Source organism: Aquarana catesbeiana, linkage group LG11 (genome assembly GCF_042186555.1).
Source record: "Aquarana catesbeiana isolate 2022-GZ linkage group LG11, ASM4218655v1, whole genome shotgun sequence".
Lineage (NCBI taxonomy): Eukaryota > Metazoa > Chordata > Amphibia > Anura > Ranidae > Aquarana > Aquarana catesbeiana.
Window position 1 is genome coordinate 10,771,367 of NC_133334.1, and position 72,089 is coordinate 10,843,455.

The window sequence follows — 72,089 nt, forward strand, 5'->3', positions numbered from 1 at the left end:
CAAAATCTCCAATCTTTATTATTAAAAAATTTCCCATTTGATTGGTGCTCCAACTCATTCAAATACCTAGGTGTCACAATCTCCTCATCTCACAACCTTCTGTATAAGTCTAATTATATCCCATTGTTCTTGCACATTACATCCCTCCTAAAATCATGGTCTTCCTTTCATATTTCCTTCCTTGGTAGAATATGTGCTATCAAGATGACGATTCTTCCTAAACTTCTGTACTATTTTCGTGCCCTACCTATCAATGTTCCCAAATCTAAACTGACTTCCCTTCAAAGAGAGATCAACAAATTCATATGGGCAGATAAAAAACCGAGATGCAGTTATGCATTAATGCATAGACCACATACTATGGGTGGCTTAGGCCTTCCAAATTTGTGGCTTTATTATCTAGCCACAAGACTTACACAACTTACCCAATGGTTCACTCCCTCAATAAACACCCCATGGAAGTTGTTTGAATCCATCTCAATCCTCCCATTCCATTTACAGGGAATTCTATGGTCCAACTCTATCTCATATAGCAAACTTATAAAACAAAACATTATAGTAGCTCAATTTTATCAACTATGGACTAAGTATAAAGACATTTACAAACTTTCCTCAGACACTCCACCTTTAGCCTCCTTTTTAGGTGATCCTAGATTCATAAGTGCCTATGATAACAGACAATCTTTCTCCACCTGGATTGACAAAAATCTAATTACACTGAGATCTCTTCAGCAAAAATGGGAATTTATCTCATTCCCCGAACTTCAAGCCACACACAATCTACCTGCTGATGAATTCCCAAGATACCAGCAAATCAAATCCTTCTATGCTAAATATTTTGCACTAAAAACACACCCTTCTTACACAACCTTAGAACATATATGTATTTTTTTTCTAGAGACAGAGGCCTTATCTCCAGGTTGTATAATTATATTAATTGTGTTGGAGTTCCAGATAAATCTACTCAAATGCTCAAATGGGAAGAGGATATGGATGTCTCGATTAATGTTGAGGATTGGCACTCCATGTCAGAAAATTTACGCAAATGTAATAGAGCTATCACCTTTAGAGAAACTCCAATTAAAATTTTTTCTAGATGGTACCTTACCCCTTCAAAACTTCACACTTTCTACCCATCCATCTCCCCCAATTGTTTTAGGGGATGCTCGGATTCCGGTACCCTCTTACACATTTTTTGGAGCTGCAGCCATATAAACAGTATATGGCACAAAGCATCTGATTTAATAGAACAATCCTCGAGACAAAAAATTACCCTTTCCCCTCAGATATGCTTGCTATATGCTAATATACCAGGCATACCTACCCCCTGTCTGAGACTGTTCCACTCCCTGTGCAGTTCCATACACTGGATGACGGCCTATAATTGGAAATCCACTAATTTGTCTTGGCAACAAGTAATAAATAGAATGGAACTCCTTAGACTATCTGAGTGGATTTATCACACCCTTAATGATACCATCCATATTCACAAAAAGAAATGGGCCTATTGGAACCCAACCTAATGTCTTTAACATAATATTATCATCTTCTCTCATTACCTTCTGAGAATGCTATGTTATATCTTACTTTTTTTTTTCTTTATTTTTATATATTAACATTCGTTCATTGTATATAACCACATCTATTATACGATGTTAAATATCCTCTATTGTATACAACCAATCACTTTAATGCAATATTTTGATGTCATTTTATACCTAATGTCTGTTCATCCAAACTTCCAAATAAAACTTTTGTAAACAAAAAAAAAAGAAGAACTCTATCAAGTTCCAAATTTAAAGGCATAGCGTCTTTTAGTATGTTTTCAAAAATAGATTTTACCATGTCCTGCAGGTTTACCCTGGTCTGATGCCTCTGGGATTCCTCGCAGGTGTACATTGTTGCGTCTACTTCGATCTTCGAGGTCCTCCAACTGTAGCTGTAACGCCACTGATTTCTCTTTTTGGGTGTAACTATCTCTCTCCAGTATGCTCACACCGCTGTTCCAGTTTTTGATATGCACTCTCCCCATCCGTCACGCGCTCCGCTAGTATTTGTAGTTGACCCTGGACCAGCTCCTTACGGTGTGCATCCTCCACTTTTCCAATAAAGGTTTCTATGTCTGCCCATGTGGGGAGAGCCTGTATAAGTGTCTTTAGATCCTCTATTTTCAACCCCGCTACATCCTTCTCCCCAGGTAGGGGGATGAGAGGTGTAGCCCCCGCTACCGCAGCCCACGTTCTGGGGCTCTGTGGGATAGTCTGTAGCACTTCCACGCTGGTTCTCACCGCCATCTGTCCTTGGATTGGCTGCATAGGTGTGCTCTCCCTAGGCTCCAGCAGCACATCTGCCTTCCCTCTCTCACTTCCGGGTTCAAGTCCCACGCTCTGTACCGTGGGGAAGTAGCAGTGGATCTCTGGCTGCAACTCCCCCACTCTGGGAAGCCGGTCCAGCTGGGCTGCTTTGCGTGCGGTTCTCGTCTCCCTCGGTCTCCCCGAGTTCATAACGCTGTAGTCTCACAAATAGCCTTGAGGTCCCACCAGACTAATCCTGATACACCGCTGGCATGTCAGTCAGTTAATCAGCCTCATACAGAGCAGGCTGGAGCCGGGAGCTCATGTCTCTCACTCCCTCACCTGGCCATGTGCAGACCCCTGCATTCTAGTCTAGCCAAGCCTATATCTGACTGCAGGCCATTCCTGGTGTACGTTTTCAAATACACTTTTAGGCAGGCAGGCAGGTGATTCAGTGATCTGCAGTGCATTAAATATATATACAGTCTCCTAAATATATATCCACTGCATTCTAGTCTAGCCAAGCCTATATCTGACTGCAGGCCGTTTCTGTTGTACTATTTCTAATATACTTCAGGCAGGCAGGTGATTTAGTGATCTGCAGTGCATTAAATATATATACAGTCTCCTACATATATATCCACTGCATTTTAGTCTAGCCAAGCCTATATCTGACTGCAGGCCATTCCTGGTGTACATTTTCAAATACACTTTCAGGCAGGCAGGCAGATGATTCGGTGATCTGCAGTGCATAAAATATATATACATTCTCCTACCTATATATATATCCACTGCATTCTAGTCTACTAGCCAAGCCTATATCTGACTGCAGGCCATTCCTGGTGTACTTTTTCTAAACTTCAGGCAGTGTTTTGCTAATAAAATTTTACAGCATGTCTGGAAGTCCACCAAGAAGAGGCAGATGCTTATAGGCCACTAAAAGAAGGCAAGCAGGCTCTGTGTCTACAGCCAACAGTGCTGGTCATGGACACGGTACATCCTCAGCACGTGGCCGTGGGGCACGCTTGTCCTTTTTTTCGGCAGCTGGCCGTGTTGATCCACAACATGCAGAACAGTTGGTAGAGTGGATAACTAAGCCGTTCTCATCCTCCTCAGTTTGCCTGCCAATGCAGCTGCCAAAGTGGCCTATTCTATTGGCTCAATGTCATCAGTCACTCCTTCCCTAGCACCACCATCATGCACAGAGGAGTCCCCCAAACTGTTCGACCACAGTGTTGGGTACAAGCTGCAGGAGGATGCGCATCATTTTGAAGGCTCCGATGATGGTACCCAGGTTGAGGAAGGCAGTAACGTGAGCCCAGAGAAAGGGGGTGCTCAAGAAGGACAAGACACTGGCAGTCATGTTCCGTCAGCTGCAGCATACTGCCCGGTTTGCTCCAGTAATGAGGAGGGAGGAGATAATGAGGTCACATCTCCAAAGAGGCAGGATGCCCTCCAGGGGCCAGCTTAAGGGCAACCACCCGACTGCATCACACCACAGAGCTCCGCATGTGCAGAGCGCTGCTCACTCCCCACATATTTTGAAAAGTTCTTTGGTGTGGGCCTTTTTTGATACGTGTGCAGCAGATCGCACCGTTGCTGTTTGCAACATATGTCTGAAGCGTATCAAGCGTGGCCAAAACAGCAGCCGCTTGGGCACCACATGCTTAACCAGACATATGTCGACCTCCCATGCAGTCCATTGGCAACAGTACTTAAAAGACCCACACCAAAGAACAAGGCGGACCTCTCCTTGCTCCTCATCAGCTGGGATCTCACTATACCTTCAGTCCTCTCAGAAACCTGCACTGAGAGGAATGAAGGTGTAGAATTAGGTGTGCCAAGCTATCGCTACACCAACATCCGATTGTAGCAGGCAAATTTCCTTACCCCAGTTGCTAAACTGTCGAAAGAAATTTGGTCCCAGCCATCCACATGCTCAGTGGCTGAATGCTAGCTTGGCTAAATTGCTAGCACTCCAACTGCTGCCTTTTCAGCTGGTAGACTCTGCCCCTTTAGTGAATTTGTGGAATGTGCGGTTCCTCAGTGGCAGATTCATAAATGCCATTTCTTTTCATGGAAGGCCATTCCGCCTCTCTACCGGCATGTGGAAGGCAATGTCTTGGCCTCGCTGGACAGGGCGGTCAGCGGTAAGGTGCATATTACCGCTGAGTTATGATCCATAGGCATGGATAGAGACGTTGCCTTTCTTTCACGGTGCACTGGGTAACTCTGCTGGCAGCTGGGAAGGATGCAGGACAGGGTGCAGTATTGTTGGAGCTTGTTCCACCACCAAGCCTCCAAAATGCTAGTAGTGGTGATTTTGCCACACCTCTCTCCTCCACCCCCTCCTCTTCCTCTGCAGATATCTCCTCTGAACCAGCGGTGCTCTGTAGGCTTTTAAGGGGCTACGCAAGCACTCAGGCAAAAAGATGCCATGCGGTTCTTGCGTTGGTCTGCTTGGGGGACAGGAGCCACACTGGGGCAGAGATTCTGTCCGCTCTGCAGGGGCAGACTCAGAGGTGGTTGACGCCACGCCAGCTTCAGCCAGGAATGGTAGTTTGTGACAATGGCAAAAACCTCCTCCCCGCCCTCCGACAGGGACACTTGACCCATGTTCCCTGTTTGGCTCACGTCCTTTATTTGGTAGTGCAACGGTTCTTGTGCAGGTACCCGGGCTTACAGGATCTCCTTAGGCAGGCCAGGAAAGTCTGTGCACACGCAGCAGAGGGCCATCAATGAGTACCTGTGTGAGTATGGCACCAGGACAGGGTCAGGGGAGCTTGGCTTTTTTTTGCCACGCAAGTGGCTACTGATTAAGGATGCATGCACTGTCCTGTCACCATTTGAGGGGGCCACAAGGACGGTGCATGCATCAGTGATACGGTCCCTCTTGTCTTCCTGTTGGAGCACACGCTTCATGTAATAATGGACAGGGCACTTAAGGCAGAACAGGCGGAGGAAGAGGAGGACTTCCTTACCTCTCAAGGCCCCCTTTATCCAGACAGTATTCCTGTAGGCCCGCCGATCACACAGGAAGAGGAGGAGGAGGAGGATGAGGATAATGTCAGCATGGAGGTGGAGCCTAGCACACAGCATCAGCAGCAGTCTTCAAGGGATTGTTTTTAGTCCCAGGAAACCCATGGACTTGTACATGGCTGGGAGGAAGTGGCTGTGGATCATGTCATCCTTAGTGACCCAGAGGACTCCGTATCGAATGCCTCAGCAAACCTTCGCTGCATGGCCTCCCTGATCCTGCAAAGCCTGCGAAAGGACCCTCAGATTCCTGGTATCAAGGAGAGGGATCATTACTGGCTGGCAACCCTTCTTGATCCATGATACAAGGGTAAGGTTGTGGAACTTATCCAGCCTTCACAGAGTGAGCAGAGGATGAAACATATTCGGGAGGCCCTTGCAGAAAGGCTTGTGCAATGCGTTTCCAGAGCCTGAAAGTTACAATTTCCTGGTCTTCCTGGACAACGTGTTGCTGAGGCTTCGGTCAGTTACAAAAGGAGCAGTGGAGAAGGTGGCCATCAGACAATTCTTTAGTCTGCAGCCCCAAAGTCTGATTGGTTCCAGCAACCATCGCCAGCATCTGATTTACATGGTGCAGGAATACCTAGGGGCAAGATTAGACTTGGAGACCTCTCCAAACGAAAATCCACTGGGTTACTGGGTCTTGAGGATGGATCACTGGCCAGGGCTTGCACAATATGCAACTGAGCTACTGGCCTGTCCTGCATCCAGCGTTCTTTCTGAACGCACATTCAGTGCTGCTGGAGGCTTTGTAACCGATCAGAGTGCGCTTGTCCACAGACTCAGTTGATCGGCTCACCTTCATAAAAATGAATCAGTCTTGGATCACCAGCTACCAAGCACCTGATGCTGATGTAACCGAATAATTTTTCTATGAATGTGAGGACTGCCTATGCTGAGTGACTATCCTGTTCTGCTGAGTGACTATCCTATTCCTCCTCAATGTTCATGTTTAAAGCTTCTAAGAACATTTTTGATTTAGGGCACGCCACCAATGCCTAAGACCCAATTTTTCTGCCCCGTCTAACAGGGGCGTGTAATTACAATTTTTTCTGTAATATTTCGCAACAGGGCTCGTTCTTGCGCTCAACAAGAGTATCTGTGAGGGGTTGAAGTGTTGTGGCACCACCACCTCCGCCTAAGGCCCAATTTTTATGCCCCTCTTTAACAGGGGCATACAATTACAATATTTGCTCTAATATTTCACAGCAGGGCTCATTGCTGCGCTCAACAACAGAATCTGTGAGGGGTTACAGTGTTGTGGCACCACCACCACTGGCTAAGACCCAATTTTTCTGCCCCTGTTTAACAGGGGCATATAACTACAATTTTTTATCTAATATTTCACAGGAGGGCCCATTCCTGCGCCCACCAAGAGTAACTGTGAGGGCTTACAGTGTTGTGGCACCACCACCACACCACCACCAAAGGCCCAATTTTTCTGCCCCTGTTCAACAGGGGCATGTAATTACAATTCTTGATATAATATTTAACAGCAGGGCCCGTTCCAGCGCCCACCAAGAGTAACTGTCAGGGCTTACAGTGTTCTAGTACTACCAACACCTAAGGCCCAATTTTCTGCAGAGTATATAGGGAAGGCCATATAGTATATTCAGGCGCTCCCCTACTTTCAAACATCCGACTTACAAACGACTCCTACTTACAAACAGAAGGAGACAACAGGAGGTGAGAGGAAATCTACCCCTAGGAAGGGAAATTCTCTCCTGTAAGAGTTAATATGGGAAAAAGGTGTCTCCACTGATGCTTTATCACCAATCCCTGTTTCCCTAATAACCCCAAATTTTCATAATCCAATTGTCATTGGGACAGAAAGTGAGGTGAAATCTTCTGAACAGGGGCACAGACAGCAAAACAAATGTTACAGGGGTGATAACCCTTCCCTATGTTATCCAAAAAGCTTAAAAATAGATTTTTTTGGCTGGAGCTACAATTACAAAATGTACCTGTTACAAATTACAAACAGATCCAACTTAAGAACAAACCTACAGTCCCTGTCTTGTTTGGACCGCATGTATACTGCTGTTCAGAGTATATAGGGCCTGGGGGCCCCACGCCTTTTCTTTTTTTAGTTTGGGTGCAGGGTTCCCCTTAATATCCATACAAGACCCAAAGGGCCTGGTAATGGGCTGGGGGGGTACCCATGCCGTTTTTCTCAATAATTTTCATCCATATTGCCGGGACCCGACATTACATTACTGCCGCAAGCAGTTTTGAATGACTTTTATTCCTTTAGAAATGTCATTTTGTGCAGGGACTGTTCTAAACACGGGAAACATGCGCCACTTTACAGGCATACTATAGTCACCCGCCCAGGTACTATATTTAAAGGAATATTTCACTTTTATTTTTTCACTTTAAGCATTATTAAAATCACTGCTCCCAAAAAAAGCCAGTTTTTAAAACTTTTTTTTGCATTGATACATATCCCCTGGGGCAGGACCCGGGCCCCCAAACCCTTTTTAGGACAATAACTTGCATATTAGCCTTTAAAATTCGCACTTTTGATTTTTCACGTTTGAGTCCCATAGACTTTAATGGGATTTGCATGTTCGCAAAAATTTTTGGTCTGTTCGCATGTTCTGCCACGAACCGAACCAGGGGGTGTTCGGCTCATCCCTACTGAAGAATATACTGTATTCAGTTATAGGGAGGATCAAGACTTGTTTAAGGAAATGATATGCTGTTTTACACACTTATGACTGTACCCTGCTTTCATTTTTGCCTGACATGTATGTACACTGGGCAAATAAAAAAAACAAACAACTTATGTACATCGGGGCTTAAAACAAGGGGGGGGGGCTTTTGAGGAGAGGGTCCTGTGTAAGTTCACCTTACAGATTTTTCTGTAAAGGTGAACTTACACTTTAAGCTACTTTCGCAGTGCCCAGTTCAGGTCTTCTCGTCCATGGCACAGTCTTTAGTTTCGTTTTCCAGTATCCAGAGGGGTTTCAAATTTGTGGATGAGACACTTAAGGCCATATTCCCCCATAAACACAGACCTCCTGCTGAGCCATTGTGTTCTCCCATCAAAAGAAAACAGTAACTATTGCTAGTGGCTATAACAGCCACTGGCAAAAAAACACATGGTAAATCCAGCAGGCTGGTTGTACCCAGCCTGAATGGGTATATTCATCCTGCCCATACATGGTTTGAATCTCGGCCGGTTCCTACTGAACCAGCCAAAATTCAAATTGTTAATGCCAGGCTTTATTCACCAGCAGACTTTTGAGTCGCAGCTTCTGGGTTCTTGTAAATATATATGGATGAGGAGTAATAATTAATATTGTAATTATTAGTGTTGTTGTTATGGAAACATGAGATTATAAAACGCAATCTCCGCTAATCCAAATGAATCTCTGCAGAAACTTGGTTCTTCAGAGAGAAGCATGTATTCGATCCCAAAACAGATGACAAAGTCCACAAAATACTCACAAGTATAAAAACGAACAGAGGCCTTCAGAATTCTATTCAAAATACTCAGTCCTTTTCTGTCAAAGCAAGAGGCACTCCACCCATCCAGCATAAACTGTATGTCCAAACTACATTATGCAACTATGTAGCTTCCATGCATGCAATAATGTGTACTATAGTCTACAGCTGCTCTTTTATAATAAATACTTGGATCATGATCCCTTTCTTAACAGATAGCAACCCCCCCCCCCCCAACACCCTGAAAAAACAGTTATTGATCTCTCAGGTGTCTCTGATTGGCTGACCAAATACTTTTGATCTTGTTGTTAATCAAGACCAGTTGAGGACAGCTGCAGTGTTTATAACCCCCATTGCCCAGGGCCAGGAAGTAAACAATTGCCCATGTTGGCCGATTGTTAAAGTTTTGAGTAGAATTACATACCTCCCAACTTTCTGAGATGGGAACAAGGGACGCCTATTAGCAAAAGTAAATAGGCATAGGACACACCCTCTGCTATGACCCCCTAAAGGAGAATTATACAAATTATACAAAAAATTATACAAAAAAATTATTAGTTAAACCCACAAGTGCTTTTGTACCACTACTATTTCTTTATACTGGATTTTTAAATTTACACATGCAGCAATTTAGAAATTGGATGAAATGTTTTGCAACGGGAAACACTATTTGAAAGATAAAAAGTGCATTTTATGTACAACTATATGGATCAGACCAAAATGAGGGACAAACGAGGAGCAAAGAGCGACAGAGGGACATTGTTCCATATCAGGGATAGTCCCTCGAAATCAGGGACAGTTGGGAGCTATGAAATTAGCATAGGAATAGTTTGCCAACTCTATTAATCTTGATAAATATATCTATTGTGACAAACAGCCGCTGCCAGTTGTCAATGGAGTGGATCTGCCACAGATTCTTGAGGTAAATGGCAGTGAGAGGTCTGTAGCAGGAGGCAATGGGTTAAGCTATGGCCACACATTGCTCTGTACCTGGGGTATAATTTGTGTTCACTGGGTCAATATGTGCTGGTACTGAGAAAAGAGACAAGCAGGCTGTGAGTTTACATGCCTGCAGGATTGGAGCAGGCCCAGCGAGGTCTATTTATCAGACAGGAGGCTTAAACTGTTTGTTGGACTTTTTTTGGACTGTGTTTACTACCCCTGCACAGGAATTCTTTTTTTTTGTTATACATGCTGACTAGGGCTGAGCCGAACACCCCCCGGTTCGGTTCGCACCAGAACCTGCGAACGGACCGAAAATTCGCATGAACGTTAGAACCCCATTGACGTCTATGGGACTTGAACGTTCTAAACCAAAAGTGCTCATTTTAAAGGCTAATTTGCATGGTATTGTCCTAAAAAGGGTTTGGGGACCCAGGTCCTGCCCCAGGGGACATGTATCAATGCAAAAAAAAGTTTTAAAAACGTCAGTTTTTTCGGAAGCAGTGATTTTAATGATGCTTAAAGTAAAAAAAAAAGTGAAATATTCCGTTAAATATCGTACCTGTGGGGTGTCTATAGTATTCCTGTAAAGTGGCGTGTGTTTCCTGTGCTTAGAACAGTCCCTGCACAAAATGACATTTTTAAAGGAATAAAAGTCATTTAAAACTGCTTGCGGCTTTAATGTAATGTCGGGTCCTGTCAATATGGATGAAAATCAGTGAGACAAATGGCATGGGTACCCCCCAGTCCATTACCAGGCCCTTTGGGTCTTGTATGGATATTAAGGGGAACCCCGCACCAAAATTAAAAAAGGAAAGGTGTGGGGCCCCCAGGCCCTATATACTCTGAAAAGCAGTATACAGGCGGTGCAAATAAGACAGGGACTGTAGGTTTGTCCCAATGACAAATGCTTTTTGAAAATGTGGGGTTTTTAGTGAAACAAGGATTGGTGATAAAGCATCAGTGTAAAGGAGAAACGTTTTTCCCCATATTAACTCTTACAGAAGAGAATTTCCCTTCCTAGGGGTAGATTTCATCTCACTTCCTGTTGTCTCCTTCCGTTTGCAAGTAGGAGTCATTTGTAAGTTGGATATATGAAAGTAGGGGCCTGCCCTATATACTCTGCAGAAATTTGGGCCTTAGATGTTGTTGTGGCCACAACACTGTAAGCCCTCACAGGGCCCTGCTGTGAAATATTAGATCAAGAATTGTAATTACACGCCCCTGTTGAACAGGGGCAGAAAAATAGGGCCTTTGGTGGTGGTGGTGCTGGTGCCACAACACTGTAAATCCTCACAGTTACTCTTGGTGGGCGCAGAAACGGGCCCTGCTGTGAAATATTAGATCAAGAATTCTAATTACATGTCCCTGTTAAACAGGGGCTGAAAAATTGGGCCTTAGGCACTGGTGCTGGTGCCACAACACTGCAAGCCCTCACAGATACTCTAGTTGGAACGCAGGAACTAGCCCTGCTGCAAAAAATTGCATTAAAAATTGTAATTACACGCCCCTGTTAAACAGGGGCTGAGAAATTGGGCCTTAGGCACTGGTGCCACAACACTGCAACTCCTCACAGATACTCTAGTTGGAGCGCAGGAACTAGCCCTGCTGCAAAGAATTGCATCAAAAATTTTAATTACACGCCCCTGTTAAACAGGGGCTGAAAAATTGGGCCTTAGGCACTGGTGCTGGTGCCACCACACTGCAACCCCTCACAGATACTCTAGTTGGAACGCAGGAACTAGCTCTGCTGCAAGGGATTGCATCAAAATTTGTAATTGCACTCCCCTGTTAAACAGGGGCTGAGAAATTGGGCCTTAGGCACTGGTGGCGGCGCCCAGAACCAAAAATGTTCTTACAAGCTATCAGCATGATCATTGAGGAGGAAGAGGATAATTACCCAGCATAACAAGATAGTCACTCAGCATCAGCATAGGCAGTCTTTGAAGGGATCTGACATTTCAAAAAAAAATTATTCGGTTACATCAGCATCAGGTGCTTGGTAGCTGGTGGTGATCCAAGACTGATTCATTTTTATGAAGGTCAGTCGATCAACCGAGTCGGTGGACAGGCGCACTCTGTGTTCGGTTACAAAGCCTCCAGCAGCACTGAATGTGCGTTCTGAAAGAATGCTGGATGCAGGACAGGCCAGTAGCTCAATTGCATACTGTGCAAGCTCTGGCCAGTGATCCATCCTCAAGACCCAGTAACCCAGAGGATTTTCGGTGGTAAAGGTGTCCAAGTCAGATCTTGCCCCTAGGTATTCCTGCGCCATGTAAAACAGACGCTGGCGATGGTTGCCTGGAAACGATCATACCTTGGGGCTGCGGACTAAAAAATTGTTTGAACGCATCGGTCAGACGCCCACCTTCTCCATCGCTCCTTCTTTGACTGACCGAAGCCTCAGCAACACATTGTCCAGAAAGAGGAGTTTGTAACCTCCCAGTCTCTGGGAACGCATTGCACAGACCTTTCTGCAAGGCCTCCCGAAGATGTTTCATCCTCTGCTCCCTCTGCAATGGCAAGATAAGGTCCGCAACCTTACCCTTGTAACGTGGATCAAGGAGGGTTGCCAGCCAGTATTGTTCCTTCTCCTTGGTTTGCTGAGGCATTCGGTCCGGAGTCCTCTGGGTGACCAAGGACGACATGATCCGCAGCCACCTCCTCCCAGCCACGTACAAGTCCATGTGTTTCTTGGGACTGTAAATGATCCCTTAAAGACTGCTGCTGATGCTGAGTGCCAGGCTCCACCTCCATACTGACACAATCCTCCTCATCCTCGTCCTCGTCCTCGTCCTCTTCCTGTGTGATCGGCGGACACGCAGAAACACTGTCTGGATAAAGGGGGCCTTGAGAGCTAAGGAAGTCCTCCTCTTCCTGCCTCTGTTCTGCCTCAAGTGCCCTGTCCATTATTCCACGTAGCGTGTGCTTGAACAGGTGGACAAGGGGGACAGTGTCACTGATGCATGCACTGTCATTGCTCACCATCCTCGTGGCCTCCTCAAATGGTGACAGGACAGTGCATGCAACCCTGATCATAGCCCACAGGCATGGGGAAAAAAAAACAAGCTCCCCTGACCCTGTCCTGGTGCCATAGTCGCACAGGTACTCATTGATGGCCCTATGCTGCGTGTGCAGCCGCTGCAGCATGGCCAACGTTGAGTTCCACCTGGTGGGCATGTCACAGATTAGGCGGTTCTTGGGCAGGTTAAATTCCTTTTGGAGGTCTGCCAGCCGAGCACTGGCATTATTTGACCGGCGGAAATGCACACAGACTTTCCTGGCCTGCCTCAGGACATCCTGTAAGCCCGGGTACCTGCCCAAGAACCGCTGCACCACCAAGTTAAGGACGTGAGCCAAACAGGGCACATGGGTCATTTGTTAGTGTCGGAGGGCAGAGAGGAGGTTGGTGCCATTGTCGCAAACCACCATTCCTGCCTTAAGTTGGCGTGGCGTCAACCACCTCTGAACCTGCCCCTGCAGAGCTGACAGAATCTCTGCCCCAGTGTGGCTCCTGTCCCCCAAGCACACCAGCTCAAGCACTGCATGGCATCTTTTGGCCTGCGTACTTGCGTAGCCTCTTGAACACCTACGGAGCACCGCTGGTTCCAAGGACAAAGCACAGGAAGAGGCCATGGAGGAAGAAGAAGAGGAGGGGTGGAGGAGAGAAGTGTGTCAGAATCACTAGTAGTGGCATTTTGGAGGCATGGTGGCGGAACAACCTCCAACACTACTGCACCTTGTCCTGCATCCTTCCCAGCTGCCAGAAGAGTCACCCAATGCACCGTGAAACTTAGGTAACATCCCTGTCTATGCCTGCTGGACCATGAGTCAGCTGTAATATGCACCTTACCGCTGACCGCCCTGTCCAGCGAGGCCAAGACATTGCCTTCCACATGCTGGTAGAGAGCCGGAATCACCTTCCATGAGAAAAAGTGGCGTTTGGGAACCTGTCACTGAGGAACCGCACATTCCACAAACTCACGGAAGGGGGCAGAGTCTACCAACTGAAAAGGTAGCAGTTGAAGTGCAAGCAATTTTGCCAAGCTAGCATTCAACCGCTGGGCATGTGGATGGCTGGGAGTGAACTTCTTTTTGCGGTGCAGCAGCTGGGGCAGGGAAATTTGCCTGGTACAATCTGATGTTGGTGTACCGATAGCAGATTGCCCGCAAGTACTTGGCTGTGACACACCTAATTCTACACCTTCATTCCTCTAAGTGCAGGTCTCAGAGAGGACTGAAGGTATAGTGGGGTTGGAGATCCCAGCTGATGAGGAGTAAGGAGAGGTCCTCTTTGTTTTTTGGTGTGGGTCTTTTAGGTACGCTTGCCAATGAACTGCATGGCAGGTCAACATATGACTGGTCAAGCATGTGGTACCCAAGTGGGAGATGTTTTGGCCACGCGAAATACGCTTGAGACATATGTTGCAAATAGCAGCGGTGCCATCTGATGCACTTGTCTCAAAAAAGGCCCACACCAAAAGAACTTTTGGAATAACGCACAGAGACAGCAGTGCCCTGCACATGCGGAGCTCTGAGGTGTGATGCAGTCATTGTGCTGCCCTTAGACTGGCCCCTGGAGGGCATCCTGCCTCGTCAGTGATGTGCCTCCTCCTCCTCCTCTCTCCTATCAGGCACCTAGGTTGAGTCAGTGACCTCATCATCCCCTCCCTCCTGATCACTGGAGCAAACCTGGCAGTATGCTTCAGCGAGGGGAACATGACTGCCAGATTGCTGTCCTTCTTCTTGGGCACCCCCTCTGTCAGTGCTCACATTACTGCCTTCATCTAGCTCAGTATCATCATCAGAGCCTTCTGGGCATCCTCCTGGAGCATGTACCCAACACTGTGGTCAAACAGTTCGAGGGACTCCTCCGAAGGACATGGTGGGGCTAGGGAAGGAGTCACTGATGCCATTGAGCCGAGGGAAGAGGCCGCGTTGGCAGCTGCTTTGCCAAAGTACCGTAAGCATGGGTGAGAGAGGATGAGGAGGATGAGGACGGCTTGGTCATCCACTGGACAAAGTCTTCCGCATGTTGCGCCTCAACACGACCAGCTGCCGAAAAAAAGGCCAAGCGTGTCCCACGACCACGTGCTGATGAGGATGCACTGTCTCCACGACCAGCACTGTTGCCTCTAGACACAGAGCCTGCTTGCCCTCTTTTATTGGCTTGTGACTGTCTGCCTCTCCTTGTTGGCCTTCCAGACATACTAATGGCCTGCAGTGAGATGTAGCTGCACTAAGCTGGAATATATATATATATATATATATATATATATATATATATATATATATATATATATATATTGAAGCTAGCAATATCAACTGCCTGCCTGTAATATTATTAGTATGAGAACACCACCAATCTTCTACAGGTAGCTTTAGCTGAACACTGTGCAGAGGTCGCACTACACTAACTTGTAGCTTTAGCTGAACACTGTGCAGAGGTCGCACTGCACTAACTTGTAGCTTTAGCTGAACACTGTGCAGAGGATGCACTACACTAACGTGTAAATAATGTAGCTGCCTGCGGTAGTGACAGGATCAGGAAAACAACACCAACCTTCTACAGGTAGCTTTAGCTGAACACTGTGCAGAGGTTGCACTACACTAACTTGTAGCTTTAGCTGAACACTGTGCAGAGGTCGCACTACACTAATGTGTAAATAATGTAGCTGCCTGTGGTAGTGATAGGATCAGGAAAACAACACCAACCTTCTACAGGTAGCTTTAGCTGAACACTGTGCAGAGTTCGCACTACACTAACGTGTAAATAATGTAGCTGTCTGCGGTAGTGCAGGGCCATTTTTTCCACTGGGCACGCTGGGCAGTTGCCCGGGGGCCCCACTTGTCTGGAGGGCCCCATCCAGGGCCGATCCTCAGCGCTGCAATCTGCTGCTTAAGTTGACTGACTGCACTGGTGGCTCACTTGCTAGAATCACCGGCCGCCTGGCGTCTAGCTAGCTACCAGTGACATCAGTCAGAGGCTGTGGCCGCCCCCAGCATTCATAGCGTGCCGCGGCCGCCCCAGCTGCTAGTGAACAAGCTCCGCCCACCTCTGCCATGTTCTTCAGACAGCGTGGAGAGGGAGCGGAGCAGAAAGACGGCCCTTGATAGCTGGCGCTGCCTTTCTGCTGTGAGTGACACACTGTACTGCACCTGGCCGGCAGCCTCAAGTAAGTCTAACACTGTCTACTTAAGTAAGTTCAAGTTGTGTATAAAACACAGCCACTGTCTGTGCCCTTCAAAAGCTGCCACTGTGCCCATCAAAGGTAGCCACTGTGCCCATCAAAAAGCTGCCACTGTGCCCATCGGAGCTGCCACTGTGCCCATCGGAGCTGCCACTGTGCCCATCAGAGCTGCCACTGTGCCCATCAAAAGCTGCCACTGTGCCCATCAAAAGCTGCCACTGTGCCCATCAAACTCGTGTTATATTGTCCAAACGTTGTGTTAATGTTTAAACACTGATTTTGTTGGAAGTACCAATAAATATAGCCTTATTGATCATTTGCATTTTTATTCTCGTGCATGCTTGTGTAGACAGGGCCCCAGTGCACTGTATTGCCCGGGGGCCTATAATGCTGTTAAGATGGCCCTGCGGTAGTGACAGGATCAGGAAAACACCTCCAACCTTCTACAGGTAGCTTTAGCTGAACACTGTGCAGAGGTCGCACTACACTAGCGTGTAAATATTGTATCTGCCTGCGGTAGTGACAGGATCAGGAAAACAACACCAACCTTCTACAGGTAGCTTTAGCTGAACACTGTGCAGAGGTCGCACTACACTAACTTGTAGCTTTAGCTGAACACTGTGCAGAGGTCGCACTACACTAACTTGTAGCTTTAGCAGAACACTGTGCAGAGGTTGCACTACACTAACTTGTAGCTTTAGCTGAACACTGTGCAGAGGTCACACTGCACTAACTGTAAATACTGTAGCTGCCTGACTGTGGTACTAATAGGATCAGAAGAACACCAGCAATTTTCTTCAGGTAGCTGTAAATACTGTAACGCCTGCCTGTCAGTAGGAAGATTATAATAGGAACGGATCTAGCTAAACTGAATACAGTGTGTGTGTATATATATATATATATATATATATATATATATATATATATATATATATATATATAAACACCTGGGATGCATATATATACACAATACACTGTAAGTGCAGCTAACTGACTGACTGTCCTGCCTAATCTATCTAACTTAAATCAAATGACACTGCCTCTCTGTCTCTCAATGCCGGAACACACTACACAGGGCCGATGTGCAGGTGGCCTTACATAGCGTGGGGCGTGTACTAAACCCCCTGAGCCATAATTGGCCAAAGCCACCCCAGCCAGCAATGCACTGCGATGCCGCAGTGAATTATGGGCCGTGACGCGCCACTCGAATTTGGCACGAACGGCCCATAGCGTTCGCAACTCGGCGAATGGCCGAACACACAATGTTTGAGTCGAACATGGGTTCGACTCAAACACGAAGCTCATCCCTAATACTGACCAATAAAGACAGGCAGGAAGACAGGCAGGAAACCCGTAACCTTACAGGCGGCTTGGATCACCTCTCTGAGAACTCTCCTCTTGAAGCTGAACCCCACAATTAGTGGAGGATGCTGTGCAATCCCTCTACTGATCCTTGCTGAAAGGAGTTGTGTCAGCGGTGTTAAAAAGGACAGCAGTGTGCCTCTATACCACTTAAAGGTACAGTGTACTGCAGTGTAATTGTGAATCTGAAACATGGAGGACCTGATCAAGACTTTGGTCCAAAGTAATGATGCACAGCAAGAAACAAATAGAATGTTAGCTGCTCAGATGGCGAGCACGGAAGTACAAGTAACTGCATTGGGTCAGGCAGCTGGAGCTTAAGTAACTGCCCTGGCTCAAGCAACAGAGGCTCAAGTGACTGCTTTGGCTCAGGCAGCCGTGAAAGACAGACAGGCCTTAGCAGAAGTATTACAGCAGATTCCAGCTCAGACTGTCTCCACAGGGTCCCCTGGTGACACCCTGCCAGGCACCAAGAGTCACCTTCTACAAAACATGACATCCCACGATCATCTGGAGGCCTTCATATGTACTTTTGAGAGAACAGCTGAGGGGCAGGCCTGGCCTAAAGACCACTGGGCTGCACTTGTGGCACCACTGTTAGCAGGGGATTCCCAAAAGGTATACTTTGACTTGACTGCTGAGGATGCCCGAGATTATGAGATACTAAAAGTGTCTGGGGGTCACAGTAGCAGTGAGAGCGCAGCGAGAACACAGCAGAGTTTCAAGGCAGAAAGATGCCCCCTGCTCCTGAATGTATGACCTAATCAACCTGGTCAATCAGTGGCTGCAGCCTGAATTTCTCAAAGGGCCCTAAATAGTGGAGAGAGTGTTGCGATGGACCAGTTTCTGAGAGCTCTATCGCCTGAGGTTGCAGAGGTCGGTGAGACAAGCTGATCCAAATACAAAGGATGATCTGGTTATGCTGGTGGAATGCTATTTTGCTGCAGAAGACCTCATTGTGGGGTCTACAGGTTCAAGGGCCCTTGGCGTAGTCTGATGCCTGTCCTTGTTTGCTCGGTCAGGCTTAGTTGCAGATCCAGACATGCCAAACTCTACTGTAAACATACGGGGGAAAAGTGTGCATGCTCTCCTGGACTCTTGTAGTCTTGTTACCCTGGTCCATACTCGGCTTGTGGACCTAGAACAGCTGATCCAGCTTTAGGGATGGGCTGTGTGTTCGAGTGGAACATGAGTTCGACTTGAACATCAGCTTTTTGATCGTTCTACAAAGATCAAACATTATGGGCCGTTCGCGCCAAATTCGAGTGGCCCATAATGCACTGCTTCATCGCAGTGCATTGCTGGCTGATGATTGGCCAAGCATGCCCTATGACCCACATGCTTTGGCCAATCACAGCGCTGTAAGCAAACAGAGCCATAATTGGCCAAAGGCAGGGTGCCTTTGGCCAATTATGGCTCAGGGGGTTAAGTACATGCCCCACACTATATAAGGCCGCCTGCACATTGGTCCTGTGTAGTGTGTTGCTTGCGTATAGCGAGATAGAGAGAGAGAGAGAGAGAGAGAGAGTGCGTAATTTCATTTACTTTGAGCAGGCAGTTTATTCAGTTAGCTAGATCTCACTGCAGACCATTCCTGCTGTACTATTTCTAATCTACAGTACTTCAGGCAGGCAGTTGATGCAGTTAGCTGCAGTGTATTTAATATATATATATATATATATATATATATATATATATATATATATATATATATATATATATATATATATCCACTGTATCCAGTTTAGCTTGATTTCACTGCAGTCCGTTCCTAGTGTACTGTTTCTAATCTATGTCAGGCAGTCAATTGATTCAGTTAGCTGCAGTTAGGGATGAGCCGAACACCCCCCTGTTCGGTTCGCACCAGAACATGCGAACAGGAAAAAAGTTCGCTCGAACACGCGAACACCGTTAAAGTCTATGGGACACGAACATTAATATTTAAAAGTGCTAATTTTAAAGGCTTATATGCAAGTTATTGTCATAAAAAGTGTTTGGGGACCTGGGTCCTGCCCCAGGGGACATGGATCAATGCAAAAAAAGTTTTAAAAACGGCCGTTTTTTCAGGAGCAGTGATTTTAATAATGCTTAAAGTCAAACAATAAAAGTGTAATATCCCTTTAAATTTCATATCTGGGGGGTGTCTATAGTATGCCTGTAAAGGGGCGCATGTTTCCTGTGTTTAGAACAGTCTGACAGCAAAATGACATTTCGAAGGAAAAAAAAGCCAAGTTCATTGATAAAAACGGCATGGGAATTCCCCACAGGGCAACCCCGAAACAATATTAAAAAAAAAAATGACGTGGGAGACCCCCTAAACATGACATCACGGGGAATGCCACAGGGAAGTCCCGTCATGTCCCGTGCGTCAGAGGGGGCGGGGTCACCGGGTGGCCCCGCCCCCCGTTATTTAAGAGCCGTCAAACGAAGAGACGCCATCACACAGCGGGAGCCTCCCTTCATGCCAGCATGAATGCAGAGTGGCCCGGAGAAGAAAATGAAGAAGAGAAGAAGAAAGAAGAGGAGAGGATGAAGAAGAAGATGAAGAGAAGAGCGGGAGCCTCCCCTCATGCCATGGGTGCGGAGCGGCCCGAGGAGAAGAAGATAGAAGACGCCGCGGAGGATATGCTGGACGAGAACGCCGGAGGAAGAACCAGAAGAGCCAGAAGAACCAGAAGAAGATGAAGGAAGAAAGAAGAAAGAAGAAGCATTTAAATAAAGGAATTGTCAAAAACTGTCTCTTGTCATTTTTAACATTTTTGACAGTTTTTTAGTGAAATGGTAGGGGTAAGTACCCCCTTACCATTTCACACAGGGGGGGGCGGGATCTGGGGGTCCCCTTGTTAAAGGGGGCTTCCAGATTCCGATAAGCCCACCGCCCGCAGACCCCCAAAACCACGGGCCAGGGTTGTGGGGACGAGGCCCTTGTCCTCATCAACATGGGGACAAGGTTTTTTGGGGGGCTACCCCAAAGCACCCTCCCAATGTTGAGGGCATGTGGCCTGGTACGGTTCAGGAGGGGGGGGCCACACTCTTGTCCCCCCCTCTTTTCCTGCGGCCTGCCAGGTTGCGTGCTCAGATAAGGGTCTGGTACGGATTTTTGGGGGGACCCCACGCCGTTTTTTTGTTTTTTTTTTGGCGCGGGGTTCCCCTTAAAATCCATACCAGACCTGAAGGGTCTGGTATGGAATATAGGGGGAACCCCACGTCATTTTTTTTTATAAATTTTGGCCGGGGTTCCCCTTAATATCCATACCAGACCTGAAGGGTCTGGTATGGAATTTAGGGGTCTCCCACGTCATTTTTTTTTTTTTAATATTGGTTCGAGGTTGCCCTGTGGGGAATTCCCATGCCGTTTTTATCAATGAACTTCTATGTGTATTGTCGGCAATGCAATAGCCGCGGGTAGTTTTAAATGGCTTTTTTTCCTTCGAAATGTCATTTTGCTGTCAGACTGTTCTAAACACAAGAAACATGTGCCCCTTTACAGGCATACTATAGACACCCCCCAGGTACAAAATTTAAAGGGATATTACACTTTTATTGTTTGACTTTATGCATTATTAAAATCACTGCTCCTGAAAAAACGGCCGTTTTTAAAACTTTTTTTTGCATTGATCCATGTCCCCTGGGGCAGTACCCAGGTCCCCAAACACTTTTTATGACAATAATTTTCATATTAACCTTTAAAAGTAGCACTTTGAATTTCTCTCATAGACTTTTAAGGGGGGTTCCGTGGCTTTCGAATTCACCGCGAACATCCCAAATTGTTCGCTATTCAGCGAACACCCGATGTTCGAGTCGAACTTACATTCGACTCGAACATTGGGATCTTCCCTAAACATGACATGTTGTATTGGGTTCACAAAATTCTGGGAGAGATTGTGGAACAACTCGTGGTACCTGGCCCTTATAGGAGGACAGTGTTGTACCTGGCCCATATACATCCTATGGGGGGTCACCTGGCCTATGAAAAGACCAAGGAACGTATCTTATAGCGTTTCTTTTGGCCTGGGATACATGCCGATGTGAAAATGTGAGTCAAGCCCTAAGTGTCAAAGGGCAGCCCCTATGCCCCATTACCGAAGCCCACTGGTGCCATTGCCTGTGACTGAGGTTCCCTTTGACAGAATTGCCATAGATCTGATAGGGCCAGTAGTTAAGTCTGCTAGTGGCCATCATAGTCCTTGTGGTCATGGACTATGCCCCCTGTATCCCGAGGATGTTCCCACTTCCTCTAAGACGATCCCCAGACAGTTGTTCCACATACAAAATAAATCCTAACCGACCAAGGGACTCCCTTTATGTCAAAGGTAATGAATAGGGATGGGCCGAACACCCCCCTGTTCGGTTCGCATCCAGAACATGCGAACAGGTAAAAAATTTGTTCAGACACGCGTACACCGTTAAAGTCTATGGGACTCGAACATGAAAAATCAAAAGTGCTAATTTTAAAGGCTAATATGCAAGTTATTGTCATAAAAAGTCTTTGGGGACCCGGGTCCTGCCCCAGGGGACATGTATTAATGCGAAAAAAAGTTTTAAAAACTGCGTTTTTTTTCGGGAGCAGTGATTTTAATAATGCTTAAAGTGAAACAATAAAAGTGAAATATTTTAAATTGAATTTCGTACCTGGGGGTGTCTATAGTATGCCTGTAAAGTAGCGCATGTTTCCCGTGTTTATAACAGTCCGAGAGCAAAATGACATTTCTGAAGGAAAAAAAAGAAAATTTAAAAGTACTAGCGCTAGTGCCGGCTATTAATGAATTGTCGGTCCTGACAATACACTTAAAAGTCATTGAAAGTCATTGAAAAAAAAAAAAATTGCGTGGGAGTCCCCCAAAATTCCATTTCCAGGTCCTTCAGGTCTGGTATGGATATTAAGGGGAACTCCGCACCAAAATTAAAAACAAAATGGCATGGGGTTCCCCCCAAAAATCCACACCAGACCCTTCTCCGAGCACGCAACCTGGCAGGCCGCAGGAAAAGAGGGGGGGACGAGAGAGTGCCCCCCCTCCTGAACCATACCAGGCCTCATCCCCACAACCCTTGCCCAGTTGTTGTGGGGGTCTGCGGGGGGATTATCAGAATCTGGAGGCCCCCTTTAACAAAGGGGACACCCAGATCCCGGCCCAAATTGTACCCCTACCATTTCACAAAAAGAAAGTGTCAAAATGTTAAAAAACCACAGGAGACGGCTTGGGACAAGTCCTTTATTAACCACTTTAGCCCCGGACCATTATGCTGCCTAAGGACCAGAGGACTTTTTCCAATTTGGCACTGCGTTGCTTTAACTGCTAATTGCGCGGTCATGCAATGCTGTACCCAAACAAAATTTGCGTCCTTTTCTTCCCACAAATAGAGCTTTCTTTTGATGGTATTTGATCACCTCTGCGGTTTTTATTTTTTGCGCTATAAACGGAAAAAAAACGAAAATTTTGAAAAAAAATTATATTTTCTACTTTTTGTTATAAAAAAAATCCAATAAACTCAATTTTAGTCATACATTTAGGCCAAAATGTATTCAGCCACATGTCTTTGGTAAAAAAATGTCAATAAGCGTATATTTATTGGTTTGCGCAAAAGTCTACAAACTAGGGTACATTTTCTGGAATTTACACAGCTTTTAGTTTATGACTGCCTATGTCATTTCTTGAGGTGCTAAAATGACAGGGCAGTACAAAACCCCCCAAATGACCCCATTTTGGAAAGTAGACACCCCAAGGAAATTGCTGAGAGGCATGTTGAACCCATTGAATATTTATTTTTTTGTCCCATGTGATTGAATAATGACAAAAAAAAAAATATTTACAAAAAGTTGTCACTAAATGATATATTGCTCACACAGGCCATGGACCTATGTGGAATTGCACCCCAAAATACATTCAGCTGCTTCTCCTGAGTACGGGGATACCACATGTGTGGGACTTTTTGGGAGCCTAGCCACGTACGGGGCCCCGAAATCCAATCACCGCCTTCAGGATTTCTAAGGGCGTAAATTTTTGATTTCACTCCTCACTACCTATCACAGTTTTGAAGGCCATAAAATACCCAGATGGCACAACCCCCCCCCAAATGACCCCATTTTGGAAAGTAGACACCCCAAGCTATTTGCTGAGAGGCATGGAGAGTATTTTGCAGCTCTCATTTGTTTTTGAAAATGAAGAAAGACAAGAAAAAACATTTTTTTTTCTTTTTTCAATTTTCAAAACTTTGTGACAAAAAGTGAGGTCTGCAAAATACTCACTATACCTCTCAGCAAATAGCTTGGGGTGTCTACTTTCCAAAATGGGGTCATTTGGGGGGGTTTGTGCCACCTGGGCATTCCATGGCCTCCGAAACTGTGATAGGCAGTGAAGAGTGAAATCAAAAATTTACGCCCTTAGAAAGCCTGAAGGCAGTGCTTGGTTTTTGGGGTCCCGTACGCGGCTAGGCTCCCAAAAAGTCTCACACATGTGGTATCCCCGTACTCAGGAGAAGCAGCAGAATGTATTTGGGGTGTAATTTCACATATTCCCATGGCATGTTTTAGCAATATATCATTTAGTGACAACTTTGTGCAAAAAAAAAATTGTCTTTTTCCCGCAACTTGTGTCACAATATAAAATATTCCATGGACTCGACATGACTCTCAGCAAATAGCTTGGGGTGTCTACTTTCCAAAATGGGGTCATTTGGGGGGGTTTTGAACTGTCCTGGCATTTTATGCACAACATTTAGAAGCTTATGTCACACATCACCCACTCTTCTAACCACTTGAAGACAAAGCCCTTTCTGACACATTTTGTTTACATGAAAAAATTATTATTTTTTGCAAGAAAATTACTTTGAACTCCCAAACATTATATATTTTTTTTTAAAGCAAATGCCCTACAGATTAAAATGGTGGGTGTTTAATTTTTTTTTTCACACAGTATTTGCGCAGCGATTTTTCAAACGCATTTTTTGAGGAAAAAACACACTTTTTTAAATTTTAATGCACTAAAACACACTATATTGGGCCTACTACATGGATACCAAACATGACATGCTTTACAATTGCGCACAAATGTGCAGTGGCAACAAAATAAATACATTTTTAAAAGCCTTTAAAAGCCTTTACAGGTTACCACTTTAGATTTACAGAGGAGGTCTACTGCTAAAATTACTGCCCTCGATCTGACCTTTGCGGTGATACCTCACATGCATGGTGCAATTGCTGTTTACGTTTGACGACAGACCACCGCTTGCGTTCACCTTAGCGCGAGAGCAGGGGGCGACAGGGGTGCTTTTTTTTTTTCTTTATTATTTTTTTTCTTTTTTATCTTATTTTTAAACTGTTCATTTTATTTTTTTTGTTTTTTTTGATCATTTTTATTTTTATCTCAGGGAATGTAAATATCCCCTATGATAGCAATAGGTAGTGACAGGTACTCTTTTTTGAAAAAATTGGGGTCTATTAGACCCTAGATCTCTCCCCTGCCCTCAAAGCATCTGACCACACCAAGATCGGTGTGATAAAATGCTTTCCCAATTTCCCAATGGCGCTGTTTACATCCGGCGAAATCTAAGTCATGAAATGCTCGTAGCTTCCGGTTTCTTAGGCCATAGAGATGTTTGGAGCCACTCTGGTCTCTGATCAGCTCTATGGTCAGCTGGCTGAATCACCGGCTGCATTCTCAGGTTCCCTGTTGAGACAGGAGAGCCAGAGAAAAACACGGAAGACGGTGGGGGGGGCATTCCCTCCCACGGCTTGTAAAAGCAGTCTAGAGGCTAATTAGCCACTAGGATTGCTTTTACATGAAAGCCGACCGCTGGCTGAAAAGAATGATACCAAAATGATACCTAAACCTGCAGGCATCATTCTGGTATAACCACTCAAAGTCGTGAATGGCGTACCTGAAGACAAAAAAATGGTTAACAATAAAACACAGTAAACGGTAAAGTATAAAAAATTGCATACCTGAAAAGCAAACATGATAAAACATAATAACAATAAAACATTGCAAAATAGAATACAGTAAAAAAGAGCAGAACAATAGAGAGAGAATAGAGAGAGAGAGAACGATAAAACGACAACTATTTTTTTTTATTTTATACATATATATTTTTTTTTACACTTTTTTTGTAACTAACTTTTATAACTGTAACCGGTTCCAGGTTCGGGTCTCTCAAAATGCGATGGCATCTTGGGAGACCCTGTGAAAGTGTGCCTAGTCTGTGCTATGCTGTACCCTACGCTAATACTCAGTGAATACTAGTGAATGGTAGCGTTCAAAACATTCACCAATGCAAAAACCAGGATTGTCAGGACAGGAGGGACAATAATAGCGGGTGTCACGCCTATACCCGTGCTTGCTGCAGACACAACATCTTTTTTGGGGGGGTTCGTTGGGTAGGGGTACTCAGGAAGACATAAAGAAAATGCCTGTCATGCAGCCGACTGCATTTGGTTGGGGATGTGAATGGGGGAAGTACGGGCGCTGCAGAAGTGGTGGATTCCCAATTAGGATTGGCGAATGCAGCAGGAAGGGCACTATGGGCACGACGGGCCTGTTTGTCTTCTTCTTGGTGGCAGCGGGACACTACTTGTGCTTGCCACCTCACCAGCTTGAACTGCACTTATGGGACTCGCGACGTCACCAAGTGTTACTGCAGTGCTGGTTTGACTACGACCGGGGTGTACTAGGCTGCTAGCGCTTGCCAGTTCACCAAAATGCTACCAAAAAAACTGTTAGCGATCGCAGGGATCAGGCCTGACTCTGCGAACGCTGCAGTTATGTGTTTAGTGTTTTGTAAGTGACAGTGATCGATCGATACTGCACTTGGGTGGGCTGGGCCGGGCGGAGGGGCAAAACGCAGGTGCTAGCAGGTATCTGGGCTGATTCCACTGATTCTGCGTTTTTGGGAACCCTAAACTGCTGGGGACGCTAGTATAGATCTGATCAGATATTGATCCGTTCAGATACTATAACACTAAGGGAGGCATATGCTGCGTGCGTGGGTGTTAGCGGTACTGGCGCTAATCTGACGCTGCCTGGGGTGACGCATATCATCGCCGGGCGATCAGGGGGCTAAACCTTTATTCGGTAATAAACGGCGGGTGCCCTGACACTATAAAAAATAAACGAACTAACCAGCGTCACCCGTAACAGTTATATGATGATCAGTGGTGAAAGGGTTAACTAGGGGGCAATCAAGGGGTTAAAACATTTATTAGGTATTATATGGGGGTCCCTGTCGCTATAAAACGCTGATGGCGAACCTAATTATTTTCCTCCCTATCTAGCGTCACCAGTGACACTAATACAGCAATCAGAAAAATGATCGCTTAGCGACACTGGCGACAGGGGGTGATCAAGGGGTTAAAACTTTATTAGGGGGGGGTAGGAGGGTACCCTAGACCTAAAGGGGGCTAACAGTAACTACCCTAACACAGTAACTGTCACAAACTGACACCATGCAGTAATCAGAAAAAAAAAAACTGCTTGGTGTCAGTGTGACGGGGGGGAAGGGTGATAAGCGGGTGATCGGGGGGGATCGGGGGTAAAGAGGGGTGTTTTGTGTGCCTGGCATGTTCTACTGTGTGTGTAGTGTGTTGTGCACTCACAATGCAGTCTTCTCTCCTCGGCGCCGGAACGGAAAATACCGAGCCGAGGAGAGATGACATCATTTCCTTTGCTGCTGTTTAGCATACAGCAGCAGAGGAATGATTCTATTGGCCGGCGGCGATCGCGAGGGGGGGGCCACGAACGGATGGTCTCCCCCTCATCTCCGATCACCGCTGTACAATAGCCGACCGCCTCGGGCACTGGGGGGGGGTCCGATCAGACCCCCCGCCCCCGGGAAGCAGATCATGTATATGTACGTGATTCTGCCTGCCCGTGCCACCTTGCCAACATACATCGGCGTGAGGCGGTCGTTAAGTGGTTAAAAATAAAAAAATAAAAAATAAAAAATAGATTCCAGCGATGTAATCCAATAAATCCATGCTCCTACTCCAGCGATGTAATCCATTTCTCGATCTCCAGCGATGGATAATCTCCAGCGATGGATAATCTCAAGCGACTCCAGCGAGGAACCCGCACAGGATCCCGCCTCCACGGGAGGCACCCAGCCAATGACGCGGTGCCAGCTTGACAGCTCTTATGTAGCTGAGGGTTGGGCCACCCGTCACGTGACCCCGTCCCCCTCTGACAAGGGGAAACGCCGGGGCTATCCATTGATGTGTACAGGAGACCCCGCCCCCTCTGATGCAATGGAATCCTGCGTTGCATCAGAGGGGGGTGGGGTCACCTGTACTCGTCACTGGGAAACCAGTGTATGTGTAGAAATGTCATTTTGCTCTCGGACTGTTATAAACACAGGAAACATGCGCTACTTTACAAGCATACTATAGACACCCCCCAGGTACGAAATTTAAAGGAATATTTCACTTTTATTGTTTCACTTTAAGCATTATTAAACTTAAACTTTTTTTTGCATTGATACATGTCCCCTGGGGTAGGACCCTGGGTCCACAAACACTTTTTATGACAATACCTTGCATATTAACCTTTAATATTAGCACTTTAGATATCTCCCATAGACTTTTAAAGGGTTTTCCGCAGCTTTTCGAATTTCCCGCAAACACCCCAAATTGTTCGCTGTTCGGCGAACGGGTGAACAGGCAAACAGCCAATGTTCGAGTTGAACTCATGTTCGACTCGAACAGATAGCCCATCCCTAGTAATGAAAGAGTTGTGCAAATTGTTCAATATTAAGCAGCTGCATACTTCAGTTTACCACCCTTGGTAGAATGGTTTGACAAAAACCCTAAAAAGTATGCTCAAAAAGGTGGTTGATAAAGACGGGAGAGACTGGGATTGTCTTCGGCCATATTTGTTGTTTGCAATGAGAGAGGTCCCACAGTCTTCCATGGGGTTCTCACCCTTTGAACTTCTGGGAGGCAACGCCAAGGGCTGCTGTATATTGCAAAAGAAACCTGGGAAAATGAAACTACTCCCTACCGGAATGTCATAGAGCATATCTCAGCCATGCAGGATATAATTTCCTCAGTAATGCCCCTTGTTCAAGAACACCTTGCAGCAAGCCCAGGAAGCAAAGAGTCGAATGTACAATAGGTTGGCTAAGGTTTGAACTTTCTATCTGGGGATTGCCTGCTTGTTTTAATTTCTACGGTGGAAAGTAAGTGCCTAGCTAAGTGGCAAGGACCCTATGAAATACTGGAAAATGTTGGGGAAGTAAACTAAGGTATATCAACCAGACAAGCAGAAGAAGAAACAGATCTATAATGTGAATTTAATCAAAGCCTGGAAAGATAGGGAAGCCCTCCTAGCCCTGGGTGATCAGCCACTAAAGAAAGAGGAAGGCATAAGTGAGGTTCAGATACCTAAGTCTATGTCGGTGTCACAACAGCAGGAAGTGAGAGAGTTTCTACAGTGTAATAAAGGTTTCTTCTCAAAGTTGAAGGCTGCACAAATGTAATTAAACATGACATTGCCACTGGTTCGGGTGCGGCTTAAGCCGTATCATATTCCCAAGGCCCACAGACAGGCAGTAGCTGAAGAAGTACAGAGGATGTTCAACTTTGGGCTGATAGAGAAGTCCAAAAGTGAATGTTGTAGTCCTATAGTCTTGGTTCCCAAACCAGATGGGTTCTAAAGATTTTGCAATGACTCCAGGAACTGAATGAAGTGTCAAAGTGTGACACCTATCCCATGCCTCGAGTTGATGAATTAGTGGAGAAGTTGGGCCCCGCCAGGTACATACCCACCCTTGATCTCACTAGAGGGTATTGGCAGGCTCCTCTGACAGAGGAAGAAAAATAAGAAACAGCTTTTGCAACTCCAGAGGACTTGTGGCAGTATGTCTGGATGCCCTTTGGGTTAAATGGAGCTCTTGCTACATTCCAGGAGATGATGGATGAGATTCTTAGACCACATTGATGCTATTCAGCAGCCTATCCAGATGATGTGGTTATCTGGAGCACAGATTGGGAAAATTACTTACCTAAAGTGCAGGCTGTCATAACTTCCATTAGAAATGCCGGCTTAACCGCAAACCTAAAGAAAGGTGCCATAGGGTTAGAAGAGGCCCTGTATCTGGGATACACCATTGGGCAGGGCCTAATCAAACCCCAAGTCCATAAGGTAGAAGCCATTAGAGACTCGCACACTCCTGCCACCAAGAAACATGTAAGAATCTTCCTAGGCATGGTTGGGTATTATCTGAGGTTCATTCCAAACTTTGCCACAATTGCAGCACCCTTAACTGACCTCACCAAGGGAATTATTTTTGTTTGTTATATGACCAATAAAGGCAGGAAGCCCTTAACCTTACAGGCAGCTTGGATCACCTCTCTGAGAACTCTTCTCTTGAAACTGAACCCCACAATAATAATTACACACACAGTACAATTTACTACATTCTGTAGCATTACATTCACATAAGAGTATTTGCTTGATGCCCTCAACATCAAGTAAGTTGACCACTGCTGGTATAGACCCTAGGGCAGGGGCCCTCTTACTTGAAGACTGAAACCTTTCTTTTTGGTACAATATGGATATCCCTATCTGAAAATATGTCTGACATTTTACATAGCGTATATACTCGAGTATAAGTCGTTCCGAGTATAAGTCGAGGCCCTAATTTACCACAAAAAAATGGGAAAAACTTATTGACCCGAGTATAAGACGAGAGTAAGAAATGCACAGCTATTGTAAGTGGAAAAGAGGGTCAACAATGCCCATTTGCAGCCTCACTGTGCCCATTTGCATGCCTCACTGTGCCCATTTGCAGCCATAGGTCCCCCAAACTTCAAACTCGGTAGTTAAGGGTTCCTAGATGCCCCCTAGCTGCAGCCAAAATTTGGGGTCTCTGAACCCAAAGGGTCCCAAAATGACATTGCTGCAGATGGACACAGTTGACCGAATTTGGGGCCCCGTATCTTGGGGCCACTTAGTGCTAAGAACCCCAAATTTGGTGTGCAAACCCAGTGGAACTAACACCATAAAATATCCAAAGCTGGGGTTTCTAGCACCAAGTGACCCTGAGATACTGGGCCCCAAATTCGGTTCAGAAAATGTCAAGCAAATGTCAAGCACTTTTCTGCAGCAGAGAATGACATTTTCTGAACCGGATTTGGGGCCCTGTATCTCGGGGCCACTTGGTGCTAGGAACTCCATCTTTGGATATGTTATGGGACCAGTTCCACTGGGTTTTCACACCACACCACACTGGGGTTCCTAGCATTAAATGGCCCTGAGATACAGGGCCCCAAAGTAGTTCGGAAAATTACATTTTTTGTTGCAGAAAAGTGCTTGACTCGAGTATAAGTCGAGGGGGGCACTTTCAGCACAAAAAAATGTGCTGAAAAACTCGACTTATACTCGAGTATATATGATAAATGCTTTGTGGCCAGTAGGGATGAGCTTCGAGTTCGAGTCGAACTCATGTTCGACTCGAACATTAGCTGTTCGCAAGTTCGCCGAACACCGAACAATTTGGGGTGTTCGCGGCAAATTCGAATGCCGCGGAACACCCTTTAAAAGTCTATGGGAGAAATCAAAAGTGCTAATTTTAAAGGCTTATATGCAAGTTATTGTCATAAAAAGTGTTTGGGGACCCGGGTCCTGCCCCAGGGGACATGTATCAATGCAAAAAAAATTTTTAAAAACGGACGTTTTTTCAGGAGCAGTGATTTTAATAATGCTTAAAGTCAAACAATAAAAGTGTATTATCCCTTTAAATTTCGTACCTGGGGGGTGTCTATAGTATGCCTGTAAAGGGGCGCATGTTTCCCGTGTTTAGAACAGTCTGACAGCAAAATGACATTTCGAAGGAAAAAACTCATTTAAAACTACCCGCGGCTATTAATGAATTGCCGGTCCGACAATACACATAAAAGTTCATTGATAAAAACGGCATGGGAATTCCCCACAGGGAAACCCCGAACCAAAATTAAAAAAAAAAAAAACGGCGTGGGGTTCCCCCAAAAATCCATACCAGACCCTTATCCGAGCACGCAACCTGGCAGGCCGCAGGAAAAGAGGGGGGGACAAGAGTGCGGCCCCCCCCCTCCTGAACCGTACCAGGCCACATCTTCATCTTCTCTTCTTTTCTTCTCCGGGCCGCTCCGCATCCATGCATGGAGGGAGGCTCCCGCTGTGTGACGGCGTCTCCTCGTCTGACAGTTCTTAAATAACGGGGGGCGGGGCCACCCGGTGACCCCGCCCCCCTCTGACGCACGGGACATGACGGGTCTTCCCTGTGGCATTCCCCGTGACGTCACAGGGAAGTCCTGTCAAGTCACCGTGCGTCAGAGGGGGGCGGGGTCACCGGGTGGCCCCGCCCCCCGTTATTTAAGAACTGTCAGACGAGGAGACGCCGTCACACAGCGGGAGCCTCCCTTCATGCATGGATGCGGAGCGGCCCGGAGAAGAAAAGAAGAGAAGATGAAGAAGATGAAGAAGAGAAGAGGATGAAGAAGAAGATGAAGAGAAGAGCGGGAGCCTCCCCTCATGCCATGGGTGCGGAGCGGCCCGAGGAGAAGAAGATAGAAGACGCCGCGGAGAAGATGCTGGACGAGAACGCCGGAGGAAGAACCAGAAGAGCCAGAAGAACCAGAAGAAGAAGAAGATGAAGGAAGATAGAAGAAGCATTTAAATAAAGGAATTGTCAAAAACTGTCTCTTGTCATTTTTAACTATTTTGACAGTTTTTTAGTGAAATGGTAGGGGTAAGTACCCCCTTACCATTTCACACAGGGGGGGGGGCCGGGATCTGGGGGTCCCCTTGTTAAAGGGGGCTTCCAGATTCCGATAAGCCCCCCGCCCGCAGACCCCCACAACCACCGGCCACGGTTGTGGGGATGAGGCCCTTGTCCTCATCAACATGGGGACAAGGTGTTTTGGGGGGCTACCCCAAAGCACCCTCCCAATGTTGAGGGCATGTGGCCTGGTACGGTTCAGGAGGGGGGGGGGCCGCACTCTCGTCCCCCCCTCTTTTCCTGCGGCCTGCCAGGTTGCGTGCTCGGATAAGGGTCTGGTATGGATTTTTGGGGGAACCCCACGCCGTTTTTTTTTTTTTTTTTTTTGGCGCGGGGTTCCCCTTAAAATCCATACCAGACCTGAAGGGTCTGGTATGGAATTTAGGGGGAACCCCACGTCATTTTTTTTTTTTAATTTTGGCCGGGGTTCCCCTTAATATCCATACCAGACCTGAAGGGCCTGGTATGGAATTTAGGGGGACCCCCCCACGTCATTTTTTTTTTTTTTTAAATTTTGGTTCAGGGTTTCCCTGTGGGGAATTCCCATGCCGTTTTTATCAATGAACTTCTATGTGTATTGTCGGCAATGCAATAGCCGCGGGTAGTTTTAAATTTGTTTTTTCCTTCCAAATGTCATTTTGCTGTCAGACTTTTCTAAACACAGGAAACATGCGCCCCTTTACAGGCATACTATAGACACCCCCCAGGTACGAAATTTAAAGGGATATTACACTTTTATTGTTTGACTTTAAGCATTATTAAAATCACTGCTCCTGAAAAAACGGCCGTTTTTAAAACTTTTTTTTGCATTGATCCATGTCCCCTGGGGCAGGACCCAGGTCCCCAAACACTTTTTATGACAATAACTTGCATATAAGCCTTTAAAATTAGCACTTTTGATTATTCATGTTCGTGTCCCATAGACTTTAACGGTGTTCGCGTGTTCGAGCGAACTTTTTTCCTGTTCGCATGTTCTGGTGCGAACCGAACAGGGGGGTGTTCGGCTCATCCCTAGTGGCCAGTCATTCCTAAAATATAGGGCCCCTTTCTAAGTGGCAGCCCCTTTGAACTGTAGTGGTGGCATCGCAATAAAATGGCCACATTTCCATTACATTCAATGCTAATGGCTCTGTTCTGAAGGAGTTTGTGATCTCTAAATGCTAATGAGATAACATCACACAATGCTATTTATTTAGGCAGCTGTACAAATTATTTTCAGCACTTATTTTTCCTGATATGTATTGTTATTTATGTATATATATATATATATATATATATATATATATATATATATATTAAGTGTGTCCATACACTTTGCGATAAGTATGAAATTTTTTTGGATTATAGAGAGTTATACAATCCAATCCTCACAGTTGGCCAGTTTCAGATGTGTAGCTGGTAAAAGTTAAAGAAACATTGTAGATATCGGTTTATAGTCAGTGTTGTTTGGGAATAATTTCCAGACATGTAGAATTAAAATGACATTTATTGTGCTTTTCTTTTATAGGATGGAGACCATGGATAAGAGTTTTTCTTAGTGCCCTCTATATATCAGAAATAATTTTGGTTTGTTTTTTAACATACTTCATGGTGGATTTTAGTGGTAAGTATGTCGATGTCCTGAGAAGTCCAAAAGCTGGTGGACAATGTAAGCCATTTATCAGCCAATACTATATATAGTATAATACTTTACAGCACAAGACAGAAGAGCTGGATTTGACATCAAAACTTTGGTGGACAGGGGAGCCTTCTGCAGGAAGTCTCAATGGCATGTTTATTTTTTTAGTGATGCCACATTAGACTGTTATTGTTTATTAAAGTGGATGTAAACTCTCATGTATGATTTTTACCTATAGGTAAGCCTATAATAAGGCTTAATAAAGGAGGGGGAGCCATATATATATATATATATATATATATATATATATATATATATATATATATATATATCTATATCTATATCTATATCTATCTATCTATATATATAATATATATATACATACATACATACATACATATATATATATATATATATATATATATATATATATATACATACATACATACATACATACATATATATATATATATATAATCAATTGAAATAGTAACAATGAATGAATATATGATAAAAATATAAAATTATGAATAAATAAGTCCATCAACAACAGGTGAATGTGCGTAACTTGAATCGTTCAAATGACTTGAAACAACTCCCAAACACCACTACAGAGTCGTGAACCTCCACCACATAGAGTGCATGCTTACCAGAAGGCTAGCTAAATTATCTTGCGGCTATCAACCCAGCCAGGGCCTTTATCCAGGGGGTGTTTAGATACCAGCTCACAATTAGATTCCTTGCATTAAATGGGCAGGACACCCGCCAATCAAACCAGGAAGACTTGAAGATCCAGTTTCCGTGGACATGGGCCAGGCAAATTTACCCAAAAAGGAAAGAATTCACCATAGTCTAAATCAAAACACACAGGTTTTATTACAATTAAAGGTTGCACTTACGCAAGAAGCGAGATAAATAGTATCAAGTTTAAAAAAACGGCCGGCTAACAAACACCCATCCTCTTGAGATCACAATGCAATGACGTCAGCACGCCACTCCTCCTGACGCGTGTTTCGTCACAAGCTGATGTCAGCTTGGGCCCCAGGATGACCTCAGCTTGTGACGAAACACAAATTTGCCTGGCCCATGTCCACGGAAACTGGATCATCGAGTCTTCCTGGTTTGATTGGCGGGTGTCTTGCCCATTTAGGATGCCATGCAAGGAATTTACTTGTGAGCTAGTATCTTAACACCCCCTGGATAAAGGCCCTGGCTGGGTTGATAGCCGCAAGCTAATTTAGCTTGCCTTCCGGTAAGCACGCACTCTATGTGGAGGAGGTACACGAGTCTGTAGTGGTGTTTGGGAGTTGTTACAAGTCATTTGATCAATTCAAGTTACGCAGATTCACCTGTGGTTGATGGACTTATTTATTCATAAATTATATTTTGATCATATATTCATTCATTGTTACTAATTCAATTGATAATCAATATATAATATATATTTGCTTATGTATGTAATAATTTGGAACATTGGTTAGCACGGCTCCCCTTCCTTTATTATTTTTTGAATCTGTGTGTATCTCACTTAGAGCCGCTGCTCTTCATTCACCTATTTAAATTATTCATCTTGCGTGGTAATTTTCATTTTTTCTATAAAAAGGCTTACCTATAGGTACAGTAAATATCTCCTAAATGTGTACCGTTTAGAACATAAGTACTTCAGATGCATCCGGTGACATCACCGGCACATGCGCTCTGAAGAACTGTCCATAAATAGCGACTCCCATGCGCATGCGTCATCACCAGCTCGCCCATTCATATAGTGGAAACCCGCAAGCCTGGAAGGAAGACCGCGTGTAGATGGAAGCACCTTTAGCGGTGACAGCGCGCTGCTTGATTGCTTCATTTTCCGGTAAGTCTGTCATAATGTGCTATTATGCGATGCATACGAACACATACTGGGGTTGATTTACTAAAGGCAAATAGACTGTACACTTTGCACAGTGCAATTGCTCCAGAGCTTAGTAAATGAGTAGAAGCTCTGCTGACTTCTATCAACCAATCACGAGCAAGCAAACATTTCTTTGTTTTTTTTTCCTTGCATGTGATTGGGTATTCTTTGGAAAGTGAGGCTTTACCTCATTTACTAAGCTCTGGAGCAAGAGCACTTGCAAAGTGCACAGACTATTTGCCTTTAGTAAATCAATCCCAATGACTTAAACTGCCTGGGGCCAATTTAATTTTTTTTATGCGGTTTACTACCTCTTTCATTTCTTACAATTAGGGATGAGCCGAACACCCCTCGGTTCGGTTCGCACCAGAACATCCGAACATGCAAAAAAATTTGTTCGAACACGCAAACACCGTTAAAGTCTATGGGACACAAACGTGAAAAATCAAAAGTGCTAATTTTAAAGGCTTCAATGCAAGTTTTTGCCCTAAAAAGTGTTTGGGGACCCGGGTCCTGCCTCAGGGGACATGTATAAACGCAAAAAAAGTTTTAAAAAAAGACGTTTTTTCGGTAGCAGTGATTTTAAGAATGTTTAAAGTGAAACAACAAAAATGAAACATTCCTTTAAATATCGTGCCTGGGGGGTGTCTATAGTATGCCTGTAAAGTGGCACAGTTTTCCCGTATTTAGAACAATACCACAGCAAAATTACATTTCTAAAAGGAAAAAAAGTCATTTAACACTGCTTGCAGGTGTAATGTATTGTCGGGTTCAGGCAATATAGATGAAAATCATTGAGAAAAAGGCATGGGTCCCCCCCCTGCCCATTACAAGGCTCTTTGGGTCTAGTATGGATATTAAGGGGAACCCTGCACCCAAATTAAAAAAAAATGGTGTGGGGGGGGCCCAGGCACTATATACTCTGAACAGAAGTATATATACACTATACGGCCAGCCCTATATACTCTGCAGAAAATTGGGCCTTAGGTGTTAACACTGTAACCCCTCACTCTTGTTGGGTGCAGGAACAGGCCCTGTTGTTAAATATTATTTCAAAAATTGTAATTACATGTCCATGTTAAACAGGGGCAGAAAAATTTGGCCTTGGGTGGTTGTGCCACAACACTGTAACCCCTCACAGTTACTCTTGGTGGGTGCAGGAACAGGCCCTGCAGTGAAATATTAGATCAAGAATTGTAATTACATGCCCCTGTTGAACAGGGGCAGAAAAATTGGGCCTTTAGTGGTGGTGGTGCCACAACACTGTAAGTCCTCGCAGTTACTATTGGTGGGCGCAGGAACGGGCCCTGCTGTAAAAAATATTTGATCAAAAATTGTAATTACATGCCCCTGTTAAACAAGGGCAGAAAAATTTGGCCTTGGGCAGTGGTGGTGGTGGAGCCACAACACTGTAACCCCTCACAGATACTCTTGGTGGGTGCAGGAGTGGGCCCTGCTGTTAAATATTATATGAAAAATTGTAATTACATGCCCCTGTTAAACAGGGGCACAAAAATTGGGCCTTTGGGTGTGGTGGTGCCACAACACTGTAACCCCTCACAGATACTCTTGTTGGACGCAGGAACGGGCCCTGCTGTGAAATATTTGATCAAAAATTGTAATTACATGCCCCTGTTAAACAGGAGCAGAAAAATTGGGCCTTGGTGGTGGTGCCCTACACCAAAAATATTGTTGGAAGCTAGCATCATCAGGATTGAGGAGGAATCAGATAGTCACTCAGCATAGGCAGTCTTCAAGGGATCCCACATACATAGAAAAATCAATCTGTTACATCAGCATCAGGTGCTTGATAGCTTCTGCTGATCCAAGACTGATTCATTTTTATGAATGTGAGCATATCAACGGAGTCTGTGGACAGGTGCATCCGTGATCTGTTACAAACCCTCCAGCAGCACTGAATGTGCATTCAGAAAGAACACTGGATGCAGGACATTCCAGTAGCTCAATTGCATATTGAGCAAGTTCTGGCCAGTGGTCCATCCTCAAGACCCAGTAACCCAGTGGATGGTCTGTTGAAAAGGTCTCCAAGTCTGCTCTTGCCCCAAGATATTCATGCACCATGTAATGCAGACCCTGGTGATGGTTGCTTGAACCGATCAAACCTTGGTGCTGAGGACTCAAAAATAATCAGTCAGCTGGCCACCTTCTCCACCGCTCTTCCTCTGACTGAACGCAGTCTCACAACACATTGTCCAGCACCAGGAAATTGTAACCTCCCAGGGTCAGGAAACACATTACACAAACCTTTCTTCATGGCCTCCTGAAGATGTTTCATCCTCTGCTCCCTCTGTGAAAGCAGGATGAGTTCTGCAACCTTACACTTGTAACGTGAAACAAGAAGGGTTGCCAGCCAGTAATGATCCCTCTCCTTGATACCACAAATCCAGGGTCCTTTAGCAGGCTTTGCAGAATCAGGGAGGCCATGCAGCATAAGTTTGCAGATGCATTTAATTGTGAGTTCTCTGGGTCACTGAGGATGACGTTTTTAGGAACTATCTCCTCCCAACCACGTACAACTCCTTGGGTTTCTGGGAACTGAAAACCATCCCTTGAAGACTGCTGCTGAGTGTTATCCTCTATATCCATGCTGACACAATCCTCCTCCTCTTCTTCCTGTGTGTTTGGCGGGCCCACAGGAATACTATCTGGATAATGGGGGCCTTGAGAGGTAAGGAAGTCCTCCTCTTCCTCCCGCTGTTCTGCCTCAAGTGCCCTGTCCATTATTCCACAAAGCGGTGCTCCAGTAGGAAGACCAAGAGGGACAGTATCACTGATGCATGCATTGTCACTGCTCACCATCCTCGTGGCCTCCTCAAATGGTGACAGGACAGTGCGTGCATCCTTGATCAGTAGCCACTGGCGTGGCAAAAAAAGCCAAGCTCCCCTGACCCTGTCCTGGTGCCATACTCACACAGGTACTCATTGATGGCCCTCTGCTGTGAGTGCAGCCGCTGTAGCATTGCCAACATTGAGTTCCACCTGATGGGCATGTCACAAATGAGGCGGTTGGTGAGCAGGTTGCATTCCCTTTGAATGTCAGCCAGCTAAGCACTGGTATTGTATGACTGGCGGAAATGACCACAGACTTTCTGGCCTGCCTCAGGAGATACTGTAAGCCTGGGTACCTGCTCAAGAACCACTGCACCAGCAAATTCAGGATTTGTGCCAAACATGGGACATGGGTCAAGTGTCCCTGTCAGAGGGCGGAGAGAAGGTTGGTGCCATTGTCACATACAACCATTGCTGGCTAAAGCTGGCATGACGTCAACTACCTCTGAGCCTGCCCCTGCAGAGCTGATAGAATCTCTGCCCCAGTGTGGCTCCTGTCTCCTAAGCAGACCAACTCAAGCACTGCATGGCATCTTTTTGCCTGAGTGCTTGCGTAGGCCCTTGAACGCTTACAGGGCACCGCTGGTTCAGAGGAGAAATTTGCAGAAGAGGCCATAGAGGAAGAAGAAGAGGGGGTGGAGGAGAGAGCTGTGGCAGAATCACCACTAGCATTTTGGAGGCGCGGTGGCGGAACAAGCTCCAACAATACTGAACCCTGTCCTACATCCTTCCCAGCTGCCAGCAGAGTTACCCAGTGCGCCGTGAAGGAAAGGTAACATCCCTGCCCATGCCTGATAGACCATGAGTCAGCGGTAATATGCACCTTACTGATGACTGCCCCGTCCAACAAGGCCAAAACATTGCCTTCCACATGCAGGTAGAGAGCCGGAATGGCCTTCCGTGAAAAGAAATGGCATTTTGTAACCTGCCACTGAGGTACAGCACATTCCACAAATTCACAAATGGGGGCAGAGTCTACCAGCTGAAAATGCAGCAGTTGCAGTGCTAGCAATTTGGCCAAGCTAGCATTCAGACGCTGAGCATGTGGATGGCTGGGACCAAATTTCTGTTTACGGTTTAGCAACTGGGGTAGGGAAATTTGCCTGCTAAAATCAGATGAAGGTGTACTGATAGCAGATTGGCTGCAAGTACCTGGGACACCTATTGCTATACCTTCATTCCTCTCAGTGAAGATTTTTGAGAGGACTGGAGGTATAGTGGGGTTGGAGATCCCAGATGAGGAGCAAGGAGAAGGCTGCATTTTTCTTTGATGTGGGTCTTTCAAGTGCTGTGGCCAACGGACTGCATGGGAGGTCGTCATATGTCTGGTCAAGCATGTGGTGCCCAAGCGGCTGCTGTTCTGGCCACGCTTAATCCGCTTCAGACATAGGTTGCAAACTGCAACAGTGAGATCTGCTGCATACATGTCAAAAAAGGCCCACACCAAGGAACTTTTCAAAATCAGCGGGGAGTCTGTACCTGTGGAGCTCTGCTTTGCGGTGTGATGCAGTAGGGTGGCTGCCCTTAAACTGCCCCCTAGAGGACATCCTGCCTCATTGGAGTTGTGCCTCCTCCTCCTCCTCCTCTCTTCTATCAGGCACCCAAGTAGAGTCAGTGACCTCATCATCCCCTCCCTCCTTGTCACTGGAGCAAACTTGGCCGTATGCTGCGGCTGCGCATCCTCCAGCAGCATGTACCCAACACTGTGTTTGAATAGTTTGGGGGACTCCTCTGTGCATGATGGTGGGGCTATGGAAGGAGTGACTGTGAACAAGGAGCCGGTGGAATAGGCCACTTTGGAAGCTGCATTGGAAGTCAAATTACTCTGATCCTGAGTGACAGAGGATGAGGAGGATGAGGACGGCTTTGTTATCCACTCCACCAACTCTTCTGCATGTTCTGGCTCAAAAACACAGCCAGCAGCAGAAAAAAAGGACAAGCATGCCCCACGGCCACCTGCAGAGGATGCACTATGTCCACGAGTCCACGACCAACACTGTTGACTGTAGACACAGAGGCTGCTTGCCCTCTTTTAGTAGCCTGTGAGCTTCTGCCTCTACTTGGTGACCTTCCGGACATGATGTATATTTTGTTTTGCAACACCACACTGCACTGAATTGTGTACTGTGTACACCACCAGAAAAATAGTAGCAACTGCACTACGGCTGCACTGTATTGTGTACTGTGTATACCACCAGAAAAGTAGTAGCAACTGCACTATGGTTGCACTGTATTGTGTACTGTGTACACCACCAGAAAAGTAGTAGCAACCGCACTACGGCTGTGCTGTATTGTGTAATGGGTACACCACCAGAAAAGAAGTAGCAACTGCACTACGGTTGCACTGTATTGTGTAATGTGTACACCACAAGAAAAGTAGTAGAAACAGTACACCACAGAATGCACTGTAGATATAGGCTACACTGTAGCCTATTATACTATACACTAGACTGTATACATATATATATCAAATACACCGCCAGAAGTAGTTGAAATAGTACACCATGGAATGTACTGTAGAATGTAGATCTAGGCTACACTGACTGGATGCTGCAGAGTAGGGACGAGCCGAACACCCCCCGGTTCGGTTTGCACCAGAACTTGCAAACAGACCAAAACTTTGCACAAACATTAGAACCCCATTGAAGTCTAGGGGACTCAAACGTTCGAAATCAAACATGCTCATTTTAAAGGCTAATTTGCATGGTATTGTCTTAAAAAGGGTTTTTGGGACCCGGGTCCTGCCTCAGGGGACATGGATCAATACAAAAAAAAAGTTTTAAAAATGGCCGTTTTTTCGGGAGCAGTGAGGAGTAGGGATGAGCTTCGAGTTCGAGGCGAACTCATGTTCGACTCGAACATTGGCTGTTCGCAAGTTCACCGAACAGCGAACAATTTGGGGTGTTCGCGGCAAATTCGAATGCCGCGGAACACCCTTTAAAAGTCTATGGGAGAAATCAAAAGTGCTAATTTTAAAGGCTTATATGCAAGTTATTGTCATAAAAAGTGTTTGGGGACCTGGGTCCTGCCCCAGGGGACATGGATCAATGCAAAAAAAAGTTTTAAAAACGGCCGTTTTTTCAGGAGCAGTGATTTTAATAATGCTTAAAGTCAATCAATAAAAGTGTAATATCCCTTTAAATTTCGTACCTGGGGGGTGTCTATAGTGTGCCTGTAAAGGGGCGCATGTTTCCTGTGTTTAGAACAGTCTGACAGCAAAATGACATTTTGAAGGAAAAAACTCATTTAAAACTACTCGCGGCTATTGCATTGCCGACAATACACATAGAAGTTCATTGATAAAAACGGCATGGGAATTCCCCAAAGGGGAACCCCGAACCAAAATTAAAAAAAAAAAATGACGTGGGAGTCCCCCTAAATTCCATACCAGGCCCTTCAGGTCTGGTATGGATATTAAGGGGAACCCCGGCCAAAATTAAAAAAAAAAAAATGACGTGGGGTTCCCCCTAAATTCCATACCAGACCCTTCAGGTCTGGTATGGATTTTAAGGGGAACCCCGCGCCAAAAAAAAAAAAAAAAAAAACGGCGTGGGGTCCCCCCAAAAATCCATACCAGACCCTTATCCGAGCACGCAACCTGGCAGGCCGCAGGAAAAGAGGGGGGGACGAGAGTGCGGCCCCCCCTCCCTCCTGAACCGTACCAGGCCACATGCCCTCAACATTGGGAGGGTGCTTTGGGGTAGCCCCCCAAAACACCTTGTCCCCATGTTGATGAGGACAAGGGCCTCATCCCCACAACCCTGGCCGGTGGTTGTGGGGGTCTGCGGGCGGAGGGCTTATTGGAATCTGGAAGCCCCCTTTAACAAGGTGACCCCCAGATCCCGGCCCCCCCCCTGTGTGAAATGGTAAGGGGGTACATAAGTACCCCTACCATTTCACGAAAAAAGTGTCAAAAATGTTAAAAATGACAAGAGACAGTTTTTGACAATTCCTTTATTTAAATGCTTCTTCTTTCTTCTATCTTCCTTCATCTTCTGGTTCTTCTGGTTCTTCTGGCTCTTCTGGTTCTTCCTCCGGCGTTCTCGTCCAGCATCTCCTCCGCGGCGTCTTCTATCTTCTTCTCCTCGGGCCGCTCCGCACCCATGGCATGGGGGGGAGGCTCCCGCTCTTCTCTTCTTCTTTTCTTCTCTTCTTCTCTTCTTCTTTTCTTCTTTTCTTCTCCGGGCCGCTCCGCAATCCATGCTGGCATGGAGGGAGGCTCCCGCTGTGTGACGGCGCTCCTCGTCTGACAGTTCTTAAATAACGGGGGGGGCGGGGCCACCCGGTGACCCCGCCCCCCTCTGACGCACGGTGACTTGACGGGACTTCCCTGTGACGTCACGGGGAATGCCACAGGGAAGTCCCGTCAAGTCACCGTGCGTCAGAGGGGGGCGGGGTCACCGGGTGGCCCCGCCCCCCGTTATTTAAGAACTGTCAGACGAGGAGCGCCGTCACACAGCGGGAGCCTCCCTCCATGCCAGCATGGATTGCGGAGCGGCCCGGAGAAGAAAAGAAGAAAAGAAGAAGAGAAGAAGAGAAGAAAAGAAGAAGAGAAGAGCGGGAGCCTCCCCCCCATGCCATGGGTGCGGAGCGGCCCGAGGAGAAGAAGACAGAAGACGCCGCGGAGGAGATGCTGGACGAGAACGCCGGAGGAAGAACCAGAAGAGCCAGAAGAACCAGAAGAACCAGAAGATGAAGGAAGATAGAAGAAAGAAGAAGCATTTAAATAAAGGAATTGTCAAAAACTGTCTCTTGTCATTTTTAACATTTTTGACACTTTCTTCGTGAAATGGTAGGGGTACTTATGTACCCCCTTACCATTTCACACAGGGGGGGGGCCGGGATCTGGGGGTCACCTTGTTAAAGGGGGCTTCCAGATTCCGATAAGCCCCCCGCCCGCAGACCCCCACAACCACCGGCCAGGGTTGTGGGGATGAGGCCCTTGTCCTCATCAACATGGGGACAAGGTGTTTTGGGGGGCTACCCCAAAGCACCCTCCCAATGTTGAGGGCATGTGGCCTGGTACGGTTCAGGAGGGAGGGGGGCCGCACTCTCGTCCCCCCCTCTTTTCCTGCGGCCTGCCAGGTTGCGTGCTCGGATAAGGGTCTGGTATGGATTTTTGGGGGGACCCCACGCCGTTTTTTTTTTTTTTTTTTTGGTGCGGGGTTCCCCTTAAAATCCATACCAGACCTGAAGGGTCTGGTATGGAATTTAGGGGGAACCCCACGTCATTTTTTTTTTTAAATTTTGGCCGGGGTTCCCCTTAATATCCATACCAGACCTGAAGGGCCTGGTATGGAATTTAGGAGGACTCCCACGTCATTTTTTTTTTTTAATTTTGGTTCGGGGTTCCCCTTTGGGGAATTCCCATGCCGTTTTTATCAATGAACTTCTATGTGTATTGTCTGCAATGCAATAGCCGCGAGTAGTTTTAAATGAGTTTTTTCCTTCAAAATGTCATTTTGCTGTCAGACTGTTCTAAACACAGGAAACATGCGCCCCTTTACAGGCATACTATAGACACCCCCCAGGTACGAAATTTAAAGGGATATTACACTTTTATTGTTTGACTTTAAGCTTTTTTAAAATCACTGCTCCTGAAAAAACGGCCGTTTTTAAAACTTTTTTTTGCATTGATCCATGTCCCCTGGGGCAGGACCCAGGTCCCCAAACACTTTTTATGACAATAACTTTCATATAAGCCTTTAAAATTAGCACTTTTGATTATTCATGTTCGTGTCCCATAGACTTTAACGGTGTTCGCATGTTCGAACGAACTTTTTTCCTGTTCGCATGTTCTGGTGCGAACCGAACAGGGGGGTGTTCGGCTCATCCCTAGTGAGGAGCCTCCCATCCAATCATGGATGTGGAGTGGCCCGAAAAGAAGATGAAGAGGACTGGAGGAAGAAGAAGATGGAGTAAAAAACTGAAGGAAGATAGAAGAAAGAAGGTAGAAGATGGAAAAAAGAAGACTTTAAATAAAGGAATTGTCAAAAACTGTCTCTTGTCATTTTTAACATTTTTGACAGTTTTTTGTGAAATGGTAGGGGTACTTTTGTACCCCCTTACCATTTCACACAGGGAGGGGCCGGGATCTGGGGGTCCCCTTGTTAAAGGGGGCTTCCAGATTCCGATAAGCCCCCCGCCCGCAGACCCCCACAACCACCGGCCAAGGGTTGTGGGGATGAGGCCCTTGTCCTCATCAACATGGGGACAAGGTGCTTTGGTGGGCTACCCCAAAGCACCCCCCCAATGTTGAGGGCATGTGGCCTGGTATGGTTCAGGAGGGGGACTGCTCTCTCGTCCCCCCCTCTTTTCCTGCGGCCTGCCAGGTTGCGTGCTCGGATAAGGGTCTGGTATGTATTTTTGGGGGGACCCCACGCCAATTTTTTAAAAAATTTGGCACGGGGTTCCCCTTAAAATCCATACCAGACCTGAAGGGCCTGATATGGAATTTAGGGGGACCCCACGCCAGTTTTTTTTAAAATTTTGGTTCGGGGTTCCCCTGTGGGGAAATCCCATGCAGTTTTTAGCAATTCATGAATAGCCGCGACTAGTTTTAAATGACTTTTTTTCCTTTGAAATGTCATTTTGCTGTCAGACTGTTCTAAAAACGGGAAACATGCGCCCCTTTACAGGCATACTATAGACACTCCCCAGGTACGAAATTTAAAGGAATATTACACTTTTATTGTTTCACTTTAAGCATTATTAAAATCACTGCTTCCAAAAAAAGGCCATTTTTAAAACTTTTTTTTGCATTGATCCATGTCCCCTGGGGCAGGACCCAGGTCCCCAAACACTTTTTATGACAATACCATGCATATAAGCCTTTAAAATTAGCACTTTTGATTTCTCCCATAGACTTTTAAAGGGTGTTCCGTGGCTTTCGAATTTGCCGCGAACACCCCAAATTGTTCACTGTTCGGCGAACTGGCGACACAGCCAATGTTCGAGTCGAACATGAGTTCGACTCGAACTCGAAGCTCATCCCTACTGCAGAGTGTATATGTGTGTATATATATATACTATATATATATATATATATATACATACATATACACTAGACTGACTATAAATATATATATATATATATATATATATATATATATATATGAATAACCTGCCTGCCTCTCAATCTACGCCAACAACACTACACAGGTCCACTGTGTAGGCTGCCTTATATAGTTTGGGGCATGGACTTAGTCCCCCTGAGCCATGATTGGCCAAAGGCACCCTGCCCTGCCTTTGGCCAATTATGGATATCTTGACAGAGGGTGCTGGGATTGCCAAAAGCATCCAGGTCAGGTGCATGCTTTGGCAAGTCATCATACAGCAATGCACTGCGATCTCGCAGTGCATTATGGGGCGTTCTGTGGGCGCTCGAATATCCTGCGAACACCCCATAATGTTCATTCTTCGGCAAACGAGCGAACACCAGTTGTTTGACCTGAACTTCGAACCCATGCCTACTTATAATACTGAGTTTAAACAAAGAAAATTCCCCTAGTGGACTTTGAAGGCACATATAAAAGAATATTTAGGAGAGTATATAAGGTGAACAACAGTTTATTCATTACAAAAAAGTTCCTCAAATAGATATCAAGCAAATAACATGAATAAAAACAATGAATGCAGTTCCATAGATATATAGCTAGTGATACCAATACGCTTGCACCCGACGCGTTTCGGAGTTGTTTTGGCCTCCTTCTTCAGGGGTGATTGTAAGCTTTAAACAGAAATTTCTGTGTAGGAAATGGCATATGCAACATAGACATAGTAAATATACGTAAAAATCAAACCATAGAACATATAATTACAGAAATATAAACATTTTCGTTTACACTTACATTGGTATCTATAGATATTGGCTATGCATTCCAAAGAGGTTTAAAAGAAGACAACGGTATTGACACATACTGCCCATCAGACGCGTCCCCTGATCATGGTGTGTAGAGCTTTATTGAGTATATCCAAAATATTCGTATAGCCTCTATCGAGGTAGAGATAGATAGGTAGAAATATATAAAATGGTTTTACTTCCTTTCAGTAGGAAGAGAAGCCCATTAATCAAGGGCGTGCAAATGTTTGGATCTGGAATCCCACTGGGGCCAAATGCGGGTCCTGTAGGTTGTGAAAATATGTAAATAAGTGTGTGTTGGCCAAACATATAAGTAGCTAGAGTAATAGGTAAGGAGTCTTAAGATGTATCCTACCTGGTCAGCCTACAATATAGAAATCGAAAGGGGTCACCAGCTGATGATAGATGTAGATCAGGTGAGGCCCAAATAGCTGGAGGATCAACATAGAGAAAAAGGAATGTATCAGAACCTGATTGTGTACTTATGTCATAAAGGGGGAGAAAAGAGAGAGAGGAGGGCGGGGGAAAGGAAAGAGGGGGGGGTTTGGGGGGAAGGGGGGGGGGAGGGGGAAAGGGAAAGGGGGGAAGGGGGGGAAAAAGAGAGAGGGGAAGAGAGGGGGGGAGAAAGAAAGGTGAAAAAAGACGAGGGGGAAAGAAAAGGGGGAAGGAACAGACGAAGGAAGGAAAGAAAAGAGAAGAGAAAGGAAAGACAAAGGAAAAGAGAAAAAAAGAGGGGGGGGAAGGAAAGAGGGGGGAGAAAGGAGAAGAACAGGAAGGGAAAACAGAAAAGAAAAAAGTAAGAAGGGAAGGGAGAAACATAGAGAGCACAGGTATCAGATAAAATTTGTGGCTGATAGTTTTGGTGGTAGAATCTAAGTCTATAAGTGTATTTGGATTACTCACAATGTATGGCAGCAGTCCTGCCCAGAGCAGATGACGCCTGGTGTGAGCAAAGACCGAGTATATAAGGCCCTCCCCACCAATCAGCTGTTGATAGAGAAGAAGCAACAGCTGATCGTGAGTGGTGGAGGAGGGACGAACGCGCTCTGACTGGCCCCCCGGGTGGAGCGAGCGCCGCCAGGCCCCCACAGCGCATGCATACACAAACGCGGTGAGGCGTGGCCACGCCTACTACACCCGCCGGCACGTCTAGCTTCCCCGACGGACTGCGCATGTCCGCTGGGGTCGCAAGATGGAGGACAGTGTAAATAACACTGTACCTCACACAGCGCCGCCGTGAGCCATAGTCGCTCAGGCGGCTTTGTGTGCCGGGCGGATAACGGATCACAGTGTAGAACAGTAAATTGAAGCACATATGTTGTGCATCCTGTGAAAAGAAAGAAATGCATGTATACTTAATTTAGTTACCATTACAGGGGAAGCAACCCTGGTGGGCAGTATTATACAGGTTGGGACGGTTTCTTAATGGAGGGGCATATAATATTAAACAGTGACTACATAAACAGGCATAGGGGATGTATAACTGAGAAGTACATCATGTAAGTAGGGACCAGGAATATCACTAAGTCATACATACATATAGTCCGGATTATTGTGGCCTAGGGTATCACAATGTACAGTATACAAAATATGTGACAGCAGTTTAGTCGGGATCCCCAAAACGTAACAATCTGGTGTGTCCTGTAATATAATGAGGGTCCCACTTCTGTATAGACATGAAAAAGAGAAAATAAATATTAACCAAGCTAAGCTACTGCATACATTGTTGAATTTAAAGCACCTCCTTTACTATATGATGTAAATAGCAAATAGAGGAGAGTCCACTAGACAGATAGATGAATAACCAGAAAAATGGGCAGCAATACCCTCTATATAGAAAATGGTTATAAGCAAGATGTAAAGGACTTGACCTATGGTCCAAGTGTGGATGTATAATTGTCTGTATGGTTATCTTATTTATTGCTCTCTACCGCCTGATGAAAAACCTTCGAGAAAGGGTTTAAACCAGATGGTTTCGTTTAAGCCTGGGGGTTGAGTGGCTCTTAAATTATATATCCACCGGGACTCTAACTGTAAAAGTGTCTTATTCCAGTCCCCTCCCCTCGATTCTGGGTGTACCCGATCCAAGATGAGAAATTTAATTTTTGGGCATTTGCCATTATGCACTGTTAAGGTGTGCCTCCCCAGTGGGAGATCGGGATCGCAGGTTTCCATGCTTACTAGATGTCTATATGCCCTCTTCCAGAATTCTGTTTTGGTTTTCCCTATATAAAAGCATGTACATTCACATAGAAGTAGGTATATCACCCCGTAGGTCCTGCAATTGGCAAAATGTTTGGGGTGGAAGGGCTGGCCATTTGGAAGAATCGGATTTTTAGTTGTAAGCATGTATTTGCAGTATCTACATTTACCACACATAAATGTTCCCTTATATTTACAGTGTGTTTTATTAGTCCCTGCCTTAAACTCACTGGCGGTGATCTTGTCTCTCAGGGAGGTAGTTCTTTTGAACGTAAAGAGGGGTCTCTGTGGGACCAATGGTCCTAGTGTTGGATCGCACTGTAGCATGTGCCAGTATTTAGTCACAATATTCCTAACCTGTCTGTGTTGGTTGTTAAATTTAGTAATGATTCTGAGAGTGTCGGTATCGTTCTTATCAGGTTTATTTGCTTTTTTGGGGTATAGTAGCTCCTCTCTTGGCTGCATCAGGGCTTTTTTAAAAGAGCGTTTAAGTGACGCGTGGGAATACCCCCTTAATAGTAGCCTGTCACGTAGTTTGTTTGCCTCTAGTCTGAAGGTGTTATTATCGGAGCAGTTCCGTTTTACTCTCAGGTACTGACTATATGGGATTGAATTGAGGAGGGGTTTAGGGTGGAAGCTGCTAGCATGCAAAATAGCATTACTTGCAGTGGATTTCCTGTATAATTTGCTTATGATGTTACCTTCCTCGCCCCTGCAGACCTCTACGTCAAGGAATGTAAAGCAACGTTTATCAAACGACATAGTGAAGTTGAGGTTAAAGTCATTACGGTTCATCCTCAGCAAGCACTCCTTAAGGAGGTCGATCGATCCGTCCCACACGATGAAAAGGTCGTCGATGTATCGGTACCAACCAAGTATGTGGTCCGTGTACATCGACAGACCCTCATCATTAAGAAACATGGCCTCCCACTCCCCCAGGTACAGGTTGGCATACGATGGGGCACAACACGTCCCCATCGCCACCCCCTGCACCTGGAGGTAGTGGGAGCCATTGTAAGTAAACACATTGTGGCTAAGAATATATTCTAATAGAGAAGTAATGAACTCACTATATGTGGGGTCCAAATCTCTGGCTGTACGGAGAACATGTTTTATGGCTGCTACACCCTTCTCATGGGGAATGGAACTATAAAGGGATTCGACATCAATCGTAACGAACGTAGCATGTTCGGGGATTGTTTGTCAATAATTTGTAAGAAGTGCACTGTATCTTTTACAAAGGAGGGGAGGGCATGGACAAATGGTTTCAGTACTTCGTCTATCAGCTTGCTTGCATTTTCACTGATTGCCCCTATACCGGAGATGATAGGTCTGCCGGGGGGGTTTTTTATGTCTTTATGGATTTTGGGTAATGAATAAAAGACCGGTGTACGTGGAAAGTTGTTTCTAATAAATTGCCATAGGGGTTTAGTGATAGTAGAGTTGGAATATGCCGTGTCTATCAGTGTATAGAAATCCCAATTATATTTACTGACCAGACTCGCCGGTATAGGGCGATACCACTCTCGGTTGTCCAGTAGTCTATTGCACATCCTAATGTAATCTTCATTATCGAACACCACAATGTTCCCACCCTTATCTGCATTTTTAATTGTAATGCGATCATTTTTTGACAATGATTTGAGTGCTGCCTTTTCATTTGTAGTGAGATTTTCAGGGGATCTATTATAAATTCTTATCTTATCTAGTTCTTTGCCAACAAGCTTTAGGAAGGCCGCTGCGTTCGGATGAGTACTTGGCGCAGGGCAGAAGTCGGACTTCTTTTTAAGTGTGGAGATATTTCCCTTGGGGGGTTCATTGGGTGTTTCGATAGATTCTAGTATTTGAGATAGGTTGATTTCATCTATGAGGTCAGTTGGATCATTCTCATCAAGAAGGGACACCAGCTGCTTTAATGCTTGGTGTTCCTGTGGCATCAAATTGGTAGGTCTTTCCTGCTTGTGGTATAGTTTTTTTAGGATAAGCTTGCGTATAAATAGTTGGAGATCCTTATAGATCTCAAACTTGTCCAAATTTTGGTTGGGACAAAAGTTTAGACCTTTTTTCAGGACGTTGGTTTCCCCCGCCCTCCTCTCTCTCTTTTCTCCCCCTTTATGACATAAGTACACAATCAGGTTCTGATACATTCCTTTTTCTCTATGTTGATCCTCCAGCTATTTGGGCCTCAGCTGATCTACATCTATCATCAGCTGGTGACCCCTTTCGATTTCTATATTGTAGGCTGAATAACCGGTCCTTCTAAGTGTAACGTCCCACATACACACGAATAACCACCACTGCGCCTCGGAAAAACAGTCTAAATGATGATCATCAATTAGTAAAGTCTATCTATAGCTGCCACTTAGTGTATAACAATATATGGGAAATATTTTTAAATCTTGTGACGTGACAATGGTGTATTGCAACCCACGTGAAGAATAAAAATGTGGCGCTATTCTACTCACTCGCTCCGTAGTGTCACTATTAACAGTGAATATCCTAATCTAATAAACCCTTTTAAAAGTGTGTGAATGAAACAAATATTAGTGAAAAACCATAATAAAAATGCAATGAAAACAAAAAAACACCAAACGTAATACAATAACTACAGTGACTCAGTGATGATATTGCTGAAAAATCACAAATGTGTCACTCCTATAATCAAGTGTGTAACTATTCAATATACCTACTCAGCATAAATATCGTGACTTAATAAATAAAAGTCCAAAAAATAGAAGTCCAAAAAATAGGTGCACATATGTGAAAAAAGAAAGTCCGTGATAAAGATGCAAAATAATTGTGTCACAGCAAATCCTTGTAGTTCTTGAAATTAACTTGAGCTCTCCACCACACCTCTGTGTTCAGTGCTCCCTCTCCCAATAGACAGTCTCTTACCAGCTCTGTATGCCTCCACTTTCGTATGAGGCTAACAAGCATGAGAGTTTCCAGGCAATCAGAAGGGGTTAAATGTATTCCATTCAGGGACTCGTTCCATATGCAAATGAAAAAGAACTCCCAATAGTGTGATAACGTAAAAACTTTTAATATACACACTTCAAGAACACTTCAAAAGATCCACTCACATTGTGTCAACTCTAAAACAGCACATCAAAAAAACTCCACGGCAATCTGTACACTGCAATCTCAACACAGTAACCTGGGTGGGCTTTCCTAAGGTTTTCACAAAGGGTATGCGGTCGCGGAGGACCTTGACGCCGATGGCGTGTAAAGGGGTCTATCTCACCCTCTCCTCGCTCGCTTTCCAATGGGCCCTCCGTCTCCCCTGACAAGTGAACCGTAGCGCTTTGTTTCCTTATGTCACACAGTATCTGGTGTTTATCCTTCACTCGGCTTTGCCCCCGACATGTTTCGCTACAACTGTAGCTTATTCATGGGATCCCATGAATAAGCTACAGTTGTAGCGAAACATGTCGGGGGCAAAGCGTCAAGGTCCTCCGCGACCGCATACCCTTTGTGAAAACCTTAGGAAAGCCCACCCAGGTTACTGTGTTGAGATTGCAGTGTACAGATTGCCGTGGAGTTTTTTTGATGTGCTGTTTTAGAGTTGACACAATGTGAGTGGATCTTTTGAAGTGTTCTTGAAGTGTGTATATTAAAAGTTTTTACGTTATCACACTATTGGGAGTTCTTTTTCATTTGCATATGGAACGAGTCCCTGAATGGAATACATTTAACCCCTTCTGATTGCCTGGAAACTCTCATGCTTGTTAGCCTCATACGAAAGTGGAGGCATACAGAGCTGGTAAGAGACTGTCTATTGGGAGAGGGAGCACTGAACACAGAGGTGTGGTGGAGAGCTCAAGTTAATTTCAAGAACTACAAGGATTTGCTGTGACACAATTATTTTGCATCTTTATCACGGACTTTCTTTTTTCACATATGTGCACCTATTTTTTGGACTTCTATTTTTTGGACTTTTATTTATTAAGTCACGATATTTATGCTGAGTAGGTATATTGAATAGTTACACACTTGATTATAGGAGTGACACATTTGTGATTTTTCAGCAATATCATCACTGAGTCACTGTAGTTATTGTATTACGTTTGGTGTTTTTTTGTTTTCATTGCATTTTTATTATGGTTTTTCACTAATATTTGTTTCATTCACACACTTTTAAAAGGGTTTATTAGATTAGGATATTCACTGTTAATAGTGACACTACGGAGAGAGTGAGTAGAATAGCGCCACATTTTTATTCTTCACGTGGGTTGCAATACACCATTGTCACGTCACAAGATTTAAAAATATTTCCCATATATTGTAGGCTGACCAGGTAGGATACATCTTAAGACTCCTTACCTATTACTCTAGCTACTTATATGTTTGGCCAACACACACTTATTTACATATTTTCACAACCTACAGGACCCGCATTTGGCCCCAGTGGGATTCCAGATCCAAACATTTGCACGCCCTTGATTAATGGGCTTCTCTTCCTACTGAAAGGAAGTAAAACCATTTTATATATTTCTACCTATCTATCTCTACCTCGATAGAGGCTATACGAATATTTTGGATATACTCAATAAAGCTCTACACACCATGATCAGGGGACGCGTCTGATGGGCAGTATGTGTCAATACCGTTGTCTTCTTTTAAACCCCTTTGGAATGCATAGCCAATATCTATAGATACCAATGTAAGTGTAAACGAAAATGTTTATATTTCTGTAATTATATGTTCTATGGTTTGATTTTTACGTATATTTACTATGTCTATGTTGCATATGCCATTTCCTACACAGAAATTTCTGTTTAAAGCTTACAATCACCCCTGAAGAAGGAGGCCAAAACAACTCCGAAACGCGTCGGGTGCAAGCGTATTGGTATCACTAGCTATATATCTATGGAACTGCATTCCCTGTTTTTATTCATGTTATTTGCTTGATATCTATTTGAGGAACTTTTTTGTAATGAATAAACTGTTGTTCACCTTATATACTCTCCTAAATATTCTTTTATATGTGCCTTCAAAGTCCACTAGGGGAATTTTCTTTGTTTAAATTCTGAATCTAGGATGTGGCACAATCTGCAGATAATTAGCCGATCAAACCCCTGTTTTACTTATAATACTGAGTGTTTTTTGAGTGTTTTTTGTACATTTATAATGTAGCATTGCCCTCATTTATCTAATGCTAGCACCCAATAAACTCTAGGTTGAGAGTCACCATCTAGAGTGAAGAAGAGGTTAATCCAAGAGAACCACTCTGATTTCTTATTGATAAGGAGGGCTATAGGTGTGAAGTCACACAGGAAGAAATAAATTAACTGGGGAGTTTTATTTACCCCACTGCTACCTGTGACTGTTGCAGAGCACTGCAGCATAGTGTTATAGACAATAGACAGAGGGGGTGGCCATAGCTTATCTCAATGGCTACGCGGTCAATAAATCCCCAGCTGATAACTTACATAGATTATTGTTTCTGTAGGGTGAACCAGTGATCCACAGTTGACTCAATTTGCCAAACAGATGCGCTCCTATCTTTTATTCTGTTTAAATGACTGTTTAGTGTGGCCAATAGTATTTTTACCCAAAAGTGCACAACACTGCTGACTACAAGTAACAAGGACTGGATAAGCCTTAGCTTTCTGCTACCCATTCATTTTTTTTGGTTCACAAACTATTTATTAAGGTATTTGCAGTACATAATATCATTACAGATAACAGAATATGACATATGTCATAAGTACAGATTTATACCATAAAAAAACCCCACAATTTTAGAAGCATATAAAGAATCTCCACAGTATATAGAAAATCAAAAGAGTGCCCAGTGGTTTGCTGCCCATTCCTGATATCACAGAATACACACAGACACCACCATCCCCATTCACTCCACCAACCAACATCATTAGTAGCTGCTAAATAATAAAAATACTCCATTCTCCATAACCTCCACCACCTGAGGATGCTGTGTTAGTTAGTCATGGCTACCACTTCTCCCAGCCACAAAATTCAACAGACTTTTGTATCTCCCCCTCCTGCTGTCAAAACGGAACAAGGTAGAGCACACCTGCAGACCACCCGGTCAGATGATATGACAAATCAGCTTCAGCTCCTCCCAAGCCACGCCCCTCCCTGGTATTGTCAAACCAAATGAACCATTTGGAAGATAGTACCCTATAATGATGGAAAGCACTGGGTTTAAACTCAGTGGAGCTTTGAGCAGCACTTGGTAGTGTTTATGTCTCTCCTACTGCTGTACTATTCTCCCCCCACTAAAGAAAATCCTATTCCTCCAAATATAGGGCCCTCCCACAATACAATTTTCAGTTTACAGCAAGAAAACCTCGGATTCTTTGGTAAAAAGTATCCATCTACCATTTTTCATTTTCCGTGTGAAGTTTTGTAAAGGCGGATCAATTTTGGGTGGTAGATTCACAAATTGCACAATTCACAAGTACAAAAGTAATGTTTTTTCTTCATTACAACTTCCCAGTGTTTGTTCTCAGCTTCAGGATCTCTCAGCATTGGTTGTCACCAGGAGCCATAACAAGGTTCACATCTTGTTTTCTTAGCATCTTATGTAACCTTACCTGAGGTGGCCGTATCTGGAGGTCGAGAGTAAAAATCTTTTTTTTAATCAAATAAACTTGAAGAAGAAAACTCTTCCCACAGTGTAGACATCTGTAGGATAGAAATGGACAACCATGGAGACACAAGTGATGACCGAATCATCAATAGAATAAATAATGGTCACAATTCCTTGCTGCTCCTGGAAATCTGGGACCGGCTAGAAAAACTAAAATACAGAAAAGGAACCCAGATCACCCAGAATGATCGGATCCTCAATGTGTGATCGGTTTAAGATGTGTGACTGAAGTATAATAAATGTTGTGTAGATGCAGCAATAAGTGTGTAGTCAGTACATTGGAGAGTGACTAATATTACATCTATTGTGCTTTTCTTATAGATATGCCAACGTGGATATATATTGCAAAATCTTGTTTATCTATTATTTTTTTAATACCGTTGGCTTTTTATGGGAGGTTTTTGTGGAAATATTTCATAACAGGTAAGTGTCTGTAAGAGTAAAGAAACAATATAGAGCAGAAGGGTATCAAAAGGGAGATATAAATTAGATTAAAGTGGAACTTTAGTCAGAAATCAAAGATCTGTTAGATGACTTCAGGCTGGACCCTTTTGCTGGTACAGTATAGATATGTACAACATTAAAAATAAGTGTCTATACTGTTTAAAATCCAATAATACACTGTCTCACCCCTGTCTGCACATGCTCAGTTGCTCTCTATTATTAGGCACTGCACCAAATTTGTAGAGGCCGATCTGCTGACAGACCACATATTTACTGCTGCACAGGGGCTCTTGGCTTCAGCAACATGGCCGCCTCCAGCAAGAAGAGCAACGCTGGAGGAAATTTACAGCACACCTGAATTTTGGTAGCATAATTATTAACCACTTAAGGACCGAGCCTCTTTCTGAGATTTGTTGTTTACAAGTTAAAAAAAAAATTTTTTTGCTAGAAAATTGCTTAGAACCCCCAAACATTATACATTTTTTTTCTAACACATTAGAGAATAAAATGGCGGCCGTTGCAATACTTTCTGTCACACTGTATTCGCGCAGCGGTCTTACAAGCACACTTTTTTGGAAAAAATACACTTTAAATATTATGAAAGATAATGTTACGCCGAGTAAATTGATACCCAATATGTCACGTTTCAAATTTGCGCCTGCTTGTGGAATGGCAACAAACTTTTACCCTTAAAAATCTCCATAGGCAACGTTTAAAAAATTCTACAGGTTGCATGTTTTGAGTCACAGAGGAGGTCTAGGGCTAGAATTTTTGCTCTTGCTCTACCAATCGCGGTGATACCTCACATGTGTGGTTTGAACACCATTTTCATATGCAGGCGCTACTCATGTATGCATTCGCTTCTGCACATGAGTTCAGCAGGACGGGGCGCGTTTAAAATTTTAAATTTTTTTAATTATTTATTTTACCTTTTATTTTTTATTTTTACACTGTTCTTTAAAAAAAAAATGTGTCACTTTTATTCCTATTACAAGGAATGTAAACATCCCTTGTAATAAAAAAAAGCATGACAGGTCCTCTTAAATATGAGATCTGGGGTCAAAAACACCTCACATCTCATATTTACACTAAAAATGCAATGAAAAAAACAAAAAACAATTGTCATTTAAAAAAAATACAAAAAAAATGGCCCTTTAAGAGCTATGTGCGGAAGTGACATTTTGACATCGCTTCTGCCCTACAATGATATGGAGACGGGTGGGGGCCATCTTCCCCTCACTCGTCTCCATGTCAGGCTAGGGAATTGATCCGATCACCTCCGCCGCTGCCGATGGCTCTGGAAGTGGCTGAGGGCACCAGAGCGCAGCGGGCCCTCTCCCGCCGCTGATAAAAGTGATCTTACGGCAAATCCGCTGCAGAGACCACTTTTATCTTGAAGCGGACCGCCCGCTGACCAGGGTGATAGTAGCTGCTGCCATAAAAACAATACCCCTCTTCAAAGTACCGACGTATAACAATGGTGGGCGGTCCGGAAGTGGTCCTTGCTAAAGAACATTATTTTTTATCAAGTTGTTATGGGTAAAGTTCTGCTTTAATGGGGATTTTGCCAGCTTATACCTTCTGTCTATATCACATCTGAGCTATGAACATTATATCTTATTATCCAAAAGAAATCCATCAATATTCTGTGTGATTGTTTAGATTTTTCTTCACAATTATGCCAAACTACTGGGCCATGTCTTCTTCATTAACACAATGTATACACTGTACAGTGCATCCGGAAAGTATTCACAGTGCTTCACTTTTTCCACATTTTGTTATGTTACAGCCTTATCCCAAAATGGATTCAATTCACTTTTCCTCAAAATTCTACAAACAATCCCCCATAATGACAACATGAAAGAAGTTTGTTTGAAATCTTTGCAAATTTATTAAAATGAAAAATGAAAAAATCCCATGTACATAAGTATTGACAGCCTTTGCCATGACACTCAGAATTGAGCTCAGGTACATCCTGTTTCCACTGATCATCCTTGAGATGTTTCTACAACTTGATTGGAGTCCACCTGTGGTAAATTCAGGTGATTGGACATGATTTGGAAAGACACACACCTGTCTATAGAAGATCCCACAGGTAACAGTGCATGTCAGAGCACAAACTAAGCCATGAAGTCCAAGGAATTGTTTGTAGACCTCCGAAAACAGGACTCTTCCTAGAGCAGACCGCCTGGGCTAACTGAGTGATCGGGGGAGAAGGGCCTTAGTCAGGGAGGTGACCAAGAACCCGATGGTCACTCTGACAGAGCTCCAACGTTTCTCTGTGGAGAGAGGAAAACCTTCCAGAAGAACAACCATCTCTGCAGCACTCCACCAATCAGGCCTGTATGGTAGAGTGGCCAGGCGGAAGCCACTTCTCAGTAAAAGGCACATGACAGCCCATCTTGAGTTTGCCAAAAGGCACCTGAAGGACTCTCAGACCATGAGAAACAAAATTCTCTGGTCTAATGAAACAAAGATTGAACTCTTTGGCCTGATTGGCAAGCGTCATGTCTGGAGGAAACCAGGCACCGCTCATCACCTGACCAATACCATCCCTACAGTGAAGCATGGTTGTGGCAGCACCATGCTGTGAGGATGTTTTTCAGTAGCAGGAACTAGGAGACTAGTCAGGATCGAGGGAAAGATTAATGCAGAAATGGACAAAACCTTCTCCAGAGCGCTCTGGACCTCAGACTGGCGCGAAGGTTCATCTTCCAACAGGACAACGACCCTAAGCACACAGCCAAGATAGCAAAGGAGTGGCTATGGGACAAGACTTGAACCCGATTGAACATCTCTGGAGAGATCTGAAAATGGCTGTGCACCGACGCTCCCCATGCAACCTGATGGAGCTTGAGAGGTCCTGCAAAGAAGAATGGGAGAAACTGCCCAAAAATAGGTGTGCCAAGCTTGTAGCATCATACTCAAAAAGACTAGAGGCTGTAATTGGTGCCAAAGGAGCTTCACCAAAGTATTGAGCAAAGGCTGTGATACTTATGTACATGGGAGGAGTCTGTGATACTTATGTATGTGGGAGGAGCCTGTGATACTTATGTACATGGGAGGAGCCTGTGATACTTATGTACATGGGAGGAGCCTGTGATACTTATGTACATGGGAGGAGCCTGTGATACTTATGTACATGGGAGGAGCCTGTGATACTTATGTACATGGGAGGAGCCTGTGATACTTATGTACATGGGAGGAGTCTGTGATACTTATGTACATGGGAGGAGCCTGTGATACTTATGTACATGGGAGGAGCCTGCGATACTTATGTACATGGGAGGAGCCTGTGATATGTATGTACATGGGAGGAGCCTGTGATACTTATGTACATGGGATTTTTTTTGTTTTTATTTTAAAAAACGTGCAAAGATTTCTAAGTAACCTCTCTCATTGTCATTATGGGGGGGATTGTTTGTAGAATTTTGAGGAAAATAATGCATGTAATCAATTTTGGAATAAGGCTGTAACATAACAAAATGTAGAAAAAGTGAAGCGCTGTGAATACTTTCCGGATGCTCTGTATTTATATCATGCAACTGAATAAACAAAATTGTTGCCATCAGCTTCCAATGTGATCTCTTAAACTTGAACTTTGTAAAATATAATTCAAAAGCAAAATATGTCTGTGACCATATAGTATAGAGATCAAGACTATGAACTGAGATTAGTCCTATTATAACAATACTTCATAAAAAGCATCCAATATTGATATGTCAGAGTATTTCACGATGTCCAGGGACTCCAGTTAGTTGTAATAATATCGGCATAATCACTCTCTTCAGGATAAAGTGGACCTGTCAGTACCTTTACATGATAGCAGGAATACATTTCTGATGTGTCACAAAATACAGCAACAATATAATTGTTCCAGAAAATTTCCACTTTTATCATTAAAAGTTATTCTTAAGCTCCAGTCAGTGATTTTGTCCACGAAAATAGTAAAAGTGCGCTATGTCAAACAAATATTGTGTGAATATAAAAATCACATAATTATCTTCAATATCTTATCATATCAGATATCCACTGCCGTATACATATACAAATATACAATGTGCAAATTACTGTGCAAAAACTAATATGATAAATTGCAAACATAGTGCAGAAAATTCATATAATACACATTTTATATAGAGTGCAAAAATCAACAAAATAAATGACCATATTGCATGATCCAAAATTTCATACACAGAAAATAAATTAAAAATAAAAATAAAAGTCCAAACAAAGTCCACCCGGGTGCAAGAGAAGTGATTTTGTGCTAAACACAGCTGTAAGTGAGCTACTTCAGTGCAGAATGAGTCCTTTTACATTTCAGTAACCATAACGCCCAACTTTGGAACTTGAGAATGAGGGACACCTAGAGAAGAAAAAGACAAGCGGAGCGCACCATGACAAAAATGGGCGTGGCTAAAATGTGCTGAAGATTGAGGTGGCTTAAAGGAGAAGTCCAGCCTGAGCTCGTTTGGCTGGGCTTCTCCTTAGGGGAAAACAGAAGTGGAATTCGTTTTGCACTCCTGTGACCCATCACTGGAATCAGCCCAGGGACCGCGTCATTCTGACTTCGGAAGTCTGGATCCTCCAGGTGCCTGGACTGATGACAGTCTCCGCCTCTCAGCGAGCCGCTCCCCGCCCCTCCACAGCTCAGCCCTCCAATGGGTGTGGAGGAGCAGAGAGGAGAGATGATGACTGGCTCCTTTTCTTTCCCATTATTTTTATCCTACATTATATATTTTTTTGCTGCAAGCTTAGTAATCAGTGACTCTGAGTAGGGTATCGGAGCTTTGTGTACTTCCTTGTATGACGGGGAACCCATGAATGCTACACTTGTTATATTGTGCTCTATCATATCATCTATTTTGTTGTACCACCAAATGTACATCTCATGAAACCTGTAAAATATGTTTCTTGTGACAACGAGTGTACCGAAATGTAATTTTGTACACCTGTTTTGCTCAATAACATTTTTGAACAAATACACAAGCTTGGGAGTTTTCTCAGTACTTGGCAAATTCCTGTCTGGGTCCTGGAGCCCAGAGATTTTGCAGAGTTTTGGGTGGGATGAAGCCTCCAACCTTAGGTCACCATTTTTTGGCAACCAGCACCCACTGATTATGCAGCTTTGCATAGACCCTTTTGGTTTGGGAATGACTGTGGCACCAATGCAGCTGGGGAGCATCAGTGCGCATGTGTGCACAGGGTTTAAGCAGAAAATCCATAGAGTAATACAGAGGCCCAAAGCCTGGGGGCCAGAGCCGCATTGAGAAACTGGAGACTTATATTTTTGATGGTCCTAGTGGCTACACCTCACTTTGAATATTTTTAGACACTTCCTTTATAAATGATTACTCTACATCAGGGGTCTCAAACTGGCGGCCCTCCAGCTGTTGCGAAACTACAAGTCCCATGAGGCATTGCCAGGCTGACCATTACAAGCATGACTCCCACAGGCAAAGGCATGATGGGACTTGTAGTTTTGCAACAGCTGGAGGGCCACCAGTTTGAGACCCCTGCTCTACATAAAAGGGCTTGGCCCCTCTGATGTTAATCCCCCCGCCTACTAGGGGCTGTGTAGGTCCCCTCCCCCTCTTTGGCCTGCATTGAGTTCAGAAAATATTTCTGCTTTGACAACTCTCGGACTGTAACCATGTACTGTATTCTTTTATCTTTGCTTTATACAATGTATTGTACTAAGAAATGTATGTGAATACATTGAAACAAAATTATTGCAGCACTTAAAAATACAAAAAAGTTCATGTATGGTGAACAAACAATAACCACAATGTGCCAATAAAGTCCAAAAAAAGAGAAATAGCAGGTAAAGTTCATATAATGGTGCAAAAATAAACAGAAGATGTGCGTGATCCAAAAATCACCGGCGTGCTCCACCACCCAGTGTAAGATGGACTCTTACCAGAGTTGTAGGACTCTATTAAGGAGTCAAATACACTCAGCAATGTGTATAATCAGCAATCAGCCATCACATCTCCTCCAGGAACAGACAGTATTCAGTGCTTTAAATTAGCAGCAAACCATCCAGGCAAGAAGACGACTGTGGCTGACTAATATCTTGTATGCTATCTCTGCATATATATTGGATGGGATCCGTATTTTACCAATCATTAGATGTGGTGGCTGTATCAGGTTTTTTTGTTTTTGGTGATCTGGCCAGTAAAACACCTCCTGCTCTGTGTAATTTTATTGCACAGAGTGGCCCCCAACCTCCTGTACAAATAGAGAGAGCAGCAGAGACCGGTCTTTATTACAGGAAGTTCCTTCACAGAGGCAAATTCCACTCCGGATTACTGCACAGATCAATTATTAGCTGTGGTTGTTTCATTCATTTTTTTTCTAAGGTTTTTTCCTCTGTTTTCACTGATGATCTGGCCAGTAACACACCTCCTGCAGGCAAAGTAACTCAGTATCGGGCTTTTGTGGATGTGATGTGAATATATTGTTTTAGTAGTATATATGAGAGCTTTTGTTACTCCTTGAGATTTGGCACCTTCAAAACGTCCCACTCCTTTTTTCTTTTGGTTGGCATTTGTGCTATAAGGGATGTGGTGAGAAAATTATCCATTGCAATATTAGTTACATACATTCTTATGGCATGTTGAGTAAAAAGAAATGGAGATGTATTTTACTCCTTCTCATTGTTTTCTAGGTGATATTACTGTATCTGAGATCTCAGGAAATTATTCTATTACTCATATGAAGAGAACAACTCTAACCTGTCAGATAACATATTTCAGACAAAAAGAAATCCAGATAAATGTATATCTGAAAAGACGTAATGACAAAAAACATCTTATCACCTCCTGGGAATCCAATAATTCTTCTGATTACTTACTGATGGCTGAAGGCCAGAGAGACAATTCTCATATTCTGCCTCTTCTAGAGGAAGGAGCTGCAAGCTGTACATTGTTACCTGTGGAAATGGAAGTTAAGATAAGAAAATCCTGGACTGGAATGTACGAGTGTCTCTGCTCCATTACTATAACCCCGAGTAGAGATACAGATGATGGTGCCGTGCTTGCTGTAGAAGTGGAACACGCTTCTCTAAAACGGCCCATCTCTGTACGCAGAACTCTGAATGTGTACAGTCCAGTAGGTAAGTAATGGTTATGTTGTTGGTATTTAAAATGTGTTTTATACTTAAAAAAGTTCTCTGGTCGCAGCATATACTTTCATGTTATAACATCAGCATTGTAATAAGAATACAAACAATAGTTAAAACTGACAATCCAATACAAGCTTAATTGAACATGCTGTGAGTTCTGTCTGTCTGCTGGCCATCTCTTTCCTCAACTTTCTGGATTACCAGCATGCTTTTGCTCAATTTTCAAGGACTACATATCCCATGGTACATTGCAAGCAGTGATTCCTGTACTGACTCCACCTCCTGAAACTTCTCCTCTCAGTTCCTCTGTAGTTTACAAAGCAGGCTCTGTTATATATGTGACACAGCAGCACCTACTCATAGGACATAGTGACTGTGTGCCACAGAATGTAAGGAAGTAAATGTGTAGGGTTCTTCAAAAAGTATGTTTTTAAACTTCAAGAATGTTTGGATTACATAGAAATAATTCAAATACAATGTGGAATTAAATATATGATTTTAGGATTAAAATTTTAAATGTGGGAGGGCAGGAGGCGGAGCCTAGCAGAGCAGACATGCATTGTTAGAGCTCCACACCGCTGAGGAGAGAAGAGAAGGACAAAGCGGAGCCTGCAGGCTCAAAAGGTATCCATTTGAACCTTTTTGCCCCAGGGAACAAACTGTGAAAGTTTGGGCAGGAAATATGGTACTGGGAGGAAACCGTGGCAGAAATAAAAATCACCTCACAAAGAGATCACAGGCACTCACTGCAGCTGAAGCAGCTCCAGTCACCTCACAAGATACAGCATCAGGGCGCTCTCACAGACAGAAAATGTCACAGCAAGACTCTCCATTTGAGTCAGATACAGAACAAATCCTCTCACAAACTTCTCCACAAGCCTCCTCAGTATCCCCAGTAATATTATTACAATTTGAAAAGATGCTTCATAAGGCTTTAAAACAAACCTCAGACCAAATAACAAAAAGCCTAACCAAAGAAATAAGAGAGCTGGGAAACCGCACCGCAGCCTTAGAAATAAAAATGGATGAAATTGAAATTACAACCCAAGAAAATATAACAGAATTGGAACAATTAAAAAAAGAGAATTTAATACTTCAAACTAAGCTCGAAGATTACGAAAATAGAGCCAGACGTTCAAACTTGCGCATAAGGGGAATACCTGAAACTGTGACAGACCTGCAATCTACTATTACTGCTCTATTACAAGAACTAAAGCCAGATATCCCTATTGAACGTTTAGAACTGGACAGAGTACACAGAGCCCTCACAGCCAAAAAGAAAGATGGACCCCCACGTGATATAATCACAAAATTTCATTATTACAGAACGAAAGAACAAATACTAATTGCTGCAAGAAAAAAAAAGGAACTTAATTTTCAAGGACACAATTATCAAATTTTTGCTGACCTATCCCAACTTACTATTACTAAAAGACGATCCATGAAACCCCAACTAATGGAACTGCAACGCCACAACATTATGTATCAATGGGGCTTCCCCTTTTCAGTCAGATTTAACTACCAAGGTACAATTTACAGAAGCAGATCAGCAGATGAACTACAACAAACCCTTTTAAAATTAAATCTGACAGAACCCACAAGCAGCAACACTCCCACACGCAGAAGAATGGCGTCATCTTCACCTTCAGGCAGCACCCAGAAAATTTCAGAACAAAATGTGAATCATCATTCTCACAAAAGAGGCCGTTATGCCACATCATCCATGGACCAAGAAGATTCAATGGACTGACATCCTAATTCCTAATATCTCTTCATTTATTATACTAAGAGATGGTTCTCTATAAAAAACCTGTATTTATAACTGAATGTAACTGCATTCTGATAGTCACACACTGTGTGGGATCATGTTACATTCCAGTTATATTTCTTATTACTTCTGATTCATATAGCCTTAGAATATATAAGTGAAATAAGGAAATTCTTGTTCAGTTATATATTATCAGGTAATAACAATAGATTTATTACTTTTTAGGACAAATATGTTCAATAATCCAGAAGTAATGGAAGCTTTTTCTTTCTTTTCTTAAAACAAATATATTATTACCTAACTAGTTCCTAGAATTATGTTTTTGTTTATTCTAATCTGAAGCAATACAACCTCAATTTTATGAGTTAACATATCTAAACAGTTACATATGAATAAAATATGTAATTGTTTACTCTAAAAGGGTTAAAATCCCAAAATAATTCAAACTATCTTCATCAATACCAAAGTTATTAACAGTACCTTTCTAACTGAATTATTTAGCCTAGGGCAAGACTAACCATATACAACCACCCTGGAATAAATAATTTCAACAAAAACTATATTCTGCACTCCAATTAATGAAACATCATTTTGATGTCTTTTGACATAGCACTTCTCTCCTGTAAGCGGAAGATCCGTGTACCCCCATTAGCCCTCCTCATTCTCCCAACCATATTATGTGGGAGTGTGACGAAGGCACTTATTCCCCTGAGAGAGATATTTATTCTCTTTCACGGGTAAATTGTGATTACTTGCAAAAAATAATTTATACAATGTATCATCTAATCTCATATGTTTTTTGTTTACTCTTTACTCCAGAATTCACTGGTTTCTTTTCTATCTATTCATCTCTTCAGTCCACACAGGTTGATCTGCGCAGTCAGCTCTGCATAACAAAAAGTAAGTCAAAACTATTTGATCTATTGCCATGGCACCACTGAATATACTTTCCCTGAATGTTCAGGGAATAAATGTCCCTCAAAAAAGGACCAAAGCCTTCCGTACTTTCCATAACAAGAAGGCTCACATAGTATGCCTCCAAGAAACACACTTCACCAAAGATTCTACTCCAAAATATATTTCTCCTTTTTATCAACAAATTTACACGGCTTCTGCCTGTACCAAGCAAAGGGGAACTCTAATTGCATTTCACCGATCCACACCATTCACCTTATCATCAGAAATTAAAGACCCAGAAGGTAGATACCTGATACTCATGGGTTATATAATGGATACAGCAATCACGGTGATTTCCTACTACGCTCCTAACAAACAACCTACACCATTCCTCTCACATATATTACAAGTGATTAATACACACAAAATAGGAACAGTGATAATGTGTGGGGATTCGAACCAGGTCCTCCTCCCATTTCTAGATAAATCACCTTTTACACCATCCAAAATAACCTCTAGATTACCTTTTTCTCAACTTCTTTCCAAATACAATCTGGTAGATTCATGGAGTGAAAGTAACCCAATGAAAAAGAAATTCACTTATTTCTCGCACCCTCATCAAACCTTCACCAGAATAGATCATATTTTTCTAACAATAGGAATGATACCAGAAATTATTGCATCAGATATAATTCCGATTCCGTGGTCTGACCATAATGCAGTATACACTACTATAGCCTCAGCCATACCAAAAGCGCATGACCCAACGTGGTACTTACCGGACATAATGCTCAAACACCCACTACATCAGATGGCCATTGAACAAGCTTTAAAGGAATACATATCAATTAATAATACAACAGACATCTCCCCAATAACACTGTGGGAAGCTCATAAGCCTGTCTTGCGTGGTACAATACAAAGACAAATGGCACTATTTAAACGGGAACGCAAAATTCTAGCAAAAAAACTAGAACTCAATTTTAATGCAGCCTACATATCATTTTAAGATAATCCATCTCAGAGTACAAAATCTCATCTGGAAAAATCTAGATTGGAATACGATCTATTTCTCACTGAGTCAGTTGATAAATCCCTCAAACGCTCCAAACACAATTTCTACATGAATACAAACAAACCAGGTACATATTTGGCTCGGGCATTAAATTCAACTAACAAATCTTTCAAACCAATACGTTTGAAATTATCAAAAAATGTTTACACTTGTAATCCAGTTAAAATAGTCCATAAATTTCACTCACATCTCGCAACTTTATACAAGACAAACAATGAATTTAATCCTACAGAAGCTGAATCCTTCTTCTCAAAAATAACCTTACCTGAGTTATCTCAGAATCAAAAAAGCAGTTTGGATGAGCCTATAACTATAGATGAAGTTGCTAATGCCATAAAAGACCTAAAACTTAACAAAAGACCAGGCCCAGACGGCTACTCGGCTTTATACTATAAAACATTCTCAGAAATACTCTCTCCCATTCTCACTGAAACTTTTAACAAACTTCTAGATGGACATTCTTTTCGGCAAGAAACACTAATGGCAATTGTTTGTATGATCCCAAAACCCCTTTCTGATGATACTTCCTGTGTAAATTATCGGCCTATCTCTCTGTTAAACCTCAATATTAAATTATTAGCAAAAATAATAGCAAAACGCCTCAATAGCATTATAGGAAAATTAATACATAGAGATCAAGTAGGCTTCATGCCAAATAGACAGGCAGGCGATAATATACGCAGGGCAGTGTTATTGGCACATATTGCTAAAAAACGGAAAATCCCTTTATGTTTTCTATCTCTCGATATTAAGAGGGCATTTGACACAGTATCCTGGCAATATATGCAATATTCATTACAAAAATGGGGTTTTGGACCCCACTTTTTAACATGGATCAAAGCATTATATAATAAACCCAAAGCCTATATAAAATATGCTGGATACAAATCTGAAGCCTTTAATATCGAAAGAGGTACCAGACAGGGTTGCCCATTATCTCCCTTATTATTTGCCCTTATACTCGAACCCATGGCCCAATACATCAGAACAAACCAAACTATAACTGGCATTGAAGTAGGAGGTATTACACACAAATTATGTATATTTGCAGACGATATATTACTTTTTCTATCATCACCACAGGTCTCTGGTCCTAACTTAATACCAGCTCTTGATGGATTTGCAGCCCTATCCGGCCTTATGATTAATTCTAAGAAATGCCTAGTGCTTAATATTTCACTCACAAACATGGAATTGATCCCGGCTAGGGCTGCACTCCCATTCACATGGGCAGAAAAATCAATCCCATATCTTGGAATTCATTTAACAGCATCTCATTCTGACTTATTCTCAACCAATTATCCTCCTGTATTAAGACAGATCACAAATCTAATAAAACAATGGTCGCAACTTCCTTTATCCTGGATAGGGAAGATTAATGCAATCAAAATGACTATTCTACCCAAATTGCTTTATCTATTCAGAGTCCTCCCTATTCCAATTCCTTCCTTTTTTTTTGAGAATAGTACAAAAAAGAGCAACTTCGTTTATATGGGGCTCTTCTAAACCACGTATACCTATACACACACTACATCTTCCCAAAAATAAAGGAGGCCTGGGATACCCTAATTTTACTAACTACTACAGAGCAGCACATTTGGCCAGTCTGTCCAAATACCATGCAAAACAGGAAATACCATTATGGGTATTTATAGAGGCTTCTTATTATGGCTTGATCCTAAAGACCGCTTTAAAATTCATAATCCCATAACTAAACACTTCTTATCTCTCTGGGATAAACTAAAAACCAAATATCAGTTACAATCTCCACACAATCCTCTCCTTTCTTTTATCAGAAATCCGGCCTTTTATCCAGCATGGATCTACCCAAATTCTTTTAAAGCTTGGACAACATCAGGCATTCAGACACTAAATGACTTCATAGCATCTAAATCATTCCTTTCATTCCCATCGCTTAGAGAAAAATATGATCTACCAAACTCTGAGATATTTAGATATCTCCAAATCAAAAATTTCTATACACCATTCCTAAAAGGGGATACACCATTATCCCAATTATCCATTTTTGAATCAATCTGTACAAAAGATCCATTTGCTAAAGGTACAATTTCATCACTTTATAATCAATTATATGGAGTAGCAAATCATAATAGACCCTCTTACGTTCAGAGGTGGGAGGAGGACCTGGGACGAACTTTAAAAGACACGGACTGGTCTAATATATGGCTCACATCTAAGTCATCTTCACCCAACATCTTGGCACTGGAGACAAATTATAAAGTCCTAACTCGCTGGTACCTTGTACCTGCTAGAGTGGCAAAATATTCACCTAATACCTCAACTCTTTGTTTTCGAGGATGCCCAGAAATAGGCACACATTTACACATATGGTGGACGTGCCCAGTAATCCAAACCTTCTGGAAGGAAGTCTTCGTGATTGCATCTAAAATATTTAAAAAAATAATACAACCAGATCCATATTTAACTTTACTTAATCTAAAACCGGAATGGTTAACACTCTCTCAATTCAAACTTATGATCCAACTAATAACGGCTGCAAAACAAACAGTGGCCAAGGCATGGAAATCTCCTACATTGGTACTAGCAGAAACAATTCACAGAATGAATAATACAATGTCCCATGCTAAGATGGTAGCCATCGATCAAAATCAAATTCCAAAATTTGAAAAACTTTGGCATCCTTGGATAAAACAACAGTTCCTGTCAAATTTCAATGACTCTGTCCTGTTGCCATGGTAACATATTAAATGACTTACAGAGACACCCATGCTAAGGCTTCAAAGAGAACTAAAAAGAATAATAAGCTGACGAACGGGACAACCTTGTGGACCATACCTCTACCTTTCAACCCTTTTTCTTCTTTCTCTTTCCTTTTCTCCACCTTACGATTAAAGCTCATTATCATAATTTATTTGACCTATATACACTCTACTTGTAAACAATATGTATAGTAGGTATAAATCATTTAAATACCTACAAAAGTAACTAAGGAAATGATATATATCTTTAATTTAGGTTTACGTGAACCCAATGTTTAATATTTGAAATTTCATGATATTTACCTATATAAACCCTACTGTAAAACAATGAGCTTACTTTATAGATCCTTGTAAACTTACTTTATGTATCTTTATGTATCTTTATAACATTGTATACTCAATAAACTTCTTTTGACAAGGAAAATTTTAAATGTGTATTTATAAATAAATATATCATAACTATTTGTTCAGCAAAACAGTTGGTACATTCATTCTGGGTGAATGGGACAAAATTGAATCTTCTTCTATTTCCTCTACAGGTCAAATGTTAATCATTCATAAAAAATAGAATGGTTTTGGAAAATACCTCATTATGGCCACAAGATGGAGCTGAGGACTATTGTAAATACTTATTTTCTATGATCATCAGCTCTATCAAATGGTCATAATGCAGTATTTTCGTGGACCACTTTTTTATGAATAGCATTTGACCTGTAAAGGAATTAGCCTGAGAACATTTGATTTAGCCTCATTCACACAAACAGAATGTATCAGCAGTTTCACTGGACGAATATCTATACAAATAAAATAAAAAACACCCTAAAACGTATGTAAACTCTAAACACGAACTTCTCTTCAATTTGTTCTGTTAAATATACCATTGGAAGTGTTTTGGTTTGTTTGATAAGTGCAAAATATTACCTATTGATCCTGACAGAAATCCAGTGAGCGCCTAACTTCCTGTGCTGCACTGAAATCACAAGCAGTGTTACCAGCACTTTGCACTTCATCTCTATGAACTTCTCCCCCCCCCCAATGTTATGATAAAGAGGAGAGGGTAAGATGTTCAGTACTCATGACTAGGATTTTATAGACGATATATAGGGGTTAAACTTTGACTTGGTTGGTGGCTTCCTTATCCTCACCCACTGGACAGGAATGAGGGTAGTTAGCTAGCTTGTAGTTTTAGGGGTTCTGATTCTTTTTTTGATGGCTTCAAACTTGTGAGTGGAGTTCATAGATCACAAGTCGACCTATCATCAGTTTTGCAGGTAACTCCCCAGTGGCACTGTCCGGTAGTTTTGTAGAGCGATAGTTATAGTTTTTGTAAAGAGTCCCTCATACAGAGGTGTCTTTAGACCATTTTTAAATGTCCTTTATGTATCCAGTGTGGATGGTATTGTGGTGTTAACTAGTTCCCGACCAGCCACCGCAGTTTTACTGCGGCAGGTTGGTCCGGCTGCGCAAAATCACGTTAGTATACGTTCCGATCAATCCCCAGGCTCAGGCCAATGAAATCTGGCCTGGACCTGGTAATCGCTCCTGGCGAATGAGATCCTTCCCCCCAGTTAACCCCTTTACCACCTGTCACTGTGTCAACCAGTACAGCAATCATATTTTTTTTTTTGATCGCTGTACTGGTGTCATTAGTGACACTAATCAGTGTTAGAGTAAGTACTCTTAGGCCAAGATAGGTATAGGGACCCCCCTAACCCCCCCAATAAAGGTTTAACCCCTTGATTACCCCCTGTCACCTGTGATCACAGTATTATGCCCTGTCCACACGGTCGGATTTTCCAACGGAAAATGTGTGATAGGACCTTGTTGTCGAAAATTCCGACCGTGTGTAGGCTCCATCACACATTTTCCATCAGATTTTCCGACACACAAAGTTTGAGAGCAGGATATAAAATTTTCCAACGACAAAATCCGTCGGAAATTCCGATCGTGTGTATGCAAATCCAACGCACAAAGTGCCACGCATGCTCAGAATAAATAAAGAGATGAAAGCTATTGGCTACTGCCCCGTTTATAGTCCCGACGTACGTGTTTTACGTCACTGTGTTCAGAGTGATCGGATTTTCCGACAACTTTGTGTGACCGTGTGTATGCAAGACAAGTTTGAGCCAACATCCGAGGATTTTGTTGTCGGAATGTTCGATCAATGTCCGACCGTGTGTACGGGGCATAAGTTTAATGGTTGACGCAACACCCACCATTTTAATCTGTAGGACCTTTGCTTTAAAACAATATATAATGTTTGGGGGTTCAAAGTAATTTTCTTGCAAAAATATTTTTTTTTTCATGTCATTAAAAAGTATCAGAAAGGGCTTTGTCTTCAAGTGATTAGAAGAGTGGGTGATGTGTGACATAAGATTCTAAATGTTGTGCATAAAATGCCAGGACAGTTCAAAACCCCCCCAAATGACCCCATTTTGGAAAGTAGACACCCCAAGCTATTTGCTGAGAGGCATGTCGAGTCCATGGAATATTTTATATTTTATCACAAGTTTTGGGAAAATTACACTTTTTTTTTGTCACTAAATGATATATTGTTCGAACATGGTATGGTTATATGTGGAATTACACCCCAAAATGCATTCAGCTGCTTCTCCTGAGTATGGGGATACCACATGTGTGAGACTTTTTGTCAGCCTAGCCGTGTACAGGACCCCAAAAACCAATCACTGCCTTCAGGATTTCAAAGGGGGTACATTTTTGATTTTACTCCTCATTACCTATCACAGTTTTAAAGGCCATAAAATGCCAAGTTAGCACAACCCCCCCCCACCACCACCAATGACCCCATTTTGGAAAGTAGATACCCCAAGCTATTTGCTGAGAGGCATGTTGAGTCCATGGAATATTTTATATTTTGCCACAAGTTGCGAGAAAATGAATTTTTTTTTTTTGCACAAAGTTGTCACTAAATGATCTATATTTAGTGAGGAAGATCATTTAGTGACAACTTTGT